The sequence below is a fragment of the Crocodylus siamensis genome, chromosome 10, assembly GCF_052110815.1.
Source record: "Crocodylus siamensis isolate JL-2025a chromosome 10, ASM5211081v1, whole genome shotgun sequence".
In the NCBI taxonomy this organism is placed as follows: Eukaryota; Metazoa; Chordata; order Crocodylia; family Crocodylidae; genus Crocodylus; species Crocodylus siamensis.
In genome coordinates this window covers 14,589,879-14,661,967 of record NC_143404.1, presented here as the reverse complement: position 1 = coordinate 14,661,967, position 72,089 = coordinate 14,589,879, and the positions used below count along the sequence as shown (strand labels likewise).

The 72,089-nt window shown below is 43.7% G+C and overlaps 1 long non-coding RNA gene across 1 annotated transcript; it reads left to right on the top strand.

Annotated features, from left to right (window-relative positions):
• The first annotated feature begins 12,356 nt into the window (after positions 1–12,356).
• Positions 12,357–49,982, top strand: LOC149856266 (uncharacterized). The gene is made up of 5 exons (XR_016444512.1): positions 12,357–12,501; positions 17,025–17,125; positions 20,165–20,288; positions 21,847–21,936; positions 48,111–49,982. It is a non-coding gene; the product is annotated as an uncharacterized LOC149856266 (long non-coding RNA).
• Positions 49,983–72,089: the final 22,107 nt, after the last annotated feature.

Below are 72,089 nucleotides of genomic sequence, written 5' to 3'. Positions count from 1 at the left end.
GTTAGGGTGGGGAATAGACCCCTCCACTGGCCTCAGCTGCCCCCAGCAGGGTCTGCACAGGCAAGGGAGAAGCCCTTGAGGTGGGGACTTTCCCCCCTGTGTAGCCCAGTTCTGCTGGGCAGCAAATGCCCCTGCCCTGTTCCCTTCTTAGCCCCCTGCCTCTCAGCTGTTGAGGGCAGGTAAGGGAGAAACAACTCCCCCAGCTGGGGTCTGCACAGTGGGGAGGGTGGGGGCTTTCCCTCCTCCAGCCAAGCTTTGCTAGGCATTGAATGTCCCAGCCCAACCCCCTCACCAGAGTGTGGGAGTCCATTTCCCCCCATTCCTGCTCCCCTGCAGCTGAGAGGTGGGTGAGGGGCTGGTGAGGGCTGGGGCTGGGGAGTTTGCTGCCCAGCAGAGGTGGCAGGCACGTGGAAGTGCCCCCCACCTTCTGGCCTTGGCCGGCACAAGCATCTGCCTGCCTTGGCCAATGGAAGAGTGAGCGTCAATTCTGTTCGTTAACAGTCCAATCTATGCATTTTAGAGAAACCTGCATAAATTGGATCGATTCCACCTCAAACATTTTGACTGTCTGTAGTTAGCCTTAGTATCCAGACTTCCATGGTTTAGCTCTCTTCATCGTTGTCTTGGGAAATATTTTCACTTTTTAAGTACCTCAGTTTTCACATCTGTAAAAGAGGATGTAAAATTAACAACAGCAACTTTATCATAGGGCCCATGCTGTGACACTATATTGTGTTCTTTATATTATACTGCAAGGTTGTGTGATTTTCAATGCTGCCTTGCCAGGGGCTGCCATGGCAAGGAATCTTTCTGCACAAGTAGACAGGAACTGGGACAGGTATATCTAGCCATAGCACAAATTTGGCCTTCCACCATTCCCCTTTGACAGCTGGAAAGGCAGAAGCCAGTACTGCTGGTGGGGAGGCTTGTACAAGATCACCCATGCTACATGCTATTCACTGGGTGAGATGCCATAATGTGCAGTAGCCTCTTCTAGTGCACATTAGCAATTCACTGCAAAAACCATGCTACTGCACTGTAGAATTATTCTACTGCACATTAAGTGTCACCAAAAAAACTGTTCACCTTTGCTACTGCATATTAGTATGGGCTAATGTGCCTTTATGTAGTATCTCATATTAGGGGTACTACATTTAATGTGCAATAGCAAAGGCACATTAATGCATGTATAGACATGCCCAACAACTCTTTCTTTGTCTTAAAATGTACTGATATGGCTTTTTGAGCTTGTCATAATTTAATTGTTCCATTTCTCCAGGGACTTTGCTGCAAGAATAGCAGCAAAAACCTGATTAGCACGAGAAGGACAAAACACAAGTCTGCATATTGTGTTAGTTTTGGCAGGTCTGCTTATAGAAGTTCTTTGCACTGGCAGTTTCTGACATTTGTACCTTTTAGCCTTGTCTTGGATGTAGTGATTTCTCAAGCATTACGGCCAAATTCAGCTCCCATTGAATGACCTAAATGAAGCCTGCAGGACTCATAGTGGGCTTAACATTAAGCAAGCCCATAAGCGCTGTGCTGCATCTGAGTGAGTGTGTTCAGCATTTTGGTGGACCAACCACTATGTGAGCCAGGTTAAACTCTTCACCTTTCCCCAAATGACATTGCTATGAAGACAGACATTTCCTATTTCCAGCGTCATTAACACACAGTCACTGACAATCACAGCTATAACAGCAAGTGACTTTTTATCCCTCAAAGCAATAAATCATCCTAGATTATATGCTGTGTCCAGCTACTTACTGCAGTTATTTAATGATTTAACATTCTTTAACAAACTTCAGCAGTTCCTGCCTTGCCTGCATTATGTGGGCCTCGTGCAGGTAAAAAAAAAAAAAAAGGGCAAATATAGTGTTCAAAACTGGTCCTCCTCATTTCTTCTTTTGCAGGGGTAAGAGACAGGGTCATGGGTTAGTAGATCCCTTATTTTCACTAGAGTCAATGAAAAAATTCAGGCAGCTCATATAACCTAAATGTCAATTAAGTGAGAGAGAAATATGCAGTGACATTTTAATCTTGGGTAAGAAATTAAAATACAGGTTTCCCTGCCTTTATGTGGGTTCTATATGTCCAAATTCGCTCTTATGTGATGACCCTTTTTATACTAAAAATTCATTATATGCGGGGTAAATTCAGTCTTATGTAATCGGTGTGGTGGAAGCCCACAGTCAGCTGCTTTGTGCAATGGATTGTGGGAGTGATGTGCACCAAAATAGTCTCCTGTGTTGGTCTGTGCTCCTCTCTCGTTGTCTGCAATATGTGTTTCTGTAGTTGCCATCCCCATTATGATAGTTCTCTGTGCTTGTGTGCACTGTCTGCAGTTGGTGAGTACCAAAATTGTCTTGTAAACGTGGTAGAACTAGGTCTGGGGGTCAGTACAGTGGAGGTCTTGGAACGTATCCCTGTTTGTTACATTGTAAAGCGGGTTCCCTTTATGTGAACTCGAGTTATGCGCCATTTTCCAGGAACACATGTACAGCATAAAGCAAGGGAAATGTATACTTTAGAAAGGAGGAAAGCACCCGAAAAAGTAAGCGGACAAAAGGGCAGGGAAAGATGCTTCTCTTTAAGCCTTGGCTGGGATGATATCATTGAGGATGGCCCTGCTTTGAGCAGGGGGTTGGACTTGGTGACCTCCTGACGTCCTTTCCAACCCTCATTTTCTATGATTGTATGATTTTGTGACCCACTCATGAGATTTAATAGATCCTTTGCCATGTTGAAATCCAGCTTATTTTGGTATTAAGGGAGATGCTGGATTTTGCCCCAACAAAAAAATAACATTATTTGCCTGTATGTGTGAACACAAGTGACTGCCGTTGTGAACTCCCCAACCAATTTACAAACAACTTTTTTGTTGTAGGGTATGTGTGACAATGACAATGAAATGGTATTGTTTTACGAATTAATTTTGGCATTGTCTGTCAAGTGAAATTTGATTGTAGACAAAAAGCCCTTGCTTGAATGAAATTTATCTTTGGCTCTCATGCTGCATTTTTTTTGTTTTGTTTTTGTTTTTATTTTTTGATCTAACTGAATCCATTAACTCTGAGTGCAAGTTCAGTGTGGAGATTTTATTCTCATTTCTCTAATAAATTATACATACTGTTGAAAGGATGTGGCATGGGATATACTTCAGGAAAATAATCAATGGCCATGCACAGCCAAATGTACTTCACCATTTACCTAAGCTTGTCTTTCATTTAATTTTATCATTAGTTTTTAAAACCCACCAAAGCTAAAATGCCACAGTACTAACAAGGCCTTCTTTTAAAATGGCGTTCAAATTCTATTTCTCTTCCTTTTTTTTATTATGTATTCTTAAAACTTAATAGGGGGTAATGAATATTATTAAAAGCAAAAGGATTGCAAGTACTTTGGCTGCAAACATGTTTCTTCTTGTTGAAAAGTGTGCCCAGTATTAAAAACCTGATTCCTCCCAATTGCTGTAGTTTCCCCAAAAGCAAATGTCTATGCTATCTACAAAATAATGATGGTCTTTTGCTGAGGTTTTTTTTCCACATTTAATTGAGCATTGTATTTATACTTGCCTCCTGCACAAAGTGTTAAATCTAATCCTCTGAGCCTGAAAATCTTTTGTAGGCGTGAAGGTCATTAATTTTAATTAAACGGATTTTTTTTTTTACACTTGCTAGAAAATGAAGATTAGTCTCAATGAGTTTCATTAAATAAACAGAGCAAATTAAAATTTATAATACATCTCCGAACAGATCTGAAATCATCTCATCACAAGCCTTTTAGCTGGCAAGCAAGGAACTGCTTCAGTGGAATATAGCATAAGATACTTTGAAAATATACAAAAAATTTTACTTGTTGAACAACATTAACATGTATACGTTCATGCACACATTAACATACATGTTCCTTCCCTTGCTACTTACACTATGAAAATTATGCTAAAGAAAGATGGTCTATATGGTCTTTGGACTAGTATACCTAGTGTGGTTAGTAGGGGTGTGCAAAGCAGGTCCTATTCCATTTGGATTTGGCCCAAATCAGGGACAGTGATTCAATTAGTTGATTCGGATCACTGTCCCTGATTCGATTCAGCTGAATCTGAAGATTCGATGCTGATTCAGAGAATCAGTGATTCAGACATAGACACAGCTTTAAAAGTTTTTTCTACACACCTTGAGGTACCAGCACAGCTTGTGAATGCTGCAATGCTGGGGCGCATGGAGCATCCCATAGGTATGTAGCAAGAACATTTAAAGCTGTGTCTATGTCCGAATAGTTGAATCTTTCCGAATCTCTCTGAATTGCTATTTAGAGAGATCATAGGGTCCTCTGATTTGATTTGGATTCAGAGATTTGGCCACCAAATCGGGCCAAATCTTTGCCGAATCGAATAAGGGACAAAAGATTCACACAGCCATAGAGGTTAGTTACACTGTTACGGCTCCTAAATGGATGCTATTATACTGATACACAAGTCTTGTATCACTGATTCTGTTCTTATATGAGAAAAACTGGCATAACTGTGTCCACACTCATTGACGTACTGAATTGACTGTATCTATAGTTTGTGTAAAGGCCCTAAAGGTAAAATGTGAAACCTTGCAAGGGAAAGTGTTGCACAACAGGGAGAAGAAACCAGTAAAGGGTTGGTTGAAGGGTCTCTCTTTGCCTTGTAATCCAGAAACTCCTTGGTATTCCTCTTTGAGTTTCTAAGTTCCACTAAGACAACATTTCCTGAGCCCAAAATAGTCATGACTCCAATCCAGGTTGCACGGTGGGAAGGGCTTTCACAAACTTACATCAGAGGTGTAATTGGGCAGCTTGGTGACCTGAGCAGCAGCAGTGCAGAGGCCAATGGCAGCTCCTAGCAATGTGGCTATTGGCAATAGCGGTGGCTGTTATTTTTGTGCCCCTTTTCCCCTCCCCAGTTGGCACCCTGGGCTGTTGCCCTGTTGCCCCCTTCCCTGCTTAGATGCAACTGGCTTACATTTTTCTTGCTCTGCAGGAAGACAGAAGGCTTCAGTCACCCTGACAGTCATAAGTGAATTGTTTAAAAACCCCTGATTCACTTGATTTTTCTTTGTTAAGGGTCTAAATAAAAAGATTGATGCTGGGAATAGTTTTAGGTAAAACTTTTATAAAGAGCAAATATGTATAATTGTCAGCAGTCTGAGATGATGCACAGTCATACCATCTTTCTAGACCTGTTTTCTATTCATTTGTTGTGCCTAATTCGTTTTTTTTAAACATGTTCCTGCTTAGACCTTCAGTGATGCCTTTTACAGTCATTGTTTATTCCACACATTTCATTACCCTCTGCACAAAGATTTCTTTTCTAGTTTTTAATAGAAGTTAACACTCTCCTCATAGGACCTTGTTACACATTACGTTTGGAGCTACTCCAATGTTGAAAGGTGTTAGTGCTCGCTCGAGTTTGGAGGAGACCACATTCAAGCCAGGAGGAGCCTTGAGGATTCATAGGTAAGAATCCACCCCACTCCTCCCCTCCCCTTTCATTCAGGGCTTTACCCCTGTTCCCAGGACTCTCCCCGTTCCCCCCAACCCCTTGGGCTCTCCCTCTCCCTCTCTATACCCCTGGGGCTCTCCTCCTGCCTCTCAGGGTTCATCCCCTCTTTCTGGCCCCCTTTCCTCCTGGGCTTCCCCCCATGCCCTCGGCTTACTTGTGGCTGCTGGGCTGCCCCAAGTGAGCACAAAGGGAAGGGGAACCCTCCTGCCCAGCCCCAGCTTCCACTTTTCTACAGGCTGAGCCCAGCCCAGAGAGTGGTGACAGCGGTGGGAGCCAGGCGGGTGAGTTTTGCTTCCCTGCCTGCTCCCCCAGGACAGTGCTGGCAACTGAAAGTAAGATGTTAGTACCAGAGGTAACCATTAGATCATCCACTCTAACCAATGTGGAATTTCATTCCTCCTCTCTGAAGCCCGATAAATTGTTTAAGTAAAACATATCTTCCAGAAAAACGAAAAAAAAGGGTATTAAATTCTCAAAGAAGGTTAAATACTAATATGAACATATGAAAACCATTCTCTTCAGTGTCTCCAATGCAAACATTGTTGGATTGGGCTTGTGCATGAGAAAGAGAGAGAGAACTAAAATAAATATATGTATATGCTTCCATTTTTAATAACTTTTGTTATGTTCGTAACAGTGGGGCTGTATCAGAAAAGCACCACTGATTTACACCCATTAATGTCAATGTATAATCTGGGGCGGGGGGGGTTGGGTTCTTTTTAAATTTCAGATTCTGTTTCCCTGTCTCTGTATCTTAGATTCAGATTTTTCTAGGGGGGGCGGGTTTCAGGAGTTTAAATCTTATTATTAAGTAGAAAGATTATTCCAGCTGGATTGGATACATTTCTAGGAGATACAGTACAGCAGTTTTGGATCCCTATCCTATTGTTGACCTGACTCGTATGTCAGGACATGAAAGCAAGTATTGGGTTGCATTTATCATGAGACAATATAAATCTCCTGAATAAAAGCACTTCAGAGAAGAGAAGTGCTTATAAACAGGCTATTCAAGCAGCAATCACTTCCATTATGAATGAACCAAAGGCCCCCCTCCCTAAGCATTGATTGGATAGCTCTCATTATTCTTTGTGGTTATCAATATAATTGCCCCTAATGTTTTCTTGTATCCAAACAAGTATTTAAAAAAATAGAATACAATGAACATGGCTTTAAGGTTAAAAGTGTAGATATGAGTCAATGCAGGGTAGAAATAAAATCGATGGATTTTATGGTTTCAATTGGATGGAGTGATTTTGCGCTCAACAATTTTTCAGGCCTTAACAAATCTTTTGATGAACCTGGGTTCCTATTGGACTTAGTAAGTACACCAAAACAAAATATAATTATGGCTTTGTTGTAAAAATTCCTAACATCAAACTTCAGTCTCCCTTGTTTTAATTTAAGGCCATTACTTCTTGTCCTGTCCCCTCCAGACACAGAGAACAATTGATTACCTTCCACTTTATAACAACCCTTTTTGTATGTGAAGACTCCCTTCTGCCTTTTCTTAACTAGGCTAAATAATCATAGTTTGTCCAACTTTTGCTCACCTGTCATGTTTTATAGTTATCTAATCAGTTTGGTGCTTTTATCTGTACACAGTATGCTATTAGCTTTTATATTTTTATTTTTATGCAACAATATTGCACTATAGATTCATGTAGTTTTAATCCAGTTTAAACCCAGATCCTTGGCTTTTTAGGCTGCAGTGCTATAGAAATTTCCCAGTTTGTAGTTGCACATTTGATTGTTCCTTCCAAAGTGTCGTCTTCATATTTGTCATTTGGAGTGCATCCTATTTCTGGATGAAATTATTTTATGGTACTATTCAGATTATTTTTCCAATTTAGCATCTCATTTTGAATCCTAGTCCTGGATTTCAAAGTATTTTCCACCCTATCTAGCTTGGTGTCACCTACAAATGTATGAAGTATATATTTAATTTCATTCTCCAAATCCTTAATGAAGATAATGAAAAGTACTGAAGCCAGGACAGACACCTGGGGAATCCTGCTTAATACCTAGTCCTAATTTTATATTGAACCATTGATGATTACTCTTTGAGCGCAGTTATCTAACCAGTTATGCATTAATTTAGACTGTATTTCTGTGTCATGTTTATGCAAATGTGAGAGACTGTCAAAAGCCATACTGAAGTTGAGACACGTCTCATGTGCTGCCCCCGCTTATCCACAAGGCCTCTCACCTTGTCATAGAAGGAAATCAAACTAATTAGGTATGATTTGCCTCTGACAAATACATGTTGTCTGTTATTTATCATTCTCTTATCTTCTAGGTGCTTAAAATGTCTTGGTGATATGCTCCAGCATTTTTTCAGGTATCTTAAAATAGACTGACCAATCTGTAATTTCCTTAGTCCCCCCCACTTTTTTTAAGATGGACACTACCTAATCTGGCCTCCGATATCTCAAAAATTCACACATGACTCCTTCTGTGTGAAGTTCAATAATTAATGAATTCCTATTTTTTAAATATTTCCCTTCAAACAGGCACACACCAAGAGCCTTGGAGGTGATCAGTGATGTGTTCCCATAGCAAGCAACAGAGTAGCTGAGAAACTACTCATTGAAAAATTATGCAATTACGAAAATATAGAGGAGGTCCACAGTTGCATGCACATAACAAATACAGTATATCAGACAAATAAAAGCAACCCACATATCACACTATTTCACTCAGCACATACTAATAGCCTTGCCATTCTTGAAGCTGTTTTGAATCTTTTCTTCCTTTTCAGTCTTTCCATCATTTAGTAAGTACTTCTACTTAAGGTATCCCTTGTTCTACATACTTTGTGTATTGAGGTTTTTGATGGCTGTGAAAATCAAAGCATTTAAATAGCTAAATTTTACACTCAGATTGCATTATCATTAGAGGGTCTTCTCCCAGCAATGTCTCTACCTTGGTTGCCAGCCATTCATTCATTCATTTCAATATGATGGAGGGTAGCTCATTTAAATCTATCTATCTAGGTATATAGGTATATCTATCTATCTATCTAGCTAGATATATATATATATAGGTATCTATCTAGATATACATATATATATAGGTATCTGTCTAGATATACATATATATATATCTACATAGATTATATATATATCTATATCTACATATCTATCTATCTATCTATCTATCTATCTATCTATCTATCTATATATATATATATACACACACACACACACATACACATGCACATAGATATATAGGTAAATAGATATAGATTACATAGACATTAGGGCTAAAAGGGACCTTGGGAGATCATTGAGTCCAGCCCTTTTCCCCAGGGGCAGGAAGTCAGCTGCAGTCAAAGGATCCCAGCAAGATAAATGTCCAGAAGTCTCTTAAAGGAGTCTCTAAAAGAAGAGATATCCATCCAACTTCTCTCTCCTTAGTATGGATATGTGTGTGTGTGTGTATCTATTTCTATATCTATAGATATAGGTATATATGGATATGTGTGTGTAGACACACACACACACATCCATTCTAAGGAGAAAGAGGTTTGAAGGTGGGGGTTTTTTGCTGCTTTTTCTTAGGGCATTTGAGTGCATTAATGATAAAAGCTCCTTTGACACCGTGTTTGACACAATGATGTAGCTTGCTAGCCAGCCTCAGGACAGATGCCATAAACATTTTGCAAAGCCAGGATGATTAAGCAAGTCAAAAAGAAAGTTAAAATGGTGTGCAGTTGTTGTTTTACTCTGAGCCACTTTGGGTCTAAGCAATAACTTTGCTTTTTAAAATTCTTCTCAGTAAAGTCTAATGTTACCTTTAAAACAGATTCCTGCAACTTGAGCAACTCTCTGTCATCGTGGGGCTTTTTGTAATTACACACTCTATTCTTGGACAATGAAAAGGGATCAGTCAGCAGTGTAGGTGAGGGTGACATCAGAGGCTAGCATCTGTAATTCTGTCCCCTTTCCTCAGGGATGGTTTCTGAACCACTGAGCCAGCTAACAAAACCAGGCTTGTATCAGCAGCTTAATATTTATCTCTTGGCAGGGAGTTCTTGTTTGCTAGTATCATTTGTCTCTAAAGAACAATATCTGTAGTACATGAAAATACATTTTCTCTCCCCAACCTTTTTCCCCCTCCATACTGATGCCATCTGAAATCAGCCACTTCAACCCTATGTCTCTTTTTGTAACCAGTCTCCTGCTACAATGTTTTCTCTATTAGGGGAAAAAAAATTCAACAGGGAGTTTCAAGTTTAGCAAAAGGTCAAACAAGCTGTTGCAGCCTTGAGACACATCTGCATGGATTTTTCTTTTTTTCTTTTTGTCAAACAAATCTTCTTACTCTTCTAAAGAGGCCGGATTGTGCTTTGAAGGCAGTTAGGTCACAAGAATGCCGTTCTTATTGCTATTGTAAGAGATGAGAAGTTCATTGCTATGCATGTTTCTGTCAGGACACCTGGAAAAAAATTTAGAAATCACAACCTAGATCCGAGATGTTATATCACTTCAATTTTTTTTCCCTTCTGTGAAATGTGACTTAGTTTTCCAGTTTTGGTTCAAATATTTAAGTGCATACACAATCAGTTTCAAACTGGCAGCATCTTCTGTTGGAAGGGAATAGCTGAAATTGCACTTGCATTTTGACCTAATAGCTACAGGTCTCTGAATCAGGCAGATATTCTGGGGAAAGAGTGAGCACATCTCTAGATCTCTGCAACCCTGTGCCCTTCCCATTATTCCTATATCAGAAAAAAAAAACTTGTATAAAAACGATGTGCAAAAATACATATATACATACATACATATATACATACATATGTGTGTGTGTATGTATGTGTGTGTGTGTGTGTGTCTGTGTACACACGCACACACACACATAGACACACACATGCATTTGACAAGAAATATGGGTAGGTTTCCAATCCTTCAAAGTTTTTGAGATGCCTGTAATTTTCCCATTCTGTGTTGGGAACCAACCAAGACATTTAGGAATTTTCTTCATGAAAAATGAACATCTAGTCTCACATTAATCAGTTGCCTAGTGGTTACGGCATCCACCTCTTATGTGAGAGACTGATGTTGGTCTGAGCCAGACATTGGGCTCCTTCATCCTACATGAATGCCAGCACCATTACTCAGTAATATCAGTATCTCTCCTTCTCTGGCTCAATGAATATTTAATTATACAAAATGGAACAGCTCTAACAGAAGAGATGGAAAGAGGCCAAAAGAATAACCTGGTGATCAAGGTACTTTCCCAGGATACAGAACATGCTGAATGGATAGAACCAGTAAAACCAAAGACTTGACAAATTGACACAAATCTTTCCATATCTTGGACATTTTGGAGTTTTATATTTCAAGGAAAATGTACTTTACATAAGAAGCTGGGGGGGGGGGGACGGGGGCGGAGGAGGGTGGATGGGGATGGAAGAACTCTGAGAGTGCTTTGGGCTCGGCTGACTTAGAAAGCCATTTTTGTTTCCTTTTCTTTGAGCAGCCCAACAAACTTATGAAAATCAAGTTGTGCTTTATATGGCCTCTGGGCGTGTTTATAAGAGACACTACTACGCGGTTGTTACTGTGTAAGTATTTAGTACTAAACAAGTACCAAATAAATATGCAGTAACCTAAGTTACTGCACAGTAATGCTGGCAAACACTTTTTTGTGATGCTGCTGTGCAGTAGCATAATTCTGTTGTGCAGTAGCCCTGGTTTTTCCCATTCAGTGCTACTGCACAGTCGTACTGCGCATTCAGTGTCTCATGTAGATGTGCCCACTCTCTCTCTTTTTTGTTAATGTTCAGTTAACAATAGAACTTGCAAATAATATTCTTTTCAATTCATATTAAGAGAGAGTTTTATATGCCCCAGATTTTGTGGGCACTATAAAGGAATCAGGATCGCACTTCTCTTGGAAACAAAATCTCAAAAAAGTAATTCATATTATCCTTTCAGTGGCTGTCTTTGGCCTGCAGTGGTAATGATTTTCAGCCTAAACATTTTTGCATGAGCAGTCTCCATGTTTACATGTGCAAATAGCATTTTCCCTCTCCTCTTGCCTCGCAACTTGGATCATTAGGTTGAAATTACCAGATTTGCAAAGACAAACCAATGCCTTTCTGTTGTCAGCTTTCTTTCTAATTACCACTATAGGAAACAGAACCCTTTTTAGTCTATAGAACAGTAAAGAAAAAAACTTAAGATAAAAATGTGAGCAGAAACAAAACTGTCTTTCTGTCAGGATTCCTGTAATACTAGGGACAAAGTACACCAGCTGACCACCAAAATCAACAGTGTAAACTGCCCAAAAGCCAAGAGAAGGAAAGGCCTATATATATATATATATATATATCTATGCATTTTACTGTTAATTTGTCTATCTAGTCTGTCATCTTTTTTATTACTACTGCTCTCCTAAGCCTGAAATGAATTAAATGTTGAACTAGTAAGTAGGAGTAAATTCACTACATGGTTGTCTGCACATACTGTGGGTGTAATTTAACAGAGATGCCTCAGTGCCTTTCAAAGTGGCATCTCACTTAGTCAGAAAAAATGGAATAGATAGCAAGCCAGAGGTCTACAGCAGTATGTCAAGGTACTTTATAGAGCCAAAGAAAACTATAAAACAAAAAAACCTGACAGCCAGAAGAAATGGACTGCCTCAAGCAGCATTCTTTCTGTTTATGTGATTCAGCGTGGTTCCTTTAAAAATACATTCTTCCTGGAATTTAAAAGACTGGCATAAAGGAACAACTGTGTTTTTAGTTAGATACCATCTTTCTTCATTTATTTTCCTGATGTTACTTTTTTTTTTTCTCAGTGAACAAGCGCTTACCGCTTTTATGAAGCAGAGAATTTCCTGAGAATTTCACAAGAGAATTTCTTGCACAGGAGAGCTCCATCACACCATCCTCCTGTGAAATATGAAACATCATAACCAGAAGGAAACATAGTTCAACATCCTGCTTGACACCAGACAATATCGAGGTAAATAGACTTCTAATTTTTATCTGAGCCTAATTTGCACAAAATGAACTGTTCTATCTAGGAGATCTTACAGCACCTTCAGCTCTCCTTTAAAATATGAATTTTCACTTCTACCTAGGAGAAACTTTGCAATCTTTGCATCCTCCTGCACCTGAGGAAGGGTGTGTGCACCCAAAAGCTTGCAAATAAAGACTTTTTTTCCCCAAATATTTAGCTGGTCTAATAAAAAGGTATCACCTCTGCCATGAGCTCTGATTCCTTTTGCCTGTAGACCAATATAACTACAACCTGTATCCCTGAAATATGGAAGATACCGTTTTTATGGCTCACCTGATTAAAAGCTAGTTAGCACACAATCTAAACAGAGGTCAAGCTTGATGGCTTTTGGTCCAAATTCTGCCAGTAATGTGATAGAAAGCAACTGCAACCTACCAGAGTGTATTACCATCAAACTTAAGAAGTATTTTGAAGACAGAAAAGATCTTTAGAAGATTAGAAATATGGGCAGAAAATAAAATGAGATTCAACCTTATTGACATGTCAGGTCATATATTTATGGGAGAAAATAAACTGAAGCAGAGACACTTGATGGGAAGGAGAAAGCTTAGCTTGGATCATAATGGCATGAGTTTGTCAATGCCCAGTTTGTGCATCAGGAGTTATATCTACAGAAAATATGCATCTAACTCCCACATCTAGCCCTTGGAAAGCAGCAATATTGTACAAGATACAGGGGATGAAAGTGGCCAGAAGACTTAGGGATGACAGGGGCCAGCCAATTAGACATACTTACAGTGTGGTATGCTGTACAGAAAAAAACAATAGAAGAAAATCCATTCCTGGTTCAGCTACATTGAAATTATTAAGTCAGTAAGTTCCCTACTGACTCCTGGTATTTAGATGAAGAGGACTGAATACAGTGCTCTGGGTACAATTTCCCTAGTATTGTTTGAAGAGCGATTATTGTTTTCTTGTCCTGTAATAAGATGCTTCTGTGTACACAGCCAGATTCATACCTGGCATGACTCCACTGACTTACAAATGTTATTGTCAGGCATACCAGAAATCTGTGTATTGCTGTGAAGTCAGAGAAGTGCAACACAAATGATTAAGGCACTTGAGGAACTTGCTGAGAGGAGAGATTAAAGAACCAAATATTTCAGTTGGATAAACAATGACTAAATGGGTACGTGATAACCAGCTACTTGTGAATGACAAGAAGGGAGCAGGATCTCAGAAGATTACTGTTCAGAGTAATGGGATGACTTGGGATAGAAGTTCGACTTTGACTATCAGGAATGGTTTTTTTTAATGACAGACACCTATTAGACTGTGGAATGGTTTCCAATAGAACTGGGAAAAGCCCAGTAAGTGGGACTGAGATGTTCATTAGTCACTGAATTTCAATTAAGCTGGGCACATGTGCCAAGATTTTTGAGGTATTTAGGTATTGTTCCTCATGACTCTGGAAGACCTAGGGCTAAGTCCAGAAAATGACTTGGGCAATGCAATGCTTAAGTTTTAGAGAGCCTGGCTACACAGTAGAATTCATTGCCACCAGTGACATACCCAGGCTTTCCATACAATTGAGAAAATGAGGTGCCCAAGAATGGGATTTCCAGAAATGCAAGCTGAGCAAGGACCCATCTCAGCTGGCTAATAGGAAATACCAAGAAAGCAGCCTTAAGATTTGCTCTTCAATGACAGTTATACATATAAATGAAGGCCAGTGAGAAGTGGTTTATTCCATTCAGATTTTTCAGAAGAGGTCTCTCCCTCAAGAGTTGTGCGTGTCTAAGAAAAACAAGAGATGGCCCAATGCATCTCATGTAAAACTAAGGAAGTGATGCTCCCACTCTACTCAGCACCAGTGAGACTACAGTTGGAGTACTGCATCCAATTTTCAGCACCACACTTCAATAAGTATGTGGAAAAACTTGAGAGGGTCCAGAAAACAGCCACCCGTATGAGCAGGGACTTGCAAGACAAGCCATACGAGGAAAGATTGAGGGACCTGGGCCTCTGTAGCTTAAAGAAGCGAAGGTTGACAGGGGACTTGATAGTGGCTTACTGCTATATCAGAGGAGGGCATTAGGAGCTTGGTGAACAACTGCTCACTAGGATACCCCTGGGGAAGAGCAGCACCAATGGATACAAACTTCTGGAAGGCCGCTTCAGGCTTAATACCAGGAAAAACTCCTTCACAGTCAGGGCGTCCAGACTGTGGACTAAACTTCCTCCAGAGGTGGTGCAGTCACCTACCCTGGAGGTTTTCAAGAGGAGACTGGACAGTCACCTCGCTGAGTTCACTTGAACCCAGTTGTCTTCCTACCTAGAGTGGGGGCTGGACGTGATGATCTGCAAGGTCCCTTCCAGCCCCTTACAATCTATGAATCTATGAATTGGTGATGCGTTGGGGAGGGGTAGGGAAGCATGTGCCACCACAGATTTCTGCATCAGTGGAGGGTACGGGCATGGGGCTGTAGATAGGCTGGAGCCAGCACGCAGGAGCAGCAGTGGTGGTGACATAGAGTTGTGCCCCCCGCATTGGCAGCAATCATGTGGAACCTATGCCCAATCCCATCATAACCTGAAGTCCAGTGGTTAGGATGTTCCACTTGGAGATGGGAAAGTAGTTCGGACTTTAAACGGCAATATGGTTTAGGCTTCTAAATCTCTGAATCACTTTGACAATGAGACTGAGAGGGCAATGTCCTTTAGAACTAGGTCCTCATGTTATTGTTCCAGTGCTCATCATTGCAGTTCCTAGCTCCTAGGTTTCCTGTTGCCTAATCATAGAAAATAAGGGTTTCATAGTTTCTAGGGTCAGAAGGGACCTGAACAGATCATCAGGCCCGACACCCTGCCCTGGGCAGGATGTAGTGCTGGGATCATAATACGCCAGCCAGATATCTATCCAACCTCCTCTTGAAGACGCCCAAAGTAGGGGAGAGCACCACCTCCCTTGGGAGCTCATTCCAGGGCCCGGTAGCCCTAACCGTAAAGTAATGCCTCCTGATATCAAGCCTGAACCTGCTCTCAATCAATTTGTGGCCATTATTCCTTGTTATCCCAGGTGGTGCCTGGGGGGACAGAGCCTCATCTATTTTCCACTGGTCCCCCCTGGTGAGTTTATAGATGGCCACCAGATCCCCTCTCAGTCTTCTCTTGTGGAGGCTGAATAGATTCAGGCCCTTTAGTCTATCTTTGTAGGGCCTGGCCTGCTGCCCCCTGACCATGCAAGTGGCTCTCCTCTGGACCCTCTCAAGGTTAGCCACATCCCTCTTGAAGTTGGAAGGGACTTCAGGAAGTTATGTAGTCCAACCCCCTGTTCAGAGCAGGACCAGCCCCAACTAGATCATCCCAGCCAAAGCTCTGTCTAGATGGGTCTTAAAAACCTCCAGGGATGGAGATTCTACAACCTGTGTCTGGGTAACCTGTTCCAGTGCTTTTTCATCCTCCTAGGAAAGAGTTTTCCCTAATATTTAACCTAAGCTTCCTTTGCTGCAACTTGAGGCCATTGCTCCTTGTTCTGTCATCTGCCACCACTGAGAACAGTCTAACTCCATCCTCTTAATAGAAGTCTTCAGGTAGTTGAAGGCTGCTATCAAAGCCCCTTCTTAGTCTTTTCTTCTGCAGACTAAATAAGCCAGTTTCCTCAGCCTTTCCTTAGAAGTCATGTGCCCCAGCCCCCTAACCATTTTTGTTGCCCTCTGATGGAGTGTCTCCAGTTTGTCCACATCCTTTCTGTAGTGGGGGCCCAAAACTGGAAACAGTACTCCAGATGTGGCCTCACCAGTGCTGAATCAAGAGGAGTAATCTCTTCCCTCAATCTGCTGGCTCCTACTATGCAGTCCAGTATGCTGTTAGCCTTCTTGACAACAAGGGCATGCTGTTAGCTCATATTCAGCTTCTTGTCCACTGTAACCCCCAGGTCCTGTTCTGTAGAGCTGTTGCCCACCTTCAGCCCCCAGCCTGCACTGGTGCATGGGATTGTTCAATTCTAAGTGCAGAACTTTGCACTTGTTCTTTTTGAACTTCATGAGATTTCTTTTGGTCCAGTCCTCCAATTTGTTGCAGTCTCTCTGAATCCTAGCCCTATCCTCCTGTGTATGTACTAATCCACCCAACTTGATGTCATCTGCAAACTTGCTGAGCATGTGCTGCATCCCATCTTCTAGATTGTTGGCTGGCCACTGGACTGACCCCTGGGCACTCCATTTGATGCCAGCTGCCAACTAGACACAGAGCCATTGATTACTACCCTCTGAGTCCAATGATCCAGCCAGTTTTCTATCCACCTTACAATTCATTCATCGAACCTGTATTTCCTTAGCTTGCTTGCAAGAATGTTTGTTGTAGGATACCATATCAAAAGCCTTGCTCAAGTCCAGGTATATCATGTCCACTGTCCTCCGCACATCCACAGAACTAGTCATCTTGTCATAGAAAGCAATGGTCAGGCATTACTTGCCCTTAGTGAATTCATGCAGACTGTTCTTAATCACCTTTTTCTCCACCAGGTATTTAGAAATGGATTCCCTGAGGACCTGCTTCATGATCTTTCCAGGAACTGAGGCTGACTGATCTAAAGTTTCCTGGATCCTCCTTCACTTTCTTGAAGGTGGGCACTATATTTGAATTTTTCCAATCCTGTGGGGCCTCTTAATTGCCATGAGTTTTCAAAGCTAATGGCCAATGGCTCTGAAATCACATTGCCCAATTCTTTCAGCACCCGAGGGCCCATGGACTTGTACACATCCAAGTTTTCTAAATAATCCCTAATATGTTCTCTCACCCCTGTTGGCTGCTCACCTCCTCCCTCTACTGTGCTGCCAGGTGCAGCACTCTGGGAGATGACTTTGCTTGTGAAGACTGGGGTAAAAAAGGCATTGAGCACTTCAGCCTTTTTTGCACCATCTGTCACTAGGTTGCCTCCTCTATTCAGTAAGACCTATACATTTACTAATCTTACTTTTGTTGCTGACATACATGTAGAAACACTTCTTGATACCTTTCACATCCTTTCCTAGCTGCTACTCCAATTGCACTTTAGCCTTCCAGATTTCATGCTAGGGGCTAGGCTCAAGAGACAGGAAGGTAGAGCCTAGAATATTAAAGTCTTCACTAGGAAAGCTAATAGAAGTGTCCTAAAGCTAGAAAGGCTAGGGCTGGAGCCAAGACAGGTGAGAACCAGGAGCCAGGGGTCCCATAGGCTGAAAGGGGCAAGAACTAGGGCCAGGGTCCCATAGGCTGAGAGTGGTGAGACAGGGGCTGGAGCCTAGAAGCCAGGCATGGTGTAGTAGGCCCAGGCTAAAGGATCAAGCTAAGAGGAAAGGAGTGTGGAGGGTGAGAAGGCTGAGACCCCAACAAGGACATGGAGGTCTGAGGAGACCTGGTATTGTCTTGGGGGCAAGATGCTTGCTAGAGTAACTGAACAGTAACATCTGTGAGGCATGGGTTGGGCTACAGGGCTGTTAAGGCAGCTGGTGTGCTAGATCATAGATGGGCCAGGAGGGCCCCACCTGGTGCCTGAAGGCAGGATGGGGACCAGTGGAGTTCAGAAGAAACTCACAGAGTGATAATAGTCAGGGGCTCACTCCAGGACCTTGGGCAGACCCCTGTTCTCCTAGTTAAAGATTACTGGCAAGGCATGGCAGGTGAGAGAAAAAAGAGAGGATGCCTGGAGAGCTGGAGCTGGGAGGATCACAGCCATCCCTGGGGCTCAGTCCTACCACATGATGCATGGGATTGTTCCATTCAAAGTGCAGGACTTTGCATTTGTCGTTATTGAACTTCATGAGATTTCTTTTGGTCCAACCCTCCAATTTGTCTCCATCACTCTGAATCCTAGCTCTACCCTCCACCATATCTACTGCTCCATCTAGCTCCATCTAGCTTGGTAGAAGCTATGCATGGAAGGCAGCACATGCACAGAATTCATGTAGTACCTCATGTGGTTTGGTCACAAGATACTGACTTTTTATTTTCCGTAGTGGATGGGGAAAAAGAAGCCTGTTTTCACCTTCCTTTATATACCTGTGCTAGGATCAAATGAGCTTTACCCATACAGTCATTTTCTGTGGGCTTCCCAGTCATCTATTTAGTTTGTTGCTGTTGTTCTCGTTCTTGTTATTATTTAATGAGATGTGTTCAGAGCTCTGTTTTGCTTTTGTTGACTTATGGGATCAGAAAAGGCTACGGGTATGGCCTATCTGCTAAGGCAGATGATAAATACGGATCAAGCAAAAATCAGTCACTTTGATCAATAACTTTCCATGTTAGCTGCTCTTGGCACCTTAGTGATATGGTTCTTGACTTTTTTTTATTAAACTCACAAAAAGACAAGAGCTTACAAAACGTTACGCACATGCCCACTTGCACACACACACACACACATACACACACACACACACACACTGTTCCCTAGATTACAGGTGTCCTTGTGGATAGGCTACTGATAAAACAGGTAGAAACAGGTCTATAGCCCAACCTTTTATTTGCTTTTTTCTTAAAACATGAAAATAAATATTTACCCCAAAGTCTGGCTACCTGTGACAGCACAAAATAGGTTCTCACCTATTCTGGCTGGGGAGACTTGAGTGTTGGGTGGAAGATGGCAAACTTTTGTAGCTGGACTGAACTCGATTTCTTGTGGACTTGGAAAGTGTCAGCCGGTTAGGATTTACATTCTTGGGAAAGGAAGAGGGAGGGTTTCTTATCTCCTTTCCTTGTCATTGTGGAGTGTTGTTCAACACTGGCCTGTTTCTTCTTACCTTAGTTTCTGGTCTTCTCTGACAAGGCTGTTTTTGTTTTCACAAATTATTTATGCACCTTAACAAAATATATCTATTATTGCAAAATAACATCTAATACATTTGGTTATATCAGTCACTACTACTAATATTTTAAGACCAAGTTATGCTATAGTGTATATGGGTTATTTAATATGTGGTCTTCCCTTATCTCCATCCAGGCCTTCTGCTTTGTTTAATTGTGTTTGATACCTCCCTTTACTTGCTCACCATGTTAGCTGCCCTATCTGCAAAAGTTCACACTATGGTCACTCAGAAACAGGCTTTGGAGCCTTCTGCTTAGGAGCACTTCTGCAGCTAGGCCCACTCCTAGGCCCCTTGAAAATGGGCAAGGCTGGCAACTAAATCCCCACCCTTCCCCCCATGTAAAGACAGAAACATACACTTGTAATATGTTCACTCAGGCTCAAGACACAACCACATGAAGAACTGAGGTTGCCCTTGACAGGCTGCAAAGGCCAGAGGGATTCATTTGCCACATGGCTAAAGCAGGGTGCAAAAACTATTCCAAATGTAAAATGCAGCTTCTTGTTTGAGTTGTGTTTTGGGTTTTTTTAGGTTCTGCTCCAAGGTCTACTGAAGTCAGTAGCAGTTTCTTTGACTTCAGAAAGACCCTTCTTACTTCTGATGACATAAGCTGCCGCTTACGAGAACTTCTGCATCTCTGATGCTTTTAGCCCGTGAGGTGCAAATCTACTTTGCCTTCTGTTTGACTTCAGGAGGCACTGGCTCAGCCTGTAACTCCCAGTGTACTGCAGGGAAAATGTGCCAGCTGAACTCACATTCTCTAGACTCTGCCTTCTTTAATGTCTGATTACTGTCATTATTTTGACTTTATCCTGCATCAGCTGCCACTCCTGTGACAAACTGAGGTCAGTCAACTCCTGTCAGCAGAGATGATGGCACCTGTCCTCTGCCACTTCATTTAGCAGCCTTTTCATCAAGCAAAAAGACTTCCCAGAGCATCTGCTGGTAATGCATAAAGCTATACAGTCATCTTTCATTAGCTGGTGCAGGGACCCTCTGTCTCAGCCTCCATCTAAAACCACCACCAGAAAAAAAAAACAGCCCAAAAAACCATGCAGGTTTTATCCTGCTAATGCTTGCCTTGTACATGCAAGACAGATGTGGAATTCTTTCCCTGGTGCTTTATACCAACACTGTGCTAAAGTTATTCACTGAGCATCCTGAGCTTTCATATGTTAGTGAGCTCTGAATAAAAGAGAAGCCACTGCATGTGGCTTTGAATTCTTTGGTACAGATTTCTTTTGGGATTTTTCATTGAAAATAAAGCAGTATTTAAGAACCTTAGGAGGAAGATAAAATTATGTCAGCTGAGTTTCTTGGAACTTACTTCAGGTGACAAGAAAGCTCTTTCGATCAGGATATGATAGGTTGTTCTCCTGAGCTAGGATACGCTAGTTAGTATATCTAGTTCTACTATTTAGGTTTTTTTTCCCCTGCAGGAATTCAGAGAGATGTCAGTTTACTCTGTATGAAAAAAGTCGGACTGAATGTAGCTTTGAGTGTGGTATAGTTATCTTAGTCTGCTCTCTAACACTTACAAGAAACAATCCTGATCTAGAAGACAGCAAAGATACTCCTGTAAAAATGGTAGCTCTTGCTTGGAATGGCCAAGTTGGTTTAAAGTACCAATCTGTACTGATTTGATATACAACATTCAATATAAAACACCATTATGTAGAGAAGAAGCATGGTTTATGGCACCTGAGAAATGACATGAATGCTCTGGTGGAAATCTATTAAACTGTGGTGGGGGGAATACCCACAGTGCTCATAAATATGGATCATTATAATTTCATGGTTTATCCAATATAATCAGAGCAAGATATATGGTACTTACATAAAGTAGCCAGAAAATGCTTCCAGTTCATTGGATGGAAATATTTACTGAACCAGAGGAAGTCTGGATGATAGAGACATTCATGATATTCAGCTTGCTAGCTTTCACTCTCCCAGAGTTTCTGCTGCCGTAGTGAATAGCTCCATGCAGTAGTGGTGGATGGACCTGGTGGAGATAGGGAATAGTTTGCCTTGTTGACAACATATGTTTTGCATCTGGCTGCTGTGTGTAACTGCTTCAATATACACTTTGAAATCAAAATGTACAATTTGAAGCAATCAGATTTTCAAACAACTTAGGCTCACAACTGTATGAACAATTATTCTCACTTATTATTTTTACTGTGATGGTTGCTGTGTGAATATATTGCCATTTCTGGTCATTTGCTTTTGTGTTTCCAGTAGATTCTCAGAAAGGTTGAGATGCATATATAATTTTGCACATTGATTATTAGAAAACTGGGCCCTAGTTATTCATTCTGTTATGTTCTTTGCAAATTCTTAATAGCTTGCGACCTCCACAGAATACAGGAACTTTAAGCCTTTTGAAAGAAATCACATTATTTGCAAATACATTCATTCTACAGAACCAGTACTTACACTCGTATTTTTATTATGCTGAGTCTGATCAATGTAATTATGTTTTCTTTTCATGGGTCTTTTGTAGAATTCCCTTTGGGCAGGTGTCCACATGAGGACTTGTAGGCAACCGTGGCAGAGAGACTGAAGTCTGAAGGAGTTTTTGGGAGCAAATGAGGTATGTCCCCTTAATGGAGGTCATTCCACGGCATTGTTGAGGCAGACCACTAACCTCAGCAGCATGTGGAATACTTCAGCACCGTCTCTGCTGTCCTTGTTCTCTTGGTTAAGAAAGAACTCCATGAAATATCTGAAGCTGTCAACACAGGATTTCTCATAAATACTACATTCATGCCCACAGGTTAAAAGAATATGTCCCAAATCCAGTTGCCTTAACAATACATGCTAATAATATGGATAGCTAATATTGACTGCAAGCATTTAGGTGCAGGCACTGTTGGTACATACAGCCGGGGCCCTCTAAGTATTACCATCGACTAAATAATAATAGCAGTCCTTTAGCACACAGGCTGGAATCGACTGCTTACTGGTAGGGAGTTTGGCTGCAGTTCTGATTCAGCATGTGAGCAAAAGATGAAGTTTGCCATCTTCTTTTCTATTCCTCATACATTTGCCCTCCTGTCTGGCAAACCCATAAGCTTCTGGTTAAATTGAAGTGCATCTGTGCTCCTGCAAGAATGCTTACGTGCTGAAAGTTCAGGACTCGTTTAAATGCTTTTCTGGATCACCTTTTTTTTTTTTTTACGTAAGACTGATTAGGTGGCTTTGTGCATGTGACGTGAAGCTGATCCAGGGTGAGTGGAGAAAGCCTGTGAGCTTAGGGAATGTAGGGTGCTTGCTCTTGTGTGTCTGATTATTATGCCTGCCACAAAGTTTACTGATTTTTGGCCTAGCGGTCAGAGAGCTTAAGCAAATAAAATCTTTAGACCCCCTAGACATAGAAGTGTTCTACAATGCTCTAATCAGTTTGGAGCATGAGGTTTTGCTGCAGCTTTAAATTGGGGCTTCAAATGCTGGTGGAATTAATAAGACTCTACATGTGCTGTGAATTTTCTGAACCTATCTATGCTGTTGTTTGACATGCAAAGTGCAATGTTGTTTTTTTATTAGCGGTGCTTCATGTGTGACATATCTCCCTACTAGCACTGTGGATAGACATCTTAAAAGCAAATTGTAATCGGAATTCTGAGCAGGACAAGATGAGAATTAGCTGCCTGTCTAGTGCTTTTCTATTTATCTCCAAATGTCAGCACTCTGCACTGGAAGTTTTGATAGGGAGGCATCTGCTGTTCCAGGCTAGAGAATTAGCAAGCAAGAGAATTAGGTTTTGTGGGGGGAGGAAGATGAGAGAGAACTAATTGAATCACATTGCAATGACAATAGCACTGCGATATTCTCATGGAAGGTCAAAAGAAGTAACAAGTGTGACTGCAGCAGGGATGAATCATGTTCATTTCCAGATAAGTCCTTTATACAAAATCTTATAGCATCTCATATGTGAGCTACACTGGACAGTGCCTGCAGAGAGCAGGTGCTATATGATGTTAGCTGCGTTGTATATTAACTGGATTTGGGTTATTTGCACAGTAGTAACTTCCTTGGGCTATTTGTGATGGTATTTACAGGATTGACTTGTGTGGTTTGCAACGTTATCAGGCTGAGAAGATAACGAAGTCTTGGTCCATGTTAAGGCTGAGAGTAGCTGTTGTTTCGCGTTTGAACCCTAGGGTCGCAGGTCTGATAAAGTAAACAAAATGTAGGTCTCCGGCTCATTTACAAAGCAGCGTGCCTAGCAAAAGGTCTTGAAATAAAACCACGTTGACAGTGAAGTAACACGGTATCAAAAGTTGTGACTGAAGATTGTCTGGGAACCAGAGGTTTTATTTTTCTGCAGTGTTAGGGTAGAGTAATTCTGTGCTTGTCATGGTCTACTGTGCTAGGCCACGAGACTATGAAGCATTTCTATGAATAAAGCACTTCTCATACGGTAATAGTATAAAATGGTGTGTCTTAGTGAGGTGCTTTGGATTAACCAAGTGCTTAGAAACCACGGGGATTGGACCATATAAATTACCACAGTTGCTGGTGGCCATGGCAACTTGCAGACCTATTCATTTTGGTGCTGAAATTAATGTGTCAACTTTGCCGGTAGCCCTGAAACGTAGCCAAGACTCCTCACATCAGTAAAGGAAGAACAAGACATTCCTTTTTCAATCTGTACAGATTTTGGCTTAGGATATGCCTTCAATTAAGCACCAAGTGCTACAAAAAGCCTTATACTTCTTCTTAGTAAAGCAAGGGAGACCCAAGGTATAATTGAGAGATCTTTGGATGCCTCTGTTCTTTTTTCTTGGATCCCATAATCTTGTTTATGTTGTTAGCGGGACTACCGGTATGATGCATGTGTATATACAAATAAGTTAATGTTTAGAAGTTAATCAATTCCTATTAAGGTATATTGACCTTGTAAAGAGATCACACATGGGTCATAAAATGTATTTGCCTATTTGTCATCTGTATGATATCAGAGTCTCGGGTCAGATCCATGAATTAGCTAGAAAATAAAACGTGAGATTTTTAGGGTAACATTTTCAAAAGAAAACGTTACATGGGGGCTGCAGGGAAACTGCCTCTGTGGCATAAATCTGGTGTGTGGGTAGCCGTGGCTGGGTAGAAACAGCACGTTGGACATATCTCTGTCAAGAAAGGTTCTTTGCGTGTGATGTTCCAGTTTCTCCAGGGTCTGCTATGGCCCCCTTTAAGAAAGAAGTCAAGAGGAACACCCTCCATGTCCAATGCTTGCTTAGGAGATGAAAAATCAGGAGGCATTACTGTCTGACTAGGCATGTCTACATGTGCGCCAGTACTGCACAGTCATTAAGCACGTGCTTAAGCAAGGCTGAAATAACTGCGCAGTAACCAACACTACTGCGCCGTCCTGACTCCACCCGGATCATTTTTTGGTGGCAGCATAGTGTCTCATCTAGAGACGCTTACTGACTCTCATATAGTGTCAGGATACACCTGCTTCTTTTTGTGCCACCCCATTATAACAAGCCTCTTTTTCCTGTCTCTTGGGATAGAAAGCTATTGCTCATATACCATGCACTGTTTTTTGTGAGATTTTGGGCTCAATTTAACAAGTGAATGGAGAATTCACAGGATTATGGGTGGGTCCTCTGTAGTAGAAGGGATTTCACCCTAATTCTGGTAATATCTGTATTGCCATAGAATCCTTTAATTAGTTCAAGAGCTTAACGGTTTCGGTCATGAGAAAAGGCTGCAGAAGCAAATCAAATTTCTAACCTTTTGGGCTCAGCTTCACTTGATAATGAAGTCAAAGAGAGTAGCATGCATTCAGCTTTATCCAGTATAGTGATTTTCTTTCTGGTTTTTTTGTTTTGTTTTGTTTTGGGGGTTTTTTTGAGCTGGGCTCCAGGCTGCATAAGCTGGTTAATAAATTAATTCATTAACACCTTCTGAATTCTTTGATTAAAGGGTCTCTACCCACAAGTCATCTGTTGCTGTTATGCAAACACTGACATGGATGCTATCTTCTCAATTCAGAGATGGTCCTCGCAGCCCAAAGCTGAGGTGCATTCTCACAGCAAGGATAGGAAAGCTTATGCTGTGCCTGTGGGTGGGTTGTCATTAGTTGAGAACAGAATCCGCGATCTCTGAATCTAAAACTGTGAGCCTCTGCTGTGTGACCCATAAGAGCCTTCTCCATTAAATGGGGTTGAAGGAGGTACATCAGCTCCTATGTGTGGTTGGCCACAGCTAGAGAGAGACACAGAGTGTTGTCACATTGAGTGGGCGTGGGTTATATATACCCTACAGTCACACATGCTACTCGCGCTGTACCATTATAGTGAATAGAGAACTTGGATCACCAAGGCTGTCAATCCTCTTCCACAAATGCTAAATTCTCTCTTTCACACACAAATGCCTGCCACAGACGCAGTTTTTATTTCCCTGCTCCCAACCAGTTATTTTATGTTTAATGTCCCTTCAAAACCCATTCTTCCTTTGTGTTTTTATGATCCCTAGTCACCATATCAGCCATGCTATTTTTATCACAAGTTCAGAAATGCCTGCACAGTACTGAAAATTTTAACAGTCCAGCTGTGCTACTGGAGCTACTCGAACCTTTATTGCGTCACCGAGTCTGAGCTCTGCCTGTCCTTAACAGCCTTTGCTGGCTTTATTTTTTTATGATTTACATCAAACAGTATCTGATCCCCAAATCATCCTCCCTGTAAGTTCGCTCAAGTTACACAACCGTGTTTGAAGCCCTAATACAGCATGTCTCCAGTCTCCCTCCCCCTTGCTGCATTTGGCAGCGGGGAACATATCTTTCATATGCCTTGTTCTCCTGTACATCAGACTTCCACAAAAATCACCCCCAGCCTGTCAAGTTCAGCTTCTTCCATGTAGTGTATTAAATAAATGTGACCTGTCATTATAAGTGGCTGGGTGACTTCCTCATTGTTGACCCTATACTTGCCATGACTGCTGTACCATACAGCACCTAGCAAATCATCATCAGGCAGGATCCTGGTTTTCTCTCTTAAAAAATCCCAAATTCTCTGATTAAACCCCACAAAATCCATGGGTTTTCTCCAACTTAAATGAAACACAACTATGAATATGTATATGTATACGTGTGTGTGTGTATATATATAGTGTGTGTGTGTGTATATATATATATGTGTGTGTGTATATCTATCTATATATATATATGCATGTGTATGTATCAGTTGAACACAATGTTTTATTGACATCTATACAATTTTAACGCAATTCGGAAGCCTACCAATGCCCCACTCATTATAATAAAATAAATTCATATAACTTCAAATTAATATGCCAGTGCCTCTCATTCCCAAGCCACAGTCCCATCCCTCCCCCCCACCCCCAGCTCTGCCGGTGCCCCTCACTCTTGAGCCACAGCCCCTGCCCTGCTCCCTTCTGGCAGCAGCTCCCCCATCTCTACCAGGGCATGGGGCCAACTGTGGCTGTGCCCCATATTACTTTGTGATACTGAGCAGCCCTGAAATTCTGGTACTCTGTCCCTGCCCATGCCATTTCCCCTCACTCCCAAGGCACAGTCCCCTCAGTCCTAGCAGTGTCATCTGCACTCCCCTGCCTTTCCTCACTCACCCTGCCAGCTCTTACCACAGGTAGGGATGTAAATATAGTTTAAAATACTGTCCATTCAACCTCTTTGTGGCCTCCAGGCTTCGAATATCCATTCTCGTGTGACCTTTACCCTGGTGGTGAACGTAGAGCATCCTACGGGCTCATGTCATTGACCAAGCAGGTGTCTCCTCCTCGACTTGCCTCCCCCATTCTTTCCTACCACGACTTGTTGTTCTTCAGTAGATGGGATTGGTCATTGGGTTTGCTCAGTGGTTCGCCCGGCGGTCATTCATGGGGCTCCGCCACCCCTACACTGCGGCCTCACACCCCCTCATGTGAGTCGTCTCTCCATCGGCCTCGTCGCCTCTTGTGGAGTTGCATCTCACAGCTTGATGTCTGTGTGTTTGTCGCCTGTGGTCACGTTCACCTGTGTAGGCCTGCCCCCTCTGCCTTCTGTACCTGCACCCCTTCTTTGGGGAAACACAAAACAACCTCCGAGGCTCTCCCGAGGCTCTGTTCTTTGGGGATACTCCCAGTACCTTCTACTCTCCCTCTTCACACAGCGCAACCAAACAGAAACACTTCAACAAAACACTGGAGTGCCTGCAGCTCACTTGCCTTTCCATCTGTGCTCCCGACAGGGCACTCTGCCCCCCACTGTTTGTGTCTGTCTCCAGCTCATCAGGCTCTGCGGGTCCCATGGGGAAGATCCTCTTCCCTCCCAGAGCAGCTGCAGCTCCCCTTTCTCGCTGCTCTTTCCTCCTCCTCCTTTTCCCTCCGCAGCATCAGCCGCCATTTTTAGCTTTACCGGCCGGTGTTTGGGGCTGACATCACCAGCCAGCCTTAATTGGATAAAGAGGCAGCTGACGAGCCACACAGGCTCTTCTTTCTACCCCTCCTGTGCTGTGTCTCCTGTTGCTGGTGAGTACTCATTGTTACTTCTTCCCTCTCTTTTCCCGGGACACTCTTCCAATTGTATCAGTTAAACAGTTAACTGATAGGCCATATGGAGTTTAGTGACCTCTGGCAGGAATGACCTTGGTCCCTTACTTCTTCGTCACAGTCCTGCCACTGGGTGGGTCCCAGGCCAATGGTGGGGAGTGAGCAGCAGGCAGGGCTGGTGGGCATGGTTGAGCCACTAGGCAGCACTGCCCAGATGCAGAGCCATGGTTTCTCTTCATGTCTGGGGCAGGGCCAAGGACTGGAGCAGCAGTCCTCTTGTACCCGGATCCCGATCCTCCCACCACAGGGTGGGGCGAGGTGCTGGGTCCCCCAGAAGGGTCAGGTGAGGCCTTCCTGCTTCGTCACCAAGACTCCCAGCCATTCTGGGGCCTGGCTGGCTCAGCTATGGCAGCAGAGACCAGGTAGGGTGATGGGCTCCCTCCACCTCCCACTGCATTTGTGCCACTGCAGACCTGGCAGTCTCCTCTGTGCTGCTGGGCTGGCCCTACTCAACTCACCCTGCAGGAAGAGGAGGGTCTGGTTCCCCCAGGTGGTTTCTGCTGGGTGTGCTGCATCCTTCCCCTCCCACGTGTGGTGCTGGGGCTACATCCAACCCTGAGGTGGGGCTGAACACACAGCTGGTCCAAGGAGGTGCCACAGCAGTTGAAGCAGGTGGTGCCAGGTCTGAGGGGTTGTCATTGGCCCCTGTTCCACAGGGGCAGAAGCATAGCAACTCCAGCTTGGGAGGCCACTGTTGCAGCCCTAGTGCTGCCCCCATAATCCCTGCTGTGTCGCTGCCTCTCAGGAACACTACAAGGGGATCAGACCTGCTGCCTGCTCCAGCTGCCACAGCATCTTCTTGGGCTAAGCCAGATGGGTACTCAGCCCTGCCCCATGGCTGGGCCAGTCCCAGGGGGAGGGGGAAGGATGCAGAGGCTGGGACCAAATCCCCCTGGGACCAAACGCCCCTGCCTTCCTCTGGGGTGAGCTGTGGAGGGCCCAGCCCAGAAATGCAGAGAAGGCTGCCAGGTCTGGCCTGCAGCATAAGCATGGCAGGAGGTGCAGGGAGCCTGTCACCCTGCCCAGCTGGGCAGACCTGCCACCCAGCTGGGAGCCTTGGTGGTGTGGCAGGAAGACCCTGCCTGACCCCCATGGAGGCCTGGAACCTCCCTCCCCCACTCCTTTCTTGTGGCAGCAGGATCGGGATCAGGACACAAGAGAGGTCTGCAGCCCCAGCTGCATCTGCCCATGGAGGTGAGGGAAAGCCAAGGCTCCACAACTGGGAATTGCTCCCTAGCGGCTCGGCCATGCCCGCCTGCTGCCCGCCACCCAGCGCTTGCTCCCCTCCAGCTTCAGAGGGGAAAATCTGAGTTTTTCTCCTTTAAAGGGGAATATCTGGGTTTTTCCACATGTTTCTGCATGAAACAAAACCCAGATCCCTGCTCATCATTAAGAGTCTCCATTTACCATGCCTACCACTCATCATATGTCTAAGAAGTATCTTTTCCTTGCTGAGTTTTTTAGCTCTAGTTTTGTTGCTTATTCTATAGTTTTTTAATCGGCACTCAGAACAAAGTCTCTTTTGCTCTCCGATTCATCTCCTAGGTTCTACAACAAGAGAGGCAAAGATTATACAGACAATAGCTGTCTTCTTCACGTGTGCCTCAGTCATCCCTTCAGCAACTCCATCCTGTAAATTGAAAAAGAAAGAATCCTATAGAAAAATAGAATGTGACCTGGTCCCATCACAAACCAAAGCAGCTCAGAGCTGCAATTTTAAGAAAATCCAGTCCTGGGTTGGGGCCTGCTCAGTGCGGCTGGGATGTTTGTGGAATTTGGCTGCTAAAATGTAAAACTCTGTTGAACACATGACTATCCTTATTTATTTTTTTAGTTTAGCTCAGATGTGCTGGGGGTAGCAAGAGGCACATCCGTGAAACAAAGTAGTACCTGCCAAATTTCAGGTCATTGCTCCCAAACACAGGGCATGAGGTCTTTTAAAAAAACAAACCCAAATTGCCATAATTTCTTACCAGGTTGGCCATTTGCAAGAAGCTGTCTTATCCTGCACTTCCCACATCAGCATTTTAGGCTGACCTGTTGTCTCTGAATTTTTCTGAACAATTCAGCCTGAAGCAGACACTCAATAAAGGAAAAAAAAACCCCCAATTGGTTAGTGTTTGACCAAGTTATAGCAATTAAAAATGGAGTCTGAAAATGTAATGTTGGACAACGACGATAGTAAGTTATGATATTATTTTCTGCTATAATAACATGAGGATTTTTTGATACACTGCTAGGATGGATTTCTAAAATTGTTGGGGTTAGTCCAAAACTGTACTTTTATGGGTCTCATAAGACCTTTTTCTGCTTCTCTCCTTTTGAAACAAAAAGCAGAGTCTATGTATATATTAGCCCAACTGACTACTTTTGATTGTCACAGTCTGCTGCTTAAGAAAGTGTTTTAAATGCACTAAATGAGATAAGAGATCAAATCTAGTGGTATGTAGGATTTATTATCTAGAGTCACCATTTCCCCAATATTAAATACTGTTCCTGATTCTCTTTCACTGATTTGAAGCTTCTGCAATATGGCAACCCCCTGCTCCTTTTCTCCAAACAGAAATCAAGCTGTATCTTTACAAGTAATAAATATTTCATCATATAACTGATCAAAAAACAAGCAATCAAAAAAGCTGCACCGTAACAAATATTACAAGTTAACTTTTAAGCAAGGTACACCACAGTGGAACTGAGTATGCATGAAACAGGCTTAATTACACACACAGCCCATCTACACGAGACATCTACTGCAAGTTGCCTAATTAGCTCTGGAATAAAGTCTCACTGGTCTCCATGTGCAGAGCTATTAGGTCAGAGTTAACTAATTAACTCTGCCATAGGTTAGTACTGCCAGATACAAGTACAGAGTTACTTGCCTTGGCGCAATGCACATGTAGGCACTGATGGGGCTGGCTGGGCCATGAGGGTTCTTCAGTGTGGGAGCTGCCTGCCAGCTAGCCCTGCACTGAAGCACCCTCATGCCACAGCCAGCCCCACCACAGCATGTTGAGCCAGGTTAGAGCATCCTTGGACTCCCTGCCATCTGGGACTGCGCTGTCCTGGCTCAACAATGCTGCAGTTCTGGGTGCACATGTAAACACTGCACCCGGGAGCAATAAACTGCATGAACTGTGCCAGAGTTTATTGCATTGCATTAATATTCATGTGTAGACACTCCTACAATGTGTAACATTGATGTGAGATAAGAATTGGGTCTCATGTTCTTAGAAAATTAAATATAGGGATTGTTTTCTGCCTTTGTAACTCTCTGTAGTGATTCTGAGTGTTGATTGATATCTCCACATTCTCCTGCATGTCATGTGTCTGACTGTTGTGGTGCATTTGATTAAAGAAGAAGAAAGACTTTGGGGAACAGAATGAAATGGCAGAATTAAGTGCTTTTTTTGTTTCATCTTTGCTATTTCTCTATAGTTTTTTAGCTAAGCTCTTCCTAGGCTTGGGAGCTTGAAGAATGTTTTTGGTTATTAAAGAAAAGACATGGACACCATTCCTAAGATACTATAGCCCTGACATTACAATGTAGCAAGTCAATGCAATTTCAAATCAAATATGAAGTGAAATGCATGTAAAATTTCAGGAGAAAATTATTACACAGTTTAGGACAGGTCACAACTGCCTGTCTTCATGTAGTTACATGCACTCCATAGCCTAGAAGGAGTGTCTCGTGTTTCTTAATGGTACTCTCTTCACAAAGCCCCCAGGATACATTGAAAGTTTATTATTTCCATGTCATGTCCAGAAAATGGAGGCAGAGAGACTAAGTGACATGTTACAAAAGAACTGTAGCAAAGCATGGAAATGAAATCAGGGCTCCAGTCCAAAGCCAGCCTTTATCAGTAATGTAACTAGGGCAGGGCAACTGGGGCACAAGCTCCAGGTGCTGACTCAGAGAGTTGTCAGAGTAGCCCTCTGGGAATCTTTGCAAAAGACAGGGGCTGCCCCGCACTGCCCATGCCCAGCCATAGGAGCCAGGCTAGGGCAGTGCCAGGCCAATCAGTGCGTCTCGGGTAGGGTGGAGGGGGTGTGCAGTGATCAGAATGGTGCCCCCACCCCCTGCTGCCCCTCACCCCTTCAATCCCTGCCCAGGTGCTCACTAGCATCTGAACCCGGTAGGCAGAGTGCCTCGCTGCTCTGTGGCTGTGCGGTTGGAAGACAGTACTGAATGCTCCCCCTTCTTTTGCAGCAGCTGAGTAACTGAGAGGCATACAAGGAAAGAACCTATAGGAACACATAACTAATCCAAGCAATAGGATAAGAATCCATAGTCCCTGCTTAAACCATATTTAGCACAGTCTAGTCTATGGATGATTTCTTGTTCTGCAATTTCCCGTTCAAACTAGTTTTAAAAAAAACATTGCTGCTTGAGAGCAGCAGTCCTGAGGTCAGCAATGGACCGTTCAGGGCGGTTGAAGTGTTCTGCCCCAGGCTTTTTGTGTCTTTCTGCAGCTGATGTCAGATCGGTATTCATTCATTCTTACATGTCAAGATCACCCTGTCTGTGTGATGTAGACGGCAGAAGGGCTTTGGAAGCAGGTGGTGGCGTATATGATGTTGGTAGAGCTCCAGGTGGATGAGCCTTGGATGTTGTACTCCTTGGTATTTGGTCCAGTGATGATGTGGTCTGTATTGATGTGGGGGTCCCGCAGGTGTTTGGGTGCATTGCAAGGAGCTGCTTCCTTAGACCAGCAGATGACAGCATGCAGACGGGAGTGTGGTGCATTCTCTGGAAAGCCATGGTAGTTTGCATTTTCCTCTGACCCAAAGATCTTTTCCCTGAGCATCCAAGTGCTCAGTTAAAAATATAGCCCAGTTACATCATAGCATGCTTATATGGTAGGTAGCTAATAAGTAGCTAACCCCTGGCCTGTGAGCTTTGATACAGCTGAAGTGGCAAATGCATGGTGCAAATACTGTGCTGCATTTCACCAAGGCTCCCGCTACCTGAATTTGCTTGAGTGAGTACATTTCTAAAGACAAAAGATTTGTAAAGGAAAAAGTAGGTCAGAGAATCCTGAAACCTTAAATTCCCATCTGCCTTTTTCTCTTCTGCAAGGTGAATTCTGCTGAATACCATTGAATTTGTTGAAAACACACACAGGACAGGTGGTATTTTAAAGCTCAGGATTCTGTCTAAGCTCCCAAGTGGGATATTACTTCCTCCAAAATATGCTGCAAGCCCTTTTCTACCAGTTATAGAGATGGCCCTTAAATTGTGTAGGAATGCTGGGATTTTCATAGAAGCCTAAGGGAGGGAGGCACTCAAATCCTGTTGAAATTCAATGGCTATTGGGTGGAATTGAGAAGCGTAGATCTCATCTGCCATGGGCCTTGTATTCCTAACTCTCTTCAATCCTTTGAAAATCCCAGCCTAGATTTCAATTCTTTTTTGTCTGTTATTGCCACTGAATGCTTAAAAGCATATAAATGGGGAAAACATGCAAGTAGGACATGAACACTAACCTGATGACAGTAACTACTCTCTTTCAGCTTACTCATCTTCCTTTCAAACGCTCATAGTCTGACCAGCAGGCCAGGATACATGAAGGGAAGGGTGCTGCATTCTCTGGGAAGCTGTGGTAATGTGCATGCTCCTCTAACTTGGAGACAACCCCCGAGCAGTCAATTGCTCAGTTACAGATAGGCCCAGTTATATCGTACGATGCTTATACTAGCTAATACTAGGACCTAATTTCTTTCCTTGCTGTGTATACTATTAGGGCCACTGTTAGGGCTTTGCAGCAGAGGACAATTTCACATTAAGGAGAGAAAATGACCTTTTTCTTTTCCTTTCTTTTGCACCCACAAGTGTGGTTGTTCTTTGGCATCTGGATGTTTGACTTCTAAGGAGAGAAGGCTTCATCTGCTGGAACAAGGGAAATCATGTGAGCTGGTGGGGAAGTCATTCACCTCTAGCTGAGAGAACTGGCCAGGGCATGCAGCCCTGTGGCCACATGAACCAAATGGGCACCTTGAAAGGATAACCATTGCACTTGATTTACTTTAACAAGATATGTTCATTAGGCTATTGTCGAATCAAGTTTGCCCATTCAATAGCGTAACCGGGGGGGGGAGGGGGGGAGGGAAGGGGGAATGAGTGGGGGACTCTCCCTGAGTGCTGAATCAGACAGGACACCAGAATAGGAGGCTCCAGGGAGCCCATATGGCTGCCAGTCCCATATTCTTGGCATTCATATCAAGCTCCTCCAAACCCTACCAATTGTGTGCCCCAGCTGTAGCCAGTGCCATAGGAACGAAGTTTGGATCCTGGGGCAAGGCCCACAGCAGCAGCCTGCCCTCACCCCACGCACAGATTTGGGGGCCATATCCCCCCCATGTTTGCCCAGGAGTTCACACAGTGACAGGTGCTGTCCTCCCCCTGTCCCTGCGCTCCCCAAAATGAGCAGCTTATGGCTCTGTCCCATGCCCTGCCCCAGCTGGGTAGAATCTGTTGGCACCCCTTCACTTGGTGCCCAGGGCAGTTGCCCTGCTAGACCCACCCCGTGCTACGGCACTGGCTGTAGCAGCCCCATGTGAGGAGATAAGCACTTGGCACTTCTCCCAAACCTTATGGGTAGGCACCATGATTTTGAGTTATGTCTGTGTGTCCATCCCTTGCTATCCCAAAATGACTGCTAAGGCCTGAGTAAGCAGTTGGCTGGGCACTAAAAGAGTCTGTCACTTCTCAGAGGCGTTCAGCCCATCACAGCATCGTGCCCTTTCGACCTGGCTACTTAGCTGTGAACCACAGCCACATGGAACAGTGTAGACTAGTGAGCCGTCATACATCATCACCGGATGACTGAGTCTTATCTTCATGTATTCTGCAAAGGCTCTTGAGTGTATTGAGATAGAGGATGTTTCCACAGTGTGCAAACGTTAAAGAATAGAAGATGCTCATTCAGAAATATGTACACCTCTGTGGAATAGGAAGAGTACAGATTATGCAGGGACCATGACAATATCAATTCAAGAAGATAACTGTGACAAGATGACACACTATCGCATCATAAGCTGTTTAGAGCTGCCTGGGAAAAAAGGGTTTTTGTGTTGACAGAATAATATTAGAAGCAATGACATATCAGGGTATATATATATATAGAGAGAGAGACTTAACTATTTCAGGTGAACAAATGACATGGTGCTTAATTCAGAGGATTCAGAGGTGATTCAGGGCAAAGGGAAAAGAGTTGCTAGAAAAAAAAAATGCACCTGCCATGCAGGAGCTCTGAAAGAAACAGAAGGGAAATAAAAACAGGGAAATAAAATGCGCATGATGAAAAGGGCAGCAAGGCACGTGCCTAGCTCAAACGCAGAACTCTGATCTCTACTGCTAAGAGAATGATCACTCTATGCCTGGCCCTTTACATCCAAGAAAAAGACAGTATAAGCAACTTTGATGCAGCCCTAATACAATTTGCAAGGGCAAAGCACACCCCAAAAAGATGACCTCAGGAAGATGCTAAGGACAAAGACAGTGCAGGGGCATGAAATCATCCTCTTTTGTAGTGGATGCTGCACCCTGTCAAATTGTGATTCTGTTTCTGTAGGCATTATGCTTCCCCCCATCCCTGCACCCAACACATTGCCTCTTGAAATTTCCATGTGGGTAGTATACCTGTGCCTTGCCCTCCATTGTGGCTTAACACTACACATTAGCCATAAGTGATTAGTGCACATCAAGGGAAGAAATCAGAGCTCTTACCTGTGGTTTTGCTGACATGCAGAAACCTAGATCCCAGCTTGTGGGTGGTAAATAAGAGATTGAATAGTCTGCTGCCCTTGAAATACAAATTACCACTCCTTTGAAAGAATAGACTAGTAGGTTCATCTTGATTTCTTTTTATCTTCTGCAGTGGCAAACTGTTGTTTTCTGACTTCTAACAGAAACGCAGTGACATGAACTATTTCTGGTAGAAAGCAAGAATGTTTCAGAACTTTGAGATATCCTGGGATTTGTTTTGGGGGGATTTCTTTTTTTGATTGTGTTACGCATTTAAAAATTGGACCACTGCAATAGAGAACTTGTCACCTGTCTTAAATATTGATTATAAATGAATACCTCCCCAACCAGTTTCAAATGAAAGTAATACTTTTCCAAACAAAAAGCAGTGCCAATTGTTAGCTAATTCATTTCTTTTGCATGTTATCTGTGGGAAACTCTCCATTATGAAATAGTACAAAAGGTCGTTATTTTTACTTATTTGTTTTTATAGTGCTTCTGGGTGGAACTGTTGAGTAAGTGTGTTGGACAATCCTCACCTGGAAAAGTTGCACTCTGGATGGGACAAAAAAGACAGGGAAAAGCTGTAATCTGGTACACACACATATTGTTTCTTAATATGTTATAATATATTTAAGGTCTATGAAGGAACTGTATCTAAACCCCATTTTGCACAATGTCATTGGTGGCTCTGGGTGAAATGTTTCAAATTTAATTGGTTCAAATTTGAAAAACTGAGCAAGAGCGAGAGAAGAAAATCATAAATATCTGCCAATTTTTGTTTGCTTTCAGGCATCTCATTACCAACATATATCCGACAGTATTTTGTAGCAGCTTCTCACTCTCCAGAACTCACCCTGATGACTTGCTGATCCCTTGCTGAAAAGTGCAAAAAACTCAGATCTCCCATTGACTCGGGATGCAACTCCCTTGGCATCTTGCAGGACGTTGTACAGTGGAAAACACAGCTCCTTTGCAAGCGAGCTAGAGGGATGATTGTAGGCGCACAAGCATTACCCTGTCAGATGAGTGAGTGTAAATAAAGAGGCAGATGTTGGTGATTGATTAAATTCTGATGCATGTCCTTAACCTGCAAAATGTAGCTGGCTTAATATTAATTTGTTACAAAGCTTTCATAAGAAAATCCATTATTAAGGAAAGTGAAGCAGTGCCTTCAGGTTTTTTTTTAACAAGTTTTAAAGATTAGCGTCAATGTAAGAGAAGTAATAAATAGTACAAAATGAAAAACATGAAGGGGGAAGTATATGCTAAGACTCAGAGTTTAGAAAAGAACAGTCTGGAAAAGCAAGACTGAAAATCTCTTAATTTAAAGGTTGAATAAGGTGAAAAGTTTTAAAGGGTTGTGGCAAAAGAAACTGTTTTTGCAGACAAAACAATGCCTTTGAGCCTGGAGGAAATCCAGTGAAATGGTGAATGGGGAAGTCAGCATCTTGTGCAACTTTGTCTATTGTCTGTAAAACACTTGCCTGTATAATGATTACCATGCCACAAGGCTATAAGTCACCCTTTCACGGGGACCAGATGTAATGCACAGGGTGGCACTTTGTCTTCCTCTTGTGGCTAGGCTGCACACCGTGCTTGATGGTCTGTTACTGCATCTCAACTAATGGACACAGTCCAAGCTGAAGCAGTAACAAAAGCATAAACCTTTATGCGTGGTGTTGTACCTACACTTTGTTATCAGTGTATCACTCCAATCACAATTAGGGCCTGATCCTACTTCCACAGAAGTCCTTGTTGCTGACTGTAGTGAATATAGGGCACTTAGTCCTTGCTTTCTTATTATTTATCAGCTTGGGGCTTGAGTAATGGAGTTTTGATCTAGCTCTCGGCAAGTGAGTGACTTTCACCCTAAATAAGTAGCTATTATACAATGGATTGGTGAGAAAATGAATGCCAACACAGTAAAGGAGACATGAATCTCCAAAGCAATGTGCACCATGTAAAAACCAATGGTAGTAACTCATGTAGCAGGACAATATAAATTTACTATTGCTTCACACAGTTTATTCCCTTCCCCCTCCCCTCCTTGACAGCCCTTCCTGAAAAAGAAGGATAAAGGAATAAATGGACTCCTAATGATTTCCTTCTCCCCTTAGATATTAGCTTCAGAAATGATTAGTTTTGTACAAAACTTGTTTTCATTACCTTTTTGTTAAACAAGCCTCTAAATAAATTTTAGCTATTTTCCAGCCTGCTTAATCCTCATGTTTTCATATAGATAAATCTTGCATAATTAGCCATAGCTTTGGAAAGTTATAATGTCTGGCGGGAATGAAATGAAGCATTGCTCTCATCTGGGAGGTAGTCAAACAGCAGCAAAATGCCAGCCTTCATATTTTGCATCATTTGCAGAAGGCTGAAAATGAACCCAGGTGTTCATGGAAAAAGTGCAGTGTCTTTCCTCCAATCTCCCATATTTATCCTTCTCAGCTCAGAAGTGAATACAAGCCTTTTTTTTTCCTAGTCTGATGGATTTTTTTTGCTTGATTCAAAGTCCATTGAAATCAGTAGTGCACTTTCAGTTGATATCAGTAAGCTCTGGATCAGACTCTGTATATTTTAATCTCTCAGGAGCAAGGATTGTCTCACTCTATGAATATATGGTATCTTGAACACTGGGCCCCTTGTCTTGGCAGTCCATATTGTAATTACCAGCAGTAGATTATACTGGAAGGCCCTATGCTTTGCTGCTTCTGTAGGCCTGGTTCATCCCAAGCAGAAGCAGCTCCTTGCATTGACCCATTCTGCCTGTGTGCCACCTTCCCATCAAAGCCTGGAGGCAGCCCTTCACCACGTCCCTCAGGACAGATGCTTTCTTTGTTCTCCATGTGTCACAGGGGCACTGAGGTGTCCTGTGCCTTAGAGGATAGAAGGAGAGCTGTCAATCAGCAGGGCAGCGCAGGTGCCGGTTGCTGTGGCAACCAGCCGGTCAGGTGACCGGAAGGGGGCAGGGCTGGGCCCCTTTATAAACAGCCCAGGCTGGAGCCTGAGGGCAGTTCCCCTCTGGCAGCTGCAGAAGCAGGAGCTCTGCGGGACAGCTCAGCAGCAGAGTCAATGGTGGCGGTTTGACCGGCTGCAATGATGCGAGGGGAGAGAGAGAACCCGAATAGAGGTATGGGAGAGAGCCAGCATTGAGCGGAGCTGGGTTCATATGCTCGGGGCTTATGATTGTCTTATGAGCCAGTAGGCTTCTTGTTTATGTTGCAGCTGCTTGGCTCATGTTTTGTTATCGTTATACTGGAGGACCGGGTGAGGCTGTAGGGGTGTGAGGAGCCCTCATGGGGACTCCCCAGTGGCTTGGGGGTTCCCGGTGCCCAGTGGGGCACAGCGAGGGGTGCCCGTGGGGCACAGCTGTTTGCGCTGGAGAGGCACGGTGTGCGGGGTTGCGGACCCCAGCCCATGAGGCCTGGCATAGGCCCTAGAGGGGGTGACAACGGGCACGAGAGGCCTGGCATAGGCCCTAGAGGGGGCGACAATGGGTGCGAGAGGCGCGGCAAAGGCCCTAGAGGGGGCGAGAAGCTCCGGGAGTGGGCAAGCGCACTAGGAAGAACCCTAGGAGAGTGTGAGTACACCGAGGGAAGCCCCCAGGGGCAGGAGCATGTGTTGAGAGGTGCCCCAGGAGCGGGTGTGGGTATCAAGAGAGGCCCCAGGAATAGGTGGGGCATTTTCTGATTATTAGAAACCCAGTAACAGGGAGACTAAAAAGGACCCTAGAGGGGTTCCTCAGTATTGGGGACCCCGAGGGGCCTAAAAGGCCAGGTAAGGCTTCAGTTGCCTGAGCCTAAGCTGACATCAAGGATTGACAGGACCCCAAGGGGTCAGGTAGGCCAGGTAAGGCTCAGGTCGCCTGAGCCTAAGTGGACTCATAACATTGGCAAGAACCCAGTAGGGTCAGAAAGGCCAGGTAAGGCTCCGGCCGCCTGAGCCTAATCCGGTATCCACCATTAACAGACTTTAGAGGGACCAGTAAAGGTTTAGGAGGATGGCCCAGGTGGCGTAATAGCCTCAGAAAGATTGGAGACAGGCGTCGGGGCGTGACGAGCCCCAGGGGCGCCAGGTGGGTGACAGGCCCGGGGGTGCCAGAGAGGGGCACCAGGGCAGGACGAGCCGCAGGGGCACCAGAGAGGGTGCCGGAGGGCCAGGACAGAATAAACGTCCAGGAACAGCTGCGAGGCGTGGGGCGTGCTAAAGGGGAGGTAGGAGGCACGCATTGCCCATAAGGCTGGGGGTGTTGGAACACCCCACTTGGAACGGAGGTAATACCAGCGCAGTGTCAAGGTGAGAGTAGGCAGCCTCCCTTACTGAACTTGTAAGAACAAAGACGTGGTAGGCGAGACGAGGGTGCTGGATCACCATAATTGACACGGCAGGGGGGTGCTAGCGAGTTCACGGCCACTCGCAGGTCCCACCCTCTGACACCATGTCTCTTCCCCTGTGCCAGGGGTCCCTCTAGTTCTCCATGTTATTCCATTTCTTTCCCACATGTCATGGCCACTAACCTCTCCCAGGTCAGAGGTTCTCCAGTCCATCCTCCTTCTCCTTCTCCCTCCCGTTCTCCTTTTTTTCTCTGCTAGGATACTGGCACTAGAGGGAGGCTGGGCAGACCCAAATATTATGTTGGTGGCTATAAATGGTGGTGCTCAGTCATCAGTACTTTGGTCTGTGGGTGATTACAGAGCTATGCAGCGATGACTTTGCTAATCAGAAGGCGGAGGCTCCATGATGCTTCTCTCTTCTGGGTGTTGGGCTAATGGCACCAAAGGGGCTGAGCTGAAGAAAGCAGGTGTCCTGTCCTGTTTGCCTTCTGCCAGGCTGACAATGGGAGAAGCAGTATCTACACCCACTGAAAAAGGAAACAAGTTTAGCTGTCTAAAAAACCTTCCTACAGCTCTTCCCAGCACACCTATACATTAAATCTCCCTGCCTACTATAGTTCTGTTTCAGCAGCAAAAGAGTTCCACATTATGTTTTCTGCTCATATACATTAGTATATAATTAGAGCTGTTCAGGGAATTTTCAACAAAAACAGTACTTTGTTAGGAAATGTCAAGTCATCAAAACCAAAACTTTCAGAGGACGGTCTGTATTTATTATGATAAGACTTATCCAATAGCTTAGTGCCATAGTGCTGTCATCTGGGGTTTGGGAGACTGAGATTCAAGTCCTTGTCTGATTCAGGAAAACAAGGGTCCTGAACAGTTGTTGCAGTAATCTGAGGTGCATGCCTTAACCAACTATATTGCTCTGGGATGTGTGAGTGATTATCTTTCACTGTCTCACTTCAAACAGCCTTTGTTTTATCCTATTGATAAACAGAAAAGTTCTCCTACAATATGAAAATAAATTTCTGGCCAGGCCTACATAACATACACTATACTTTTAATGAGAAAAATAAATAGAAATCCCAGCTGTAACTAGATACTGGAACCATCGGATTGACTCTAAGGGTGCGTCCAGATGTGCGTGGATGTTTGGTTCCCCAGGGACAAGCAGTGGCGGTGCACCTTGTGCCACTGCTACTTGTTCTTGGGGAATGCCTATGCCAGGTGTACTTTGGCGTGCGGCAAGTTGCCCCAGGTGGGGTGGGGTAGGGGAGGGGAGGCTGGGGCCAGCACTTGGGGTACTGGGGGCCTCCCAGGGCTTCAGCTGCAGCGATTCTGCTGCATGGAACCTAGCTGGCAGTTGCAGCATGGCTCTGGGCGGCCCAGCTCAGCATTTCAGCAGCATGTGCTGGCCAAGCGTGCATTGTACTTGTAGGAGGACACTAAGGTGCCTGCTACTTATAGAGCTGGAATAACCACTCAGGTGCCAGTTGCTTGAGCAACCGGAGGGAGCCAGTGACCCACACCTGCTAGCAGTCAGCTGACCGGAAGGGGCAGGGCCTGGCTCCCATTTAAACCCCAGGACTGAATCCAGGCAGGCAGTTCCCTGCTGGCAGCCAAAGGGGGAAGGAGCTCTGCCGGAGCAAGTAAAAAGAAGTCTAAACTATACGAGCAGCTACGGAGACTGGTAAGGGATGGAGCAACCCTGGGGGACATGAAGGAGATTTTAGCCAGATGGTTTGAAGTTATGTTACAGCCCAGGGGCTTATGTTTTGTTTGCTGTTAAACTGGAGGCTTGGGTGAGGCTATTAGGGGTTGGAGGAGGCCTCATATGGGACTCTCAGCATTGTGGGAATCCCAGCCCCAGAGAAGGGGCAGCAAGAAGCCCCAGAGAGGGAAGCAGTGAGAAGTCCCGGAGAGGGGGTGGAAACCCCCGGCACCAGCGAGGTGCGATCTTAAAAGCCAGGGAGCTCTGGTGCACCTGTGGTGTGGTGTTGTTCTGGTCTTGGTTTTTTTTGCAGCCTGGGAGGCAGCAGGCTCAGGGTCATCTCCTGGTTTTGGCCTTGTGGCCCTCCGGCTGTGGGGCTGGCACCCGGGGCCTCTGGACCAGGCTCCAGATTGGAGCAGGAAAAGGGGCCCTGGGCCTCAAGACAGTGGAAAAGGCTAAAGCCTCGAAGTCAATCCCTGTTTAGTGGGTTTAGTTGGGGAAGCCTAGCTAGGGAAAATCGGGGGTTAGTCCCACATAGGGGAAAGGCCCCAACATATCCAATACCATAGGCAGCCTCCCGCTTGCAAGAATATCATCCTGATTTCCATCAAGACGTGGCAGGAAAGCATAGGGTGGGACATAGGAACCCCAAAGAAGGATCCAAGGGTGCCCACGCAAGGCACAGAGTACTTGGAAGATGGTGCTGGGAAGGGTGACATGTTACAGTACTGTTTCTTTTCTGTGGTTTTTTTTGAGCCCTGGATATCTAGGGGTTAAAAAAACCTGTAGAAAAAAAACCTGGCACAACGCATGCTCTGGCAGTGCACCCTTGCAGCATGGAAAACACTGGACTGTGCAGTATATGGTGCTGCAAATGTGTTTGTAGCGCCATATACTGAACAACCACGCTCATCTGGATGCGCCCTAAGTAGCCAGTATAGCTTACCAGTGCGTGAAGATGGCCTTTTTTGTGTTTATTGTTGTTTTGTATAATCTGCCTGTATTACAAACATTTATTTAAATAGAATATGAAGGCCAAGACACCTTTCTAATTTAAATTACATAGGCTCAGTAAGATATATGACAGTATGGTCTCCTCTTATACAGTAAGGCTCTACTGTAGGCAATAGAAAGACTCTCATTGATCTCCATAGGCATTGGATCATGCCCTAAATACACTGTCCTTTTTGATCATATTGGCCAGCTCTGCTGGTCTAGTTGTTAGACATTCATTTTCTGTGTCTAATGTACTCTCTTAAAAAAATCTAATATGGTCAAATAGATGCTGTATCACTACGATGAATGCTTAAGCACACAATTCATGGGTTTTGGTTTTGTATCATAGAGCTAAGAAGCTGATCATTCTTAAATCCTTTCAAATATGTGCTGTACAGAATGATTATATTGGCTTTTTACAGAAACTTCAGGATCATTTGTGTTTTATGTCATAAAAGTCCCAGCTGTTTGATTTTTGGCAGACGCATACAATACTATCTTTGTGTCCTGCAATGAGGTCTTCTGTCAGACGTGTCATGAACCCCATTGGGCAGTCTTTTTCATGGCCAAGTTGCTGAAATAAGAGAAAACAAAATTATTAATAACAACAGCATTGATAAGTTAGTAGAGGGCAGGGAGCATCATCTCTTTAAAAAGGATGAGCATTATATTGAGCTATATTGCAGTCTGCATTTTGGATACCTTGTTAAGCTTTCTTCAGCCATAACTTTGCCTCTTTCAATACATCACAGAAAATGCCCCAGCACTGGTCTTCTCACAGGAACTAAAGGAGAACTATGAATGAAAAAGAGCTTTCCCCCAACATGCTGATTTATTATCCTGCCTGTACATACGGTATCTGTTTTATGAGAGAGATTTAGAATAAAAGACTCTCATGTTCATTTCCTAGTCAAAACTTGGTCCATTTTTTAGCATTTCTGTAGCTGTTCTGAGCCAGACATAGAGTTGTCTATATTTTATTAATAGATTAAACATGCAGATTGATGATAACTTCCTTCTACTGCTTTCTTCCCTGTGTTTATGTTAGTCCCTTTCTTCCTGACTGAAGTTTCATTGCTTTGAGACATATAGATGCATGTGAAGAGGAAGCAAAGAAAATGAGAGAAATCAGTAGAACTGGTTTTAAGCTTTTCAGTTACCCTGTTCCAACCATACATCAAAGCATGCAGCCATCAAAACAGGCTGATCCAGAGTTCAGGAAAACATTTCCACTTCAAACCACTGAAGCTCCATGTTTTTCAAGTAAATTTTCTTCTGCAGCTTGTAAAAGTGAAACATGGACTTGACTAGCAAAGGTGGCCATTCCCCACTAGTTAGCAAGCAAAGGACTGGGAGTATTGAGAGAGGTGGATGGAAACCTTCTTAGTTGCACGATGCCCCCATGTTAGAGCATGCAGCGTTTGCCTGATGGAAGCCAAAGTTGTCTTGAGACATCTTTCTGTGTCCCAGAACTCAGAAGAATTCTCCCATAGGGAGAAAAATATCGTACCTCTCCATATACTTGTGATTGCTGCCACAGTAATATCTGTGCATCACTCACATTAAGGAATACCTCCACTGCACACCTGAAGGTGGGGAACTGAAGCTCTAAGAGACTAGTCCCTTCGTAAGTCTGCTGCACCCAAAACTCCAGTTGAAGTCAAAAGAAGCTGGAGGTAGCAACCATATGTCAGCCAGCTCCAAATTGGCCAGTTCAAAGTTGCACAGTGAACCTACTGCACAAACCGGAATTGAATCTAATTCTCTAAGTGCCGGTCCAGTGTTTTAACCCAAAGACCACCTTTGTTCCTAATCTCCATTTTTATGTAGGGAGGTTTCCTATAGAAATCATTGGGCCAGATCCTGACATCCTTGCTCTATACTCTTCATAGATTTCATAGACATTAGGGCTAGAAGGGACCTTGGAAGATCATTGAGTCCAGCCCCCCGCCTGAGAGGCAGGAAGTCAGCTGGGGTCATAGGATCCCAGCAACATAAGCATCCAAATTTCTCTTGAAGGTGTTCAATGTAGGTGCTTGAACCACCTCCGATGGCAGACTGTTCCAGACCTTGGGGGCTCGGACAGTAAAGAAATTCTTCCTTATGTCCAGCCTGAAACGGTCTTGCAGGAGTTTGTGACCGTTCGACCTCGTCATCCCTTGGGGCGCTCTGGTGAACAAACGTTCCCCCAGATCCTGGTGGTCATGCCTGATAAACTTATAGGTGGCCATCAGATCGCCCCTGAGCCTGCACTTTTCCAAGTTAAAGAGCTCCATAGCTCTCAGCCTGTCATTGTAAGGTCTGTTTTCCTGACCTTGGATCATGTGTGTGGCTCTTCTCTGGACTCTCTCAAACTTCTCCACATCCTTTTTGAATTGTGGGGCCCAAAATTGGATGCAATACTCCAGCTGCGGCCTCACCAAGGCCGAGTACAAGGGGAGAATGATGTCCCAGGATTTGCTTGAGAAGCATCTCTGGATGTAAGCCAGCATTTTTCTTGCTTTACTAGCTGCAGCATCGCATTGCAGGCTCATGTTCATCTTGTGGTCAATGATGACCCCCAAGTCTCTTTCTACCATAGTGCTAGCCAGCGTAGTACTGTCGAGCCTATAAGGATGCTGCAGGTTTTTCCTCCCAAGGTGGAGAACCTTGCATTTTCCAGGCAGAACTCCTATTAAAGTTTAATTAGAATTTGCCTTGAGTAAAGTTTGAGCAAGAACATAAGGGTTTGAGTTGGTCTAGTCACCAATTTGTATTGGGAGAGAAAGACAGTGCCCTAAAAAGTCAGAAAGGAGAAGCAGGAACCACCCTGCAAACAACTAACCGACCAAGAAACCCTATCTAGTAAATGGTACTTTCTTAGTGGAAGAGGTTGATACACAATAAGTGTCTGTGCCCTGCAGTCAAAGGGTTTACCAAACCTCTACTGCAATAGTAGGTGGTGAAAATGTCCCTTCCAAAAATCTCCTTGACCTTGCAGCTTCCTCTGAATGCTTGCAGCTTTTATTTCCTGGCAAACTGACAAGTGTAAGGCTGTTTTCCATCCTAGGAAGAGTTAAACACATTCTCTGCCTTTATTTCGACCTCAGTAGATTGAGTTGAAAATGAAAAGTCTCAGAAAGATGAATTTCTTTTCGGATTTCTGAACAGAAAACTGACTATATAGCTCAGTCAACTGAACAGGGCTGAGCTGAGATGTTAATTCTGTTATAGTGAAAGGAGCCGAGTCCCATGTTAGCTCCAGTTTAGAGGGAGGAGAGGGAGAGAGGAAATGCTCTTTTCTTAAAAATATAGCAGACTGAAAACAATACTTAAAAAATGAATAAGTTTTGTAAATGCCGTTCGAATCCATCCTTCCCTTCCCTTATATAATAATTAATGATGAAAGAGAGAGCATTGAAGCTCACAGCCTTTCAAACACTGAGTTAAATCTCTATTCTGCTCTTGCTCAGCTTGTCTGTTCAGCTAAGGTCTCAGTGGAAACAGAGGTGACCTGAAGAAGGACATTTTGTGTCCCAAAGCTTGTCTAACATCTCTTCCAAACATGCAGTTGGTCCAATAAAAGATACTGTGTCACTTTACAAATCTTACTTTAGGGATACCTCAGGACACAGAGTGATGGGAGCAGGGTCATGATGAGAAAGAGAGAGCAAATAGCCATCCAGTGCACTAGAAAGCACTTAGCTGGGATTTCTTTATTTCCCACCTTTACCTTTGCACACTTTGCCCCCTGGTAGCTAAGTGACCTTGACAGACTGTTAAGAGTCCAGGAAAATTAAAATCCAGGTATTCTCAAAGTACAGCAATGCAATTCAGTGTAGCCCACTACCAGTTGACAAGGCAGCTCAACAATTCCCCATAATCCCTCCTCATATCTCTGGTAGCCTGAATGAGGGCAGGGCGAGATGCTTTGCAGCACAGAAAATCCTGTTTCAGCAGAAAGATGGTTCAAGCCCATTGTGCTACTGATGCAGGAGATGGTTTTGTTCATAAGGGACAGCCCAAAAGCCTGAAGGGCTGGCAGCAGGGGCACTAGGATAGAAGTCCACTATGTGCACTGCATGTTGAAGCAACAAGATGATTGGTGTGTGTCAGAGCAGGGGGAAGGAAGACAAAGACAGTATCGCTGCCGTGCGAGTTGCTGATAGAGACGCATCCAGATTTTAAGTACTAGAGTAGGTTGAATATCATTGACCTAATAATGCATTCAGCTAATGATCTGCTTATTCAGTCATTATCTTCTCAATTAACCTACGTTTCTGGCTGGCACCTGAAATCCTCTGTCAGAATTAACTGACTCAGAGAAAGTAGGGTGCGACGTAACACCACAGTTCAGTTCTTCAGCCAATTTATTATGTACCCACCAAAACTGGGCAGCCTGTTTTTATCATTCCTTGTTCCAGCTCCATGATGTAGCTTGCTTTCTATTGTGTTGGACCGCTGCTTCATTTCCCCTTGCATGACCTGCTTGAAGCCTGGCATTTTTAAAGCTTTTTGGATGGGGAGGGGGAGTGATGGTTTTGGGGGCATTTTTTTTGCTGAGAAGGAATTTGCTCATGAAATGGAAAGGTGCTGAAACAATGCAGAGAGATGTGGGTTTTCTTATATAGACTCTCTCAGTAGGCAGTGTACCTTGTAGTATTTAAAGAGGGAGTTCCATGTGTTAATACTCACAGGAAAATGTCCACAATTTTCCTTTAGCATCTTGACCCCTCACTGATTATTCTGCCACCGTTTTTAAAATAAGCCTTCTTACAGCCTGGGAGCTACAGTGAAAATAAGGGGATGCTAACGCTTTAAAATGTAACTGAGCAAAAAAAATGAATGCATTCCAGAAATAATTGGTTTCTGTACACAGAGATAAGCTGCCAAAATAACAAGGCTGTGATTCAAAATGCTGGCTGGCCTCCTATGAGAAACTGTCGGCCAGATCCTCAGCTAGAGTAAATCAGTGAAGTCTTATGAATGTGAATGAAGCGATATCAGTTTACACCAGTGAGGCATCTGGCCCTGCCATGTGCATGGCACCAGGAAAAGGTATTGCTGCAGATATTTGGAAGATACAGGACCTGTGGTTTGTAAATAACTTTCTGAAATCGTTTTCATGAAGACACACTAATTTATGCCATTGCCACCGTGGGGCCCTGCTGGGTTTTTGAAACAGTCATGGAAAAGGTGCCAGCATGTCTCATTGCCTTTAAGTTTATAAAGATGCTGAAAGAAGTGAGCCGAGCAACAGCTCATTGGAGAAGCAAATAGCAAATGCAATAATCTCTGTATTTGCTGAAGTTCTTATTTAGGATATGCACAGGGAACCGTGCTGTTCTGCCTTTGTCATGTAATTTTATTGCACAATGCTTTATTGACTTACTGGGCCATGTTTTGTTCTCCAGGTCTGTGCAACCCCACTGGAGTGAATGGAGGTGCTCAGGTGGCAAGAGGAGGAATATAACACAGAACTGATGATGAACAAGAATTATGACTTCAAATGGGCAGAGAAAATATGGGGTGTTTCATGATTGCCTGCAAAGAAACTAATGCTTTGCCACGTTACAAAATCACATCCAGTCTGGCTGACATAACATTCTGGGTTTCCTAGATGCTCCAGTCGAAGTCCGTGTTATTAAAGCATCAGTGCTAGCAGTCCCTTTGGCTCAAATTGTTTTCTTTCTGCCTTCCCTCCTCTGTTCTGCCTAACATAGTATTTTTGGAAGCATGTGACAGAACTCTTTTGTCTCATTGAGGCGGGTTCTAGACTAAAACCTTTGAGGAGAAGAAAGGCCCTAGGGTACTATTATTCTTCCTCCTAATTAGAGCAGCAGCAGTGCAATCCCACGCTAAACTGACCTCCAGCCAGCAGAGTGGAACCCAACCCCGAGAAGCCCGCTGGTTTTGCATCTTTTGGCCTGTGCCTCCATCCTCCTGATCCATGCATGCCCTTTGTGGTCAAGAAATGGAAGCGCAATAGTCAGAGCTTCCCCTGAATGGAGTCAAGGGACAATGGGATCCCTGGACATTCTCCCCTTTCCTGAAAGCTGGACAGGACAGTCACAATTTAGTCCCTGCTTCTAAAGTACTTTGGGATCCTTTTGGAATATGGAGTGCTCGATAGGAATAAGTGTTTAATGTTATGGCAACATCAAAAGAACCTGACAAACGTGGAGGCCTCATTGTGTTAATGTATGGCCATATTCATCCTCCAATCTAAATAGGGAAAGGAACATATTACAAATGGGAACCAAGACGCAGCAGGTGCTGTCTAGCCATGTATGCCTATACCTTCATGCTGGGCATAGCAGCAGTGTCCTGAAGCCTTTTTTCTTGCTTCATATGTACCAGATCCTGGAAATGAGGCAATGTAACTTCCCTAGAGTGGTTAGGAATGCACCCCCAGAGTCATCATAGCCTCAACTGTGCTATATTGTGGGTTCAGGACTGAGCCAAGGCAGCTGTTATTCCTCTTTTTCAGGGTTTGGTGAATGGCAAATGGCAGTGGCAATGGCAAAGTCCCATTGACTTTGAATCAAAGCAGGGTCTGACGATTTAAGATCTTAGGACAGTAGGGTTGGCAGAGAACACATGAAGCAACGTATTCTAGCTCCCTGCTCAGGGCAGCATCATCTCCAACTACATCATCCCAGTCAAGTGCTTGTTTAAGCTGGTCTTGAAAATTTCTAGGGATGGAGGTTCTACAACTTTGTCATAAAAAGAAGCAACATCTGCATGTACATGGTACATGTACGTACAGATAAGTGTGGAGAATTCATCAGTGGTTCCGGTTGCCTATTAGTTTGTATGTGTAAACCTGCATATGGCATCAGGGTTCATCCATGCCATCTACCCATTCGAGGTAGAATGTAACAGTTGCTTCCTCTTGCTGTTTGTGCATGGGGATAAAGGCTCTCTTGGTTTCTGTGCTAGAAGGAAACCAGTTCTGATAGCAGGTTCTCAAATTATACCAAAACCAGAAGCTTTTAGGAGCATCCCTTACATTTTGATACTTGTTTGGTTGCTCTCAGATGGGTAACTCAATTCATGAGAATCCCCTTTTTTCCAGTAAATTATGCCCTGATGCTGTGAAATGTGCTCACTAGTGACCTGGAATCTGATTCGGCATGATCTGAATGTCTCATCTTTTTGTGCAATAACAGATGTCCAAAGAATAGCTTGGCATCACTTCCTTGGTCATTAGAGCCTGAAAAACTCCCAACTTGATATAAAAATTAAAAAAAAGAAAATCATGCACAATGTAAAGAATAGAGGGAGGGGAGGAAAATGTTCTTGTTAAGGCATTTTAAATTGTATCAGCATTCACATAATAGTGTGGGGAAATTTTACAGTGATGTGTGGACATAAAATAGAGAACTTGTGTTTTGCTCACGTATTTACATAACTTTGCTAATAGTAATTGAATATATCAGTCCCATGAGATGGGAAGCAATTCACCTGCTAGAATTTGTGCTTAATTGGCATGAATGCTAAGATACTCTTGGAAAAACTGTACTTTTTTTGTGCATAAGAAATAAAACTATCAACTAATTTGTGGAATGAAGCATCACTTGTATATCCTGGGTGAAATCTTAGTTTTGCTGAAGTCAGTAGGATAAGTACTTTACTCCTACCACCTTCCCATTAATTAGTTATCACTGGCTGCATCTACAGGTGGTATAATGGTGACATAGCACTGGCGGGCACGTACCTCACTATAGTGCATTGCTATGGTGAAGTAGCTGCTAAAAATTTCCTTGTGCTGCCAAGACAGCACAGTAATGGCTGTTACTGTGCCATCATTTGATACTTCCTAAAGCAAGTACTAAATGATGGTGCAGGCATGGTAACAGCTGCACCATGGAGAGCATGTGTGGATGCGTCCACAATGGAGCAATCCCTGACTTACTCTGGGATGAAGAAGGGAGGAATTCTTCTTCTTCCTCTTCAATACCTTGTAGTCAAGTTTGGTTGTCTTCCATGATTGTCTTATCTGTGTGTCCAAAGACAGCTGATGAGTACTATCCAGGATCGACAGACTCTTCTGCAGCTCAGACATGTATTTCTGTGTAGGGTGGATGGCTCTGGATTCTTGATTTGGTCTGTGACCTGCCTTTCTGCCACTCCCGCTTTTCATTTCCTGTTGTTGTCATGAGGTTTCAAAGTACTACCATTTGGGGTAGTCCTGGATGATAGTCTCCCATGAGTTGACTTTGATATTGGATTTTTGTTGGCCTAGAAGTCATCCCTGAAGTGCTTCTCTGCTTTCTTTGTGAGCATATGCCCTGGCTCAGTTGGGAGAATAGAACTTGCTTCAGGAGTCTGGACTTGGACATCCAGACGACATAGCCAGCCCAGCAAAGTTGATGTTGGATTATCATTGCCTCAGTATTCATGGTGTTTGCTTGCAGGAGGATGCTAACATTTGTGCATCTGTCTTCCCACTGGATTCAAAGGATCTTCTGCAGGCAATGTTGATGGTATTTCTCTAGCAACTTTAGATGTCTCCCATACATTGTCCATGTCTCAGCTTTGTATAGCAAGGTGGGGATCATGACTCTTGATAAACCGTAAGCTTGGTTTCAGATCTGATGTCATGATCTTCAAACACACATTTCTTTAGGTGTACTTGCACATTGAGGTGATGTTGAATTTCTTCCATGTCAGCCTTCTGCAAGAGGTGGTTTCCAAGGTCTGGGAAATACTCTACATTCCCCAGTCTCACTATGGATCTGGATTACTGGAGCTGGGAACTATTCAGTAGGAGCTTGGTGGAGGACCTTAGTCTTCTGAATGTTAGGCATCAGTCCTATTTTCTTGTATACCTCAGTAAAGATGTTGATGATTGCCTGAAGGTCTGCTTCTGAGTGAGCACACACCGGAGCATCAATAACTGAAGTCGGAGGGGTCCTGGTTTCAGCTTGGAGTTGGCTGAGGTTAAACAGTTTACCATCCATTCGGTAGTTTAGCTTCACTCTGACTGGAAGCTTGTTGATGGTCAGATGTAGGGAGCATTATGGCAAGAAATATTGAGAAGAGTGTAGGAGCAGTGACACAACCTTGCTTAACTCCCATTTTAACCTCAAAGGGATCTGGGATAGATCCATTACTGAGAACCACCATTCATGTACCATCATGGAGCAGGCAGAGAATGGTGACAAATTTTGGTGGGCATCTGTGCTTCAGAAGGATCCTCCATAACACTTCTCTGCTGACACTTGAAAGTAGTTGAGTCCTAGAGATTCTTATGTTGTTCCTGGCATTTCTCCTGCAGCTGGCGAGCTGTGAGGATCATATCAGTTGCGCCTCTTTATGCCCTAAACCCATACTGAGATTCTGTGAGGCACTCTTTAGCAAGTGGAAAGTTCTTACAATGATCTTTCCTAGAGTGGAGAGCAAAGCAATCCCTCTGTAGTTTCCACAATCAGACTTGTCTCCTTTCTTGAAGATTGTCACAATCATGATTTTTTTATGTTGAGGCGGTGAAAAAGGCATGAAAGAGGAGGACTGTGGAACACAATTGTTGCTTTGTGGGTTATCCTCTTTCTCTTCCCTCTTTGTGTCCTGGCCTGTGAGAAGTTAGACTCTCCAGGAAATATATAGAATCAATGCTTTCTCAAATCAGCTTGTTCTAGATGGACACAACGGCTTTCTGGGCTGCTCTGGCTAACTCCTTTCTTGCCACTGCACTTCCCTCTCAATTGGACTTCTACTAGCAGAAGTCCATAAGCTGAGTTCTGCCAGTGGAAGCCAAGTGAACTAGAGAACCGATGACTGATCATCACAATTTATAGGCACCAACAGGACTATCCATTTAGAAAGTAAAATGCTCAATCTGGTTTATGAAAAGGTATAATTTGTCTAATTACATTGTAGGATGTTTGAAATATGCAGCTAGAAGCATTAGATATTTCCCTACAAATGTTGCCTAATGCATGGGGCAGTTTTTTGCTTGTATTTTGATGTGTGTTGGCATATGAAACAATTTAAAAAAAATAGACAAAGATAGCTAAATGATTTCACAAGATGGGTTACCACCACACAGTTGCACCTTCTATTAATACCTTTTGTGTGTCTTACAATCATATATGCAGATCCATGAAATTCTATGCCATGAATGCAGCTCTGAGTTGCATTTTATGTAACTGATAGGGTGATTCACCAACTGGTTTTACTTTTACAGTGTTGTTATCATTACAAATGTCGTCTTTAATTTGAATGTTCCACCGTATGTTCCAAGGCTGTTATGCAAAGAGTGACTGCTCCGATGTAGTCTATTAATATTCTTTGTGAGCACTGTGTTAATCTTCATTTTTCAGAAATTCCAGAGACCATAGGAGTGCAATAAAAAGGTAATTATGAAACTTTGTGAGTAGCTTAGCTTCACCCTTGAATATTATTATTATTGTGGTGCATGACAGCCATGTAACCCTGATTATGTTGGTGTAACATAACATAATAGAAATCTAATTTGGAATGCTGAAGTACAGTTAGCAGGGCAGAAAATAGTGTGGAAGAATCTATACAGATCATCATATAAAATGATGTAGTTTTTTTTTTCCTATTAACTTATTTGCATTGATTACACAGTAAGATTTCCATATAGGGAATGTAAACAAGGTTATTTGGCAGTATGGGTTCCAAAGTTAGCAAGAACTCTGATTTCAAAATGTTAAGAAATGGTAGATCTATACCTTCGTCATAGAAGAAGAAGGTACCCATTTCCTGGGAGTAAAAATTGCAATGATACTTGTCTAGCAAGGAGGGAATAAGTATATATGGGAAAATATAACTACAACAAGGTTCTATCTAGCCAAATGATTGACCAGTCCATTGCTTTCTTGCAATGAGGTTATCATGGAAGAAGATGACTTAAGAAAAGACTTAAGGAGATGACTTAAGGACAGACTTAAGGGAAGAGTCTCTCTAGCAGCCAAAAAATTCCAAGTAGGCTTTCAAAATGGCATAAGTGACCTTACATTTGAAGAAAATTATTAAAAACAGATAAAAGAAAAGAAAATGAAGAGACATTTAAAACATCTGCATGAATTAATTTTACAATCAGTATAAATAAAAATAGAAGCCTGTATCATTGTAAAGTTGTCTATCAAAGATCCTTCTCTCAACTTCTAAGAGAAAAAGACAAAAATGGCATAGACAGTGTTTAAGATAAACATTCATTCTTCAGAAATGGAATTAGGAAAAAACCAAACCAATTAACATGATGAATGACTACAAAGAAAAAGAACACAAAATAATCCACATAGCAATCGTGCTATGGTCCTTTGAAGGAACCTTGTTTTTTTATAATTTAATGTCCATTCACAGCATCTGATAAAATAAGCTGTAATCTGTGAAAATTCATGACTCTCTGAATGCGTTAGGGTATAAGGAGCCACAGTGCCATGCCTACTGCCTAATTTAAGACTAATACAGCTAACTATCTCCAATTTTATTTTGAAGCCATCAAGATATTGGTGATGATGATGATGATGGCTGTGTCATGCAATATTACCAACCCAAAAATCAAAAGGCAGCTCTCCCCCCTCCAACCCTACTGCAATAAGGAAATGGACCCAAAAATCAAAAGATTGTGGCTTTTGCTGAGGTTTTAGGGCTGTCACATTTTTCATATTTTCTCTGAATCCATGAAGACTAGTGACTTGAGAGAGTGACTTATAAATTTTGAGATTGTCAGGAACTAGCTGATTCTAGAAGCCTGGGCTTTAAGATGAACACAAACAATTGCAAGCTCTGTAGCAAGAGTAAACATAACAGGTGATTGTGTGTCTAATTTATCCAGACATGGTAGGTCATTTTTTAGTAGATTCTGGACATGAAGAAGCACACATCAAAGATGGTCAATTTTTATTATGTTTGTAATCTGAAAGAATTTCCTTAAAGGGCTGATTGGATTTCTGCCAATCACTATAACACTCAAGGAGTGGCCATTGTAACAAAGGCAGGGTACAGGTGTGGCCACTATGCCCCTTGGTGGCCCCTTAGCCTCTGTTTCATCTAGTTCTTGAGGCCACCTTGCCTGCTACTCACCTACCATAACTTGATATAAATACATATTTTGAAATGGGAAGTTGCCCCAAGAATTCCTGAGCAAGTTCTCATCTACTCATGAGCTATAATCTAATTGCTCATCACTTCGTGGCCTCTTCCTCTTCCCTTCTAACCATGGGTCCAGGATCAAACTATCTGCCCAGTTTCAGGCACTGGTCTTATATATTCTCTAAACCCAGTCCCTTCCAGTCAGGTGTTTTCTCTTGAGTCCTGCCTGCAGCATTTTTTCTCTTACTACAACAGGAGCACTAAGCTCCCTGTTACACCATTCTACCATCCTCTGCTCTGGGTTTATAGCAAAGTAACTTCAAACAATTTGGTCTTAAATTGGGATTGAAGAAAACACCCTTTCTAAACTGGTGCTGAATCTAGTCAATTATTGAGTGTTTCTCAAAGCAGTGAGTGCAAGAGAATATACAATGATCTGTCTGTCCTAAACAATCACTGCAACGTGTAGCTTGCACTCTAGCAATGGACAAAAATCCTCTCGTTCATCAGTTTCAGTGACTCCATCTCAGTTGAACAATTATAACCTTTCTTATTCTGTAATCCAGAAAGATGCTGCAGCTTTTGAGGAGTGCCCTTGTACCAGTCTTTCCTACAGAGGGGATTTAAAATGCTGACTATTAGGGTCTGTGCAAAGCTTTGGTCGTTGATTCAATTTGGAGGAGGTACAGCCCAATTCAGCAGCCAAATCTTCAAATCCAAATCGAATCAGGAGACGCATTAATCTCTCTGAATCAAATCAGAAGCCTCCAGTTTGATTTGGAGAGATTCAACATTTCAGTCCTAGACACAGCTTTATGTTTCTTCTACAAACCTCAGGGTACCAGGTGGCTTGTGAATGCTGACATAGTGGGGCAGAAGGAGCATCACATGGAAGCATGGGGGGTCCCCAGTGCACTAGGTGGCGGATCCATTCTCCACCCCTGGCTCAATGGCTGGTGCTTCCTGGGTCTGGGGGGCACCTGGGGGGTCCCCCGGTGGCCGATCTTTGTGCAGGGGAGGCATGGGGAAAGTCCCCCAAGTGCTCGGCAGTGGACCCAGAATTGAACTGGAAATGCTTCCAGTTCACTTCTGGGTTCGCTGCCAAGCATGCGGGGGAGACCAGCTGTGTTTCTGCAGGATGCTCCATCTGCCCCAGTATCTCAGCATTCACAAGCCATGCCTGGTACCTTGAGGTATGTAGGAAAAAACATATAAAACTGTGTTTATGGCTGAATCGCTGATTCTCCAAATCAGAATCAAATCTTCAGATTCAGATCCAGTTGAATTGAATTGGGACAGTGATCCAAATCAGCAAACCAAATCACTGTCCCCTGACAGTGGGCCAAATCTGAATTGAATACAGCCCAGTTTACACACCTGCTGCTGCTGCTGCTGCTGCTGATGATGATGATGATGATGATGATTACTATTATTTATTTATTTTGGTTCTACTCTGAGCTTCCAGAAAGTTTGGCCTTTCCCTTGCATACAATATGCAAGAGTCGCATCCAAAGCACTATTAATCTAGTAATAGGCCACTACTTTGTAATCTATAGTTTTGGGGATCCTAACTATAAAACACTGCATCTTTAATGAACACGAAACAAGACTGTAGACTCATGCCTTTGGTTTTAGTAGCGTCTCTGTACACTGACTACACTGTACAACAGTATAATTGCAGACAAACCTTGATCCAATGGGCTTGCAGAGTTTGACATTTTTAGCAGGGACCATAGGTGGTGTGAATCGGCATAGCTAAACTGCTGCTCAGTTGGCCATTTACTGTTATTACATGTAATTTTGTAATGTTTTCAGTGTCTGCATTTTGTCTTGCAATTTGTGCCTCCACTTTTCTTAGTGAGGTGAATAGTGAAAGTGATAAAGTTCAAAATTGTAGCATCGATTTTGTTATAGAGGACTTTATTCCCATAGCAGGCTTTTCGCACGTATTGCCGTAGTTTGTCAGGAATTTTCTGATGCAACATGATCTCATTAGAAAATGCCAATTGGTAGAAAGTGGAAGCAGGTCAGTTCTGACAAACTTTCACTAAAATGGCGACAGGAGTTCCAATGAAACTCTGACTAGTTTCCTGCCAGATCAAATGAAAGGTTAATCAAGAGTCCATGTTTCTTGACTCTACTATCCTGGGGAAGTCCCACTCAATGGCTGCCCTTGGGCTGAGACCTTATGGCTTCAATGATCCATATGCCCCCACCAGGTGCACACATTCACCACTGCTATTCAATGGTGGACAGCCGAGAAGTGAAGAAAAATCATAGGGCTCCTGGGGTCCCATGGAACATATTCTTTTTTTGGAAAATGCCATGTGCCGAAATGAAAATTCCTTGGGATTTCTTTGTTGTGGAAAATTTGGAAAAATTCTGTTTCATTCCATAAGGGGATAACAGCAAATGTCAAACTGTTGACATTTCCCATGAACCAGAAAGAGATGTGGTTGGTAAATTGCTAAACAGTTTCCACAGACAGCTTTTCTGTTGTTGTTGTTGTTAGTTTGGACTTGGACCAAGGAGTTTATTAATTTCTCCCCAAGAGTTTAGGAAGACAAGGTTCTTTGGGTAAATCTGATATCTTTTATTAGGCCAACAGTCTAATAAACGATATCAGATTTACCCAGAGAACCTTGTCTGCCTATGTCCCTAGACCAACACGGCTACAACCTACTTTCCAAGAGTTTGGGATTTAAGAACTGAAGTCTGTTACTTTTTATGTCCAGAAGCTGAGTATTTGGGTGCTATGTAAGAAGAGCATAGAGATCATTAGGGAGATACAATTCACTTGCCTCAGCCACAGTCAGCATGAAGGGCTGCTGCATAAACTCCCTGAAAGAGTAGCCACAGTCCCCCTGTGCTTGGGGCCCATAGGGTCATGCAAATATGCATCTGTTCAAAACTTACAGAGGAGTACCATTTTGTATTTATTATGTTGTGCTTCGAATTTTGTGTGGGCTTCATTTTCTCTGAGGAGCGAGTTGAGCAGATTACAGTAATAGATTTTTAACTAAAGCTTCTCTATTAAAATACTACGTTCTGTGACTGATAAAAAAAAAAAAAAAAAAAAATCCCTTGCAAGTTGACATAAAATACTTTGATTTTATTTTAAAAGTTTTTATGAAACAAAATGAACCCAAGGAAACTTGACTTCTCCGAGACACAGTCTCCCTGTATTCTTCCACATCCGCTTCATGGGGACCAGCACGGAGACCCTTTCGGTGGGACATAAAATGCACGCAGCTGTTCAATCCTGTGTGGTACTGAAGGGGTGCGCGGCATTCTGAGATGCCTCTTTGAACCACGGATGAAGTTCATCTTATATACATAAGCAACACTAACTATTAATATTAAACAGGAAGCTGAAGATGACTGTACTTTACTAGTGGTAAAAGCTCGGTTTGCAGATGCTAGGAAGACATTGCTCTTTTGCAGAGGGCCGAGCCCCATTCAGGGAAGAGTTGGAACTCAACTTACTTGCAGGGGAGCTGAGTGCAACACTGGCTGGCACCCACTGCTCTGAAAATTATACTTCCTGTATGCACTATCGGCATGAATAAATGATGATACAGGAGATTAAATATATCTTTGGCTAGCTCATGGGGTAAGACTTTGCCTTATAAAAACAAGGGAGCCCATCCGCATATTTTATCTGAGATGAGTAAGAAGCTGTTTTCTGAACTATTTTGATCTTTAAATAATCCTTAGCTAAACATTAAAAGCAAATACGGACTGTTAGCTCAGGATATCGTAACAATGAGTTTAACCTTCTGTGCCAACTCCCTTTTGGATAGGGCTAGATATTTGTGGACTTTATGATTCCCATATTGCAACTCATCTTGTGTGTAATGTTTTAAAACTGCATTTTACGCCCCTGCTCTTGTCTAAAGAATGCTTTTATAAAGTCAACAGACTCAACTCCGTCTTCGCTTACACAGTTCAGCTTCCATTGCACAAGGAGGAAGGAGGGCAAAATGAGACTCTAAATATTGATGCCAGCTCTCTGAACAGACTGCACCAACCTGAATACATTCCCACTGACAGCATTTCTGGCCAGATGCAATCAATACAGAGCCACAGGGGTCAACAGCTCAAACGTGGGTCCAGAAAAATTAAAAACAGAGGGCATGAGTGCTGCTGTAATGGGTAGTATCAGTTCAAGATCAAAAGGCAGACCAGCCATTTACATCCTGCCACATTCACACCAGGTTCCAGCCAGGTTCCACTGAAATCAATGGGGGTCTGTCTATTTTCTTTTTGGGATTAATTCCTTTTTCTCTGGCAGCTCTCAGTCCCTTATTCTTTTTTTCCCTCTGCACCATACTCGGAGACTATGGAACATGCTTTACCTTCGAGCTATACAAACACCCTAAAGCAGTCGACCTTTTCTGTGTAACCGGAATGTTTTTGCACTTTAGCTATGAGGTTTGATGTTAAGATATGGGGTGAAAGGGATGGAAAACTTCCAAAGGTACAAAGGACAGTTAAACATACCTAAGCCCCAACAACTTACAATGGCAGTTAGGCACCCAGCTGCCATTATCCTAAATAAGAAAATCTGCCCCAGATATGTGCTTCTCTTCTTTAGGGTTCATGTTTCAGGTGTAGTACTAGGCTATACATCTGTCATGAAAAAATAACCCAATTTCCTGAAGTTTGTATTTAAATTTTGCATATTTTGGATTTTAAGGTCATGTTGGTAAACTCTCAGATTTCTGAATATTCACTAGAGTCCCCTCAGAGGTTTGAAATCTAAACATTCACATGCAGTCATATCAAAAGAGGTTGACTATGTGATAACACAGCAAAAAGACAAAAATAAGTTTTAGAAGAGTCTGCAGTGCACTAGATTTCATAACTTGATACTCTTCCAGAATCTGAAACCTCTGCCTAACTTCAGCCTCAAAAAAAAAAACCAAAAAAACCAATTTCTAAATAATTAAACCATTTTGAAGCTTCTGCAGAAAGAGGAGGAGGAGCTGGCTGCTTAGATGCAAGTAATCTTGAGCCCTCACGTAAGCTTGAATCCACTGTAACGGGAGAATTATTAATTGTTTGGTTCATGCTGTTTCTTTTCTGTAGTTTAAGTGGTATGCACGACCATCTGCAGACAAATAGGAAGGCAAGTTAGATAGGTACTTGCTTCCATGTGTGAGGTTCCTAGCTGAAATAGTTGCTAAAGAAGGCGGAAGTTGTGGAGTGACAATATCCACAGGAAGCTGAAATGACTGAGCAGAGGGAGCCCAGGATGCAAAAGGTTGAGAAGTTTCGTCAGGTTAATGTGAACTTCTGTTTGTTGTAATTTCTCTCTCTCTTGCTCTCTCTTTGTTTGCCACTTTTAGAAATACATCAGAAGAGCCAGCTTGCCTATGTGCAGCTTACTATAAACATTATAAACATGTTTTTCTGGTGGCATATCAGAAATGTGGTGGCACACAGAGGTGAGACTTAGACTGAGGCATGAAAGCCCAGGCATTGCAAGCATGATTAATGTGAGTCCCTTTGATGTGATCATAGCATAGCGGTTTTTTCTGGAATTAGGAAGCTGAATGACAACCGTGTAGGGAATAAACCCAATTTTGTGTAATCCTACATAATTGATATCATCATACTTAGGGAGAATGAGGCCAAATCTGTAGGTCTTATTCTAGCCCTGACCTACAGGCATGCAGGGAAATGGAAGATGGGAGGGGAATGATAGGTTTTGTGCTTTCTTTCTTTGCAGCTTCCCCAGGTCTCTTCTAAAATAAATGAGCAAATGAGAATCTTTCCAGGGATGCTGGATCTGGTCCTACCTATGTCATTTTCCAAATTAATTTCAGCAAAAAAAAATTATTTAAAAACTAGATACCCTATGAAACCTGTACTTAACCACTGTGGTTGTTAGAGATTAGAAATGAATTTTAAATACTAATTAAATAGGCAGTGGAATTTTTTTGGAGTGAGGCAAATTAGTCACAGAAAAGGATACAGGCTTCCAGGCAAGGCATTCAGTAGAGTAATTTCTGATCAGAGAAAGGTGTAAGACTGGTAAAGTTGGAAGGATCAGTCAGTGACAGGAAACAGCTTTGCATTGGCTCTTGGTTTATTGCACTCAAGTACTCGTGTCACATGAGGAAAGTTTTCCTGAGCTGGTTTTAATTAAGCACCCAGGGTTTCCCATATGTTTCCCTTTTGCAAAGATAGGCATCCATGTATCTTGCTTGCTGGGTGCAGATTGTCTGCATTACCTGACTACCCTGCTCTGGAAAATAAGCATAACATTCTTTATGTACCTCTGGCACAATGCCTCCACATGCTGAAGCGGGAGAGTAGCAATATTACGAGATAACAATTGTACGGACATTTGGATACGTGAATGCCTGTCTGGGATTTTAATTAAGCTTTTATTCATCGTGGAATTAGGGTGCTGGTATTAAATTACTTCAGCAGCCTTAAGAGGCAAGGTAGCTTCCTGTGCAGAATAAAGTAAATTATGGTTTAACCGTGGGAGGCAGGTAGACCGAGAACACAAATATTGAGCCGCCTTTTCCAGACCAGCTGTGACATATCTGCTTGGTGGAACCACAGGTTTAGATTTCCAATTGCAGCCATTGACAAATCTGGTTACCTTGATTGGATATTGTTACACCTCTGCAATTTTCGAGTATTACGTTTGATTTAAAAAAGAAAGAGACATAAGGAGAGGGGTTTCACTCCCTTAAACCACATGAAGTAGAGGAGTTCTTCATAATAGCTTTTAACCCAAGCCCTGTTAATTTTAGTTCTTCATAATAGCTTTTAATCCCAGCCCCTGTTAATTTTAGACTGGATGATCCATAATGTAATCTGTCCATAATGTAATCAGATCCATAATCTGTCAAGCACAAGTCATCTCATTGTAGCTGAAATATGAATAGACATTCACATTATCTGGAATACAGCAGATAGATATTGCTATTATAGGGGAAAGAGGAGAGGTGACAGAAACGTCCCATTTCATGGTGAGCAGTGGTCACATTTCATTTTAATGTGATTAGGAGCCATTTGGCACTTTAATCAGTGCTATATCGCCGCTGCTAAGAATAGATATCGTCAGACAGGAAGCTGTAAGATGACTTTCATTCTCCTCTCCGTATCCTTCTGATCAGAATTGTCAAAGGGAGCTGGAAGCAGATCACCATGCACTGGTTTTTTAGTCGGGTAGAAGAGGGCTAAATATGACTTCTAGATTGTTTTCCAGCTCTAGTCATCATTTTGCAATCTAATCCTACGAAAAAGAAAGGTGTACTGATAGAATAACTAAAAAAGGGAAAGAGTCCTTTCATCTTTTCCTCTAGGAAATCCATCCTTTCTGCTCTGCCTCAAATGCTAAATCCTGGCAGGGAATGAATTCTCATGCATCTTCTTTCCCTTTGATTCTGGCCTGCCATCTTCCAGCTCTTCCCTCTCCATAGATCGTTTTTCTTTGGAACTGTCATCCTTTATCGTCCACTCCTCTAATCCCTCTGCTGGATTCCTTCCTCTTCTGTCTGCCTAGCTACTTGCTTATTTATTTGTCTAATGGAGCTTGGCAGAAACAAAATACAGACTTTCCTAGAAAATAATTCAGGCAAATGTTTTCATTAAAAAATATTGACAAAAAGAATTTGAACTAAAAAGCATCAGGTTTTTTTATTTTCATATTCCATATTTGGACTTTCCCCTTTCTTTTTTACCTGTCCTCTTTTTTTTCTCATCCCCTTTTAGTCCACTGAGAATGGGATGGAGGTGGGAGGAGACTAGGTTCTTTCTTCAGTGCTTAAGCACAAGTTTGTGTTGATCTATAAGTCAAAAACGACATAGAAAGAAAAGGTAGTGTGGATGGAATAAGAGCTGCCCCATATTCTTGCCCTACTCTGGCACCAGCTGAGCCTAGGTCTTTGCAGCTCAAAACATTTTGGTGGCATACAACTTTCATTGGCCCCTGAGCAAGATCTCCAGATTGTGGTGATCTCTTCTTGGACAATGTGGCTTTTAGTGAATTGAAGACTTGGCAGATCCTGGGCTGGCTTGTATGTACCACTTTTGTATTTACCACCAGGTTTGTAGTGGTCAGAAACGCCTCCCAATGATGCTCTCTAGGACAGTGTTCACAGGTCAGGGCGAAGCCTTAGAACATGTGTCCAGCTCTCCTTGAAACAATGCCTGCCTCTGCTCGCCAGATGCTGCTCTCGTTTAGAAATGTCTCACTGACAGATTAACTTTGACAAGACTGAAATCTTTTCCCTGATAACTCTTCATGCTTGGTGGTGATGCTCTATTGTGTGAATGGGGAGGGAATAAAACTAGATCGTTTCTATTTATTTCACCCAACATTTCAAGTATCTTTTGAATTTCTATTACCATAAAGGCAGTGGATTATAGATTTGGTTATTTACAATCGTATTTCCTTGCCTCTCAAGGAGGTGCCAGGAAGAAGCTCTGAGGAATGAAGTTCATCTTTTTGAACACAGAATAATATCTATAATTTTAAATACATTTTTAAGGAGCCGCTAAGAGCTTTAACTACTCTGGAAAATGTTGGTCCCTCCAGTGAGTTAGTTCACCACATTTGTTAGTCATTAAAATGTGACATGGGCAATACACCTTAATATTAGGGCTGTGCGAAACAGCACCATTTTGTTTCACCATTTTGATGGGACAGTGTTTCATTTTGAGTTTTGCTTCATTTTGAAAGCACTGTGCCGTTTCATTTTGTTGAAACCGTTTCTCTGTTTCGATGCTGTTTCGATGTTTCACCCATAGGCTATAATGGGGAAGCATGAAACTGCCTATAACGTTGTCATTTTATGCCTGATTTGGATGAAACCTGCAGGGGTGGCAACCCCTTCTTAGGTCATGAAGCGTACCAAGTTTTAAGGAGATAGGTGCAGGGATTTCTGGGAAACTGCACCTCAAATCTTGAAAGCAAAATTTGTGTCACGTGTGTGTTAAGGCGCAGCAGGGTGAAAACTGTAGGCATGCTAGCCCCTGCTGAGGCCATGAATCCTGCCCTGTTTCAAGGAGATAGGAGCAAGGGTTTCTGGAAAATTGCATCTCAAACTGTTTAGAGCAAAACTTGTGTGAAGGCACAAAGAAAGTTCAGTTCAATCAATGCTTTTTATACTGTTTTTCTGTCCCTCCCCCAGAGCACTGGGATTGGAAGGGACCTCAGGGAAAGATGACAGTCACTGGCCAGCTACACAGTCAATATGAGAGCACTCCTGCCCCACTCTTCCCCCTCCCTCTCCTTAGTTTCTCAGTAGTTGCAAGCAAGTGCAGCTTCGAAACTTTCGAAACGCTTTGACTGCCCTTGTTTCATTTTGAGGCTGTTCTGAAGCCTTTCGTTTCATTTTGATTTCACTGTTTTGAGCTTGAAACGAGTCAAAGCAGCGTCAAAATGAAACAGCCGGCAAAATTTTGCACAGCCCTACTTAATATGATGCATTTCAAGTTAGCCTGTTCCCCAAGGCAAATGTTTCAGGGCACTTCTCTTGTCAGTATTGTGTATAGCAAATCAACCACGCAGTTCTCCTGAAGTGCATGCACAGCATCCTTAACCTAATATTAATTGATAATGCAGTCTATTTTGGTACCTAGAAAAGGCATACTTCCTGCACAAACACATTTTCCTATTCATTGGGCATGTCTACAGAAGAGGATTAACTTTGCATTAGCATGGTTTGCTTTGAAGTGAGCATGTGTGTCTACACATGCACATGCTTACTGCACAGCAAACCTCCCTAATTCCAAGTAAATTTGCTACCTGCAAACACAAGTAGCAAATTTACATGAGATGAGTAAGAGCAATGTACTGCTTGTGCATATGCCTGACCTGGAGCAAAATTTGCTCTGGATCAGCCATCCACCATGGGACAGGACATAGCTCCCAGGCCCTGGGAGCTTCCTGCTGCTGGGGCAGCCTCTGCCACAGGGGGCTGGGTGGGGACTATGTCCCCCTGCCCCAGCAGCAGGGAGCTCTAATCCCTCCGCTGCCAGATCACAATCAGGGAGTGGGAGCTGGGAGACCCTTATCTCTTGGCCAGAGCCCCACAGTCCTGGGACTCAGGCTGGGAGATAAGGGTCTCTTGGTGATGACCACACAGTAAGGGAACTGGTGCTGGGAGTTCCCTGCTGGTGGGGGCTGGGGAGCTTGTTCCCTGCCCGGCTCTGCAAGCATGGAGCTGGCGGGTAACAAGCTCCCCACCTCCCACTCTGCAATAGCAATTGGAATCATGGAGCAGGGGCTGGGAGCTCCCTGCATGGGGACAGTTCTCCTCCCATCCTGGAGCTGGGAGGACAGTCCCCAGCCAGCTCCTCGCTGCATGAGGAAGCACGTGCAGCCTGGAAATGGCTGGGGAATGTTTTCATAGTTTCATAGTTTCATAGTAGCTAGAGTCGGAAGGGACCTAGGTAGATCATCTAGTCCGACCCCCTGCCTTAGCAGGAAAGAGCACCGGGGTCAGATGACCCCGGCAAGGTGCTCATCTAACTTCCTTTTAAAAATCCCCAGGCTCGGAGCCTGCACCACTTCCCCTGGAAGCTGGTTCCAGGCCCTAGCCACCCTGACTGTGAAGTAGCGCCTCCTAATATCTAATCTAAACTTACCCTCCGCCAGTTTGTGACCGTTATTCCTGGTCACTCCTGGCAGCGCACGGGGGAACAGGGACTCCCCCAATACCTGCTGATCCCCCCTGACCAGTTTGTAGCAGGCCACAAGGTCCCCCCTTAGCCTTCTCTTGTGGAGGCTAAACAGGTTCAGGTCCCGTAGCCTATCCTCATAAGGCCTGCCCTGCTGACCCCTGATCATACGAGTGGCCCTCCTCTGAACTCTTTCCATATTGTCCACGTCCCTCTTGAAGTGTGGCGCCCAGAACTGGACGCAGTACTCCAGCTGCGGCCTGACCAGTGCCGCATAGAGGGGGAGGATCACCTCCCTGGACCTGCTCGAGATGCATCTGTGGATGCATGATAGGGTACGATTGGCCTTCTTGACTGCCTCCCCACACTGCCGGCCCATGTTCATCGTGGAGTCAATGACGACTCCAAGATCCTTTTCCGTCTCCGTGCTGGCAAGAGGAGAGTTCCCCAACCTGTAAGTGTGGTGCCGGTTCTTCCTCCCCATGTGCAACACCTTGCACTTATCAGTGTTAAACCCCATCCTATTCTCATCCGCCCACCGTTGCAACCTGTCAAGGTCAGCTTGTAGCCTATTGCACCCTTCTAGTGCACCCACATCCCCCCACATCTTAGTGTCATCAGCAAACTTGAACAGGGTGCTTTCTACCCCCTCATCCAAGTCACTGATGAAGATGTTGAACAGTGCAGGCCCGAGGACCGAGCCCTGCGGAACCCCACTGCCCACATCCTTCCAGGTCGAGAAGAACCCATCCACTACCACCCTCTGGGTGCGGCCCTCCAACCAGTTGGCGACCCATTTGACCGTGTGGGCATCGACACCACAGTCTCTCAGCTTTTTGATGAGGACAGGGTGAGAGACAGTGTCGAAAGCCTTCCGGAAGTCCAAAAAGACTACATCCACAGCAACCCCTGCGTCTAATGATTTGGTGACCTGATCGTAAAAGGCCACCAGGTTGGTCTGACAAGACCTGCCACTGATAAACCCATGTTGGTTGCCCCTGAGCATGCATTCCCCCGCAAGGCCCTCCTGGATGTGTGCCAGGATAATTTTTTCAAAGAGCTTACCCGGGATTGAGGTCAGACTAACTGGCCTGTAATTTCCCGGGTCCTCTTTTTTTCCCTTTTTGAAGATAGGGACCACATTGGCCCTCTTCCAGTCCTCCGGCACCTCGCCAGAGCACCACGAGTGCTCATAGAGCCGTGCCAGGGGTCCCGCAATGACCTCAGCCAGTTCCTGTAGAACCCTAGGGTGAAGATCGTCCGGACCAGCGGACTTGAACACGTCCAGCTTCTCCAGAAGTACCCTAACTAACTCCTCGCTAACCCTTGGCCCAGGCGTGTCTCTCTCGGGGCCCGAGGGGGGCCCAGCAGGGAGGTGGCTGAACTGGTCCCTACTTAGGAAGACAGAGGCAAAGAAATCGTTAAATATGTTAGCTTTGTCATCTGGTGTGATGACTAAGTTGCCCATCGTGTCCTGCAGGGGCCCCACATTACCCGGGACCCTCTTTTTACCCCCTATGTATTTGAAGAAGGACTTCTTATTGTCCTTAATCCGGGAAGCTAGTCCTATCTCCAACTCTGCCTTGGCCCTCCTGACTGCCCCCCTACATCCTCGGGCGACTATAACATAGTCCTTCTTGGCGATGACCCCATCTCTCCATTGGGTATATGCCTCCCTTTTAGCAAGGAGACATTCCCGGATGCTCTTAGTGAGCCATGGGGGTTTATGTGCCCTCCTGCTCCCTTTGACCCTTGTTGGGATTACCTCCCTTTGGGCATGGAGGATCGTCTCCTTAAGGAGCAACCACTCACCTTCGACATCTGATTCCCTTCCCCTCTGGGTCCTCAGCGCTTCCCCAACTATCCTCCTTAGCTTGTTGAAGTCAGCCCTCCTAAAGTCTAGGGCTGTTGCCTTGCTGCAGCCCTTTGCCACCTTACGCTGGATGGTGAATTCCAGCAAGCGATGATCACTGTCTCCCAGGTGGCCCATCACCCGCAGCCCCCTCACCAGGTCATCACCCGTGGCCAGCACTAGGTCCAACAAGGCGTCTCCCCTGGTGGGGCTGTGCACCTCCTGGGTTAGATGGAGGTCCTGCAGTCTGGCTAAGAACCGACGTGAGCGATCAGACTTGGCTGACTGCTCCTCCCAGCAGATGTCTGGGAAGTTTAGGTCCCCCATGATGACCACATCCTTAGCCCTCACTGCCTCTGTAAGCTGACCTAAGAATTCCAGGTCGAGCTCTTCTCCCTGGTTGGGAGGTCTATAGTAGACTCCCACCGTTAAGTCTCTCTCCCCTGGACTGCCTTTTACTCTAACCCAGAGCACCTCAGAGTGCCCCCCCTCTACCCCCATGCTAATTAACGAGGAAGTATATTCCTCCTTGATGTAGAGTGCTACTCCTCCACCTTTCCTTCCTATCCTGTCCTTCCTGTATAGCCTATAGCCCTTGACACTCACCGCCCAGTCATGCGATGAGTCCCACCACGTTTCAGGCAGTCCCCAGCCAGCTCCATGTTGTGCATGCAGACTTCCCTGTGCAGCCTGGGGCTGGCTGAAAACCATCCCGGTCAGGGGGAGGTCCCAGCCCCATGCCCTGATCAGGTGATTGAGGCACAGGACTTGGAAAAAGCTGCAGAGTTGGGGTAGGTCCCAACCCCCTGCCCCAATCAGCCAGTGGGGCAGCTAGCAGCAAGCTAGCTGCTAGCTGCCCCATTGGTGGATCAGGGCAGGGGCTGGAACCTGCCCTTTCCCTGCAGCTCTTTCCAAGCCCCATGGCCCTGATCAGGGAGCCAGGGCCAGGAGCTCCCTGCTGCTGGGGCAGGGGGTCATTGTCTCTGCTCCAGCAGCAGGAAGCCCCCCAGGCCAGGAGACAGCTGTCTCCTGTCCTGGTGGTCCCTGCCAGCCTCTGGACTGGTACCCAGGAGGGGCATGGAGCTCCCCCAGTGGTGGTGCATTGCAGGGCTCCAGGCACCTGGGTGCAAATCTTCTTAATCCCTGTATGTGTAGAAGCCTACTCAAAAACCCTTACTCCAGAGTAGTTTACACCAGAGTAAATTTCGGCCAGAGTAAATGCATGTGTAGACATGCCCATTGATTCACTACACACAAGTAGTCATTATTTGTCTGGTGAAAGTTCTGGGCATCACATGCTGTACGAATACATAACCAAGAGATGGCCTGCAAATTTTTCAAATGAAAAAAACTTGAAAAAACCCCTGGTGAATACAACAATAGGGTGCTTCCAGATGAGTGTGCACATGTGATATGTGGCACCACAAGCTACACACACTGCACATGCAGGTGTTTGTGGTCCTGCTAATTAGCTGCCTGGCAGGGGTTTTTGACAGTGCGAGATCCCAGTGTCAAGCAAAACCTGCACCTGAAAAAGTGGGGCAGCCCACATGGCAGCAGTGTTCGCCACCCAAAACTGGAGCCAGCAAGCTGGAGCTATGTTCTGGCTTCCAGCCAGGCTCCATGTGTCATATCACCATCACTGGAACCCCAGGAGGCCTCCAGGACCCCTCCAGAACCCCAGGTAAAGCTGCTGGGGCCAACCCAGATGCTGGCCCCAGCCTCCCCAACTCTACCCAGGTCAACTTGCTGCATGCTAGAGTACACATGCACAGGCCTTTCTTGGGGGCTAGCTGCTGTTGTTTGTCCCCAGGGAAATGCATGTGTCCACTTATTTGGACATGCCTATAAAGTACACTTACAGGTGTATACCTGTACACTTATGTACCAAATGAGAGCACACATGGGTACATACAGACTACACCCTGGCACAGTGAGGCAGATACACACACAGATTCTTACATGCATGTACACACATTCATGCAGTGTGAAAAAACATACATACTCATATCAATAAACCACACACTTCCATGCCTATGCTAATTTACATACATCATTAGTCCTACAAAAATGCATATAACACACACATGACCACATGTTATCATATTCTTTAATTAATCACTGTAAAGGTTTCTGCCTGCACAGTTGAGGTGGAAATTTTCCCTAATTCAAATGCGACAGTAATAATTAGTAAGCTATAACTGAAGGTTACTACTGGAGCTATAACTGGAGCAAACTGGAGGTTCAGGGTTGTTTTCTTGCTGACATACACAGTGAGGCTGCTGCAGTGAGGCTGCTGCAATACGCTTTAGCTGCGGCGTGTCGGAGCAGACTCGATTAATTGAGTCAGCTGGAGCATGATAATTATCACACTCCAGCAGATTATAGCCTCACATGTATCAGCATTCCTGCACTGAAAAATGGCAGTGAGGGTACTTTAACTAAAGCTTGTTTGACAAGCTTTAGCTGAAGTGCACCCATGGCTATTTTTCAGTGTAGGAACACTAACACACATGACACTCCAGGCACGTTAAATAGAGCAGCCCTCAGAGCCTCCCAGAGCATGTCTATAAACACCCATACAGACTTAAAGGATAATCTAAAGAACCCCTGTGGTAGGGATACAAAATTGAATGTATTCATTGCAACCTGGTTAGATAATGCAAGGACTGAGAATCATGTTATACATTTTAAAAACTCTCCTTCTCTCAAGTTCATTTTTACATTGATTCAGAGTTACTGATGCTTCGGTGGGTTTTCAGAAAGCTCTCCACTTGGATTCTAATTCAGCACCCATCAGCGCATCTAGAGATAGCCAAACTCCTCAATCCCTGATGGATTAGACAAAACAAATATCACACAGAGAGCTGCAAGATGCTGCTCTGCATAAGCCCTGTCTCAGACAGACATCTGTGGGTGCATGACCTATACTTCTCGGTCCAGCGGCCATGAACAACCCAGCAAAGTCATATGGGCCTGAAGGCTTGCATGGGATGTTAGTGCTCTGAGAGTTCATTTAATTGTTTCTGAGTGCACTCAGAAACATCCGACCCAATGTCCTGCAGATATCTTATGTCTCTCCAATAGAAGAAAAGGAGAGGACACTATCAAATTTGAGAAGCTGGTTGCTGATTAATTTTAAACTGTACCTAGAGTCCTGTTTGCCATTACCACCCAGCAAGTATTAAGTAGAACTGGAAGAGAAAACTGCAAAACTACACTTGAAAAGCTGCGCAATGGGTTTGCTTGACAGTCTACAAACTCTTTTCAAGTCAGGAGTTCAAATTCTTTGAACAACTTTGGCTTCAATTTGTTAGTATTTTTCCAATTTTGAGTACTAGGATACAATAATTTCCAAGTTTGTAGCAGGCTAAAACCTATTCTCCTATTATCATGGGTTTCCTCCTTGGCAGGGAGAGTTGGACAAAGGGTATTCTTTCACCCAGGAGTACTTGTATAACACAGCACTGAGCCCCTCCCCAGTCACTAATGCTGGTTTTAGCTTTCAAATTACCCTTAATGTTGCTATTTTAAATAGTAGCATGGATTTCTTAGGGTGATATCGTTTATAGGACCAACTGTGTAGTAGAGTTGGACAAAATTTCAAATGGAAGACATTCTGCATCGTTGCTTATAGAAGATACTGAAATCCGCTGCTAATTCTCTTACACTACCATAACATGAAAGATATTGAAATCTGCTGCTTACCATCACAGGCATAGTAGCCCTCTTACACTTGATTAATAGAGATATGTAACAATATAGTAACAGTGAATGGCAGAAGAAATACAGCTCAGTAATAATACAGCTTCCATAGATTGAATTCAGATATCTACCAAGATAGCTAGGTAATTCGACTTTCTCAAAGATTCTTCCATATTTAAAATGATGACCAATATATATAAACTTTAGTTGCTGCACCCTTAAGGCCAGATTTTTAAAGGTACTTAGGCACCTAAAATCCAGATACATGCTTAGTGAGGTTTTCGAACTCCCATTGATTTCCTATTGATGGGTGTTTTAGAAAATACCACTAAGTGCCTATTTGCATCTGATATTACTGGGAGACTATGTTGTTTCCTAGGAGCTTTGTATCAGTCCCCTCTCCCCGCCAGCATGAGACAGCCTAATCTTATTGAAAGATAAGAGCTGCTCCAGGCTATTCAGAAAAGGTGATGGGCTGGGCCAAGCCAAGATGCTGTGTCCCCTTCCCTCCCCACCCATCTTTTCAATAGGCCAGGGGAGCCAGGAAGGAAGGATGAAGTAGTGCATATTCTTTTGGGATGGCACAATAGCTCCGGTCTCTTCTGTGCTCAGCAGTATGTACCTGTTTCACACAAAATGCCTCCTAGACCTTGTTCTGCAGTGCTGTCCCTTTGCACGTCTCTCACTGTGGGGAACTCCCTGAAAGGCACAGTTTTAGACAAAGAACAATTTTAAGCCCATCTGTTCCAACAGTGAAAGACCTTCCTTTATACCTTTTGTTAATCAACAAAAATATTGTATTTTTCTTTCCCTGCCTATTGCTGTGACTTTGTTTCGGTTGACTGTATGATTTCTCCTCTCTCCTTTCACCAAGTTCTTCTCAAGGTTTGAATGAGTGATAGGCTAGTACTATTCACTCTATTTGCTTTTCTTTTCCTTGTGCATTGTTGGCTAGTTACTCCGGCTATTCCTTTTACAGATATGCTATTCTCTTTTCTTCTCCTTTCTTGTTTTGTCAGCAGCTCTCTGTACCTTCTTTTCAGTATCTCCACAATTTCTTTCCTTCTTTCTGCCTGTTTTTGTTCAGTCCCTGGGAGAGAATTTTTGTCAGACAGAC